This window comes from Arachis stenosperma, chromosome 10 (genome assembly GCF_014773155.1).
Source record: "Arachis stenosperma cultivar V10309 chromosome 10, arast.V10309.gnm1.PFL2, whole genome shotgun sequence".
NCBI classification, from domain to species: Eukaryota; Viridiplantae; Streptophyta; class Magnoliopsida; order Fabales; family Fabaceae; genus Arachis; species Arachis stenosperma.
In genome coordinates this window covers 124,204,209-124,276,297 of record NC_080386.1, presented here as the reverse complement: position 1 = coordinate 124,276,297, position 72,089 = coordinate 124,204,209, and the positions used below count along the sequence as shown (strand labels likewise).

The window sequence follows — 72,089 nt, the reverse complement described above, 5'->3', positions numbered from 1 at the left end:
ATAAATAATTAATTAATTATTAAAAAAATATAATATTAAATTATAATTTTATTTTTTAAGTATATTTAATTTTTTTTATATTTTTTAGAGTTTTTTATATTGTATTTTTTTATAGTACTCTATTTTAGTATATTATAATTTTTTATTATTATAATAAAATTAATATTTATTTATGAAATTAAAAATAACATATAAAAATTGATAACTTTTTAAGTATTTTTTATAGTAAAAATTAATATTTATTTATTAAATTAAAAATAATATATAAAATAATATATTTTAATTCTTTTTAAGTATTTTTAATAATTTTATTTTATTATTATTTTAGGTTCTAATTTTTTACAAGTTATATTTTTATTATTATTTATAATTAATTTTTTATTTAATTTATCATTTTTAATAAGAACAATAATACATATTATAAAAAATTAAAATAGTAAATAATGCACAAAAATTAGAATAATTATTTTAATATTTTTATTATTTATTTAGAAAAAATTATGGAAAAACCAATAATAACTAGCAATTAACCTAAACGTAGGTCGAGTAAATGCAGAAACTATAATTTTTTGCTTCTAGTGAACGAGCTTTTGGGATGCAGAATCACGTTAGCGTTTAGAGAAGAAAAGTTGCCAAACATAAAAGAACAGCGTTCAAAGCATTGAAATGCACCTTTATCCTCTTTAACGTGTTTCACAAACATTAGATCATCGACTTTGTTTTGACTTTTCAAAAATTTGTTAAAAACATATGAAATTATACGATAATATAGAGTTCGAATAAAACTTATCTCTAACCAACACTAATATATATTTTCGAGTATAATTTAAGTAGTTTATCTGTTAATAAATAAAAGATAATAATTTTTTTAAGTTTTTAAATAAGAGAAACTAAAAGAAAGGCAATAAAAAAGAGAACTAAACAAGATAATGGTTAACCCTCGAATCAATGATGAAGGTGATAAGTTTTTAATGTATTTATTTTATATTTATTAAATAAAAATATTTAAAAATTTTTATTAACGATAATTTTATTAGGTATTTTTAAAATACATATGAATTAAATTTAAAATAATTAATTCTGATATTCTTTTTAACAATTTATATATAATAAATATATTTGTTAATCAAGTAGGATAAAATTAGTTAGATTTATAATCAGGCACGGATCCACTCATGTGGGTGTGGGGGCAAGCGTTCCGACCCACTGCAATTTGAAATTTTATTTAGTATATAATAATAATATTTATTTGTCCTGACTAAATTATTAAATTTGATCCTACAATAATTTTTTATTCAACTTTCGATATTTGATAGGCAATTTGAGTACTTCGTATTAGATGTCCATTATAATGATCAATTTTCAAATTTAAATAAGATTGGTGTTTTTTTTTTTAGAAATCAACTCGAAAGAATATTATCTATCTATTTGTGGTTCTTCTTTTAAAATTAGCTTTAACTTTTTTCATAATAACTATACTAATTGAATGAACTTTTTTAACTATGAATATCATCAAGAACTCATTGTATGAAAGTTGAGTTTTAAATGATTGTTTAACGACATATACAAAAAAAGACATTTTAATTATATTGTCAAAGTTTCAAAATATAGAATATAAAAAATTAAATTTTAAATTATATATTATTATTTAAATTACTATTTTAATATTTTAAATTTTTAATTTGTAATTAGATATTTTAAAATCTAATCATATTTTACAATAACAAAATATAATTATAACAATAATTATATTATGTATACATAAAATAATCACTTGTATATATAAAATAAATTTTAAAATATAAAATTTGAAATACAAAATATATATTAAAAATAAGTTAAATGATATATGTATTTATACTCAAATTTATAATAGATTATTTGATAATTAATTTTTATGTAAATATAATATTTTTATTATAAAAATTATTATAATATTATATATATCGTTTTTATTATCAAAATTTTTTGGATCCGTCACTGCTTATAATTATGGTAAAGGTAAAATACATGATATTATTAGAATGAAATTTAGGAAATATACATGTTGAGCAAGTAGGATTGGATTAGTTAGATAAATTGTGGATAAGGTTCGAGTGTTGCATCGTCTTTTATACCTATAAAATAGAATAGAATAGGAATGTGCTTAAAAACCAGTGTTATGATATTCAAACTGGTTATCGGTTTGGTTAATTGAGAATACCTTCGATTTAAGATAAAGAGTAAATTATTATTTTTATTTATAAAAATTTTAAACGTTTATAAATTTATTTAAAAAAAATTATAGTTGTATTTATAAAAGATAAATTTTGTATAATAAAATTAATTAAACACTAAAAAATTATTTAAAAATTTTAAATTATCTTTCTTTTATCATTAATCTCAATGTCTCTCTTCTAAATTTCAACTCTTTTTTTTATCTTTTATATGGATTTCACCATCTTTTTTACTAACACTATCATTATTACGGTTATCAACCGTTAACCTCACCTTTTTTTTTTTACTGTTATCACACTAACGACAATAATGATCGAGTTTGACAATAGCAAAGTAACACCTATTTTACTTGAGTTTTTTTTCTTCATCTTGTTTTATAATTATTTTCTTTCTCAAAATGTAGAGAGTTACGATTTTTCAAAACTAGTCATGTCAAAATCCAAATCCACCATTATCTAAAAAACCGTAATTGCCGCTATTCTATTGTCGATCTTGAAAATAGCAGTGACGACTATGAATACAGATATTGCAGCCACACCGGAAAGAGATTACAGAACAACAGCAATGACGAAGACAAAACGTAAACTAAAAATTACAGAAAGAAAGGGTAATAAAATCGGAGAAAGAAGTGGTCGCCGTTTGAGTATTTCAGAGAGAGAGAACGGAACAGGGTGGTAGAAAGGAAGTTTGGGTGCGTCAGTAGTGAGAAAAACTCAAGATAAGGTGAGACGTCGAGTGAAGTTATGAAAGAATCCAAGTGTCATAAACTCAAGAGTGCTCTCACTCACATAGAGCATAGCACAACTTGGTGGTGGTGGTGTTGTTACTGTGACAGTGAAAAAAGAAGGTGAGACTGATAGTTGATAGTGACAGTAGTAGTGGTATTAGTGAAAAAAATGATGAAATCCATTAAAAGAATAAAAAAAGAAGGTTAAGACTTGGAAGAGGAGTGTTGAACTTATTTATTAACTTGATCAATTTTCTATGGATATAACTGTAATTATTTTTTATGGGTAGATTTATCAGCGTTTAAAATTTTTGTGAGTACAAATAGTAGTTTACTCTAAAATAAAAATTGATCAATAATAAACAAGTTAAAAAATAAATAAATAAATAAATGATTAATCAGCCGAACTAATATAGTTTTTAGTTGTTAATCTATTTAAAATAATAAAATATAAAAATTAATTTTTTTTAAATATATATTTTATACATAATATATTTTATTATATCTAATTCAATCTCGACTAAATTTTAATTGAATTTTTTAATTTTTAAACCTCTAATAATTAGATCATTGATTTTGTTTTAGCTTTTCAGAACCATATTAAAAACATACGAGATTATACGGTAATATAAAGTTCGAGTAAAATTTATCTCTAACTAATACTAATATATATTTTTGAATATAATTTAAGTAGTTTATTTGTTAATAAATAAAAGACAATAAAAAAACTGTTTTTAAGTTTTTAAATAAGAGAAACTAAAAAAAGACAGTAAAAAACAGAACTAATTAAACAAGATAATGGTTAGCCCTCGAATCAATGATGAAGGTGATTCTTCAAAGCACCAAGCGCAAAGAGAAGAAGATCAGAGATACTGAAGGGTCAGAATCACACTGCAAAAGACAAATAATTCTCTGCCCTTCTTTTGGTTATCAAATGGAACCAAATTCGCCATTCAGAATACAAAATGTGCACTCTTCAGTTTAATATAATAATAATTATTATTTTGACCAGTTAGGTTTGATTTTGATGATGTAGGACCGTGGGTTTCTTCAATATCCTCAAATATCTTATTTAATTTTAGGATAATTATTCAAATAGTCTCTAAAAATTTTAAAAGCAGATATTTTAATTTTTAAAAAAATTAATATATAAAAATATTTTTAAAGTTTTATTCTAACAGATAAATTAATCTTTAATTTATTTTATGATAGAATAATAATCCAATTTAATCTCTAAAAATTTTAAAAATAAATATTTTAATTTAAAAAAAATTAATATATAAATCAATTTCCAAACGTTTTTTATTCATAAGATATAATAAGATATAATAGTTTTCCGTCAAAAAAACTAGTAAAATAAAATTATTATTATTATTATTATTATTATTATTATTATTATTATTATTGTTATTGTTATTATTATTATTATTAATTATACAATAATATTGTATCATAATTTTTTGTATCTTTAGACAAAAATAATAATAAATTTATTCATTAGATTCTTTTATATATATATATATATATAGTCACTCAATAATAATAATAATAATAATGTTCAATAGAATTATTAAAGATGATTTTATAAAAAATTCAAAGTTAAAACTATTTGATATTTTTGTATTTAATATAATCAAAAGATGTCCTATTTTTAAAAATATATTTATATTAAAAAAATATTTTGATTTGGATTTTAAAGTATCATTATTCACCTTATTTGTTTTTAACGAAAAGAGTATATTAATATGCTAGTGTCATCATCCACATGCACAAACTAAGTTAATAATAATAAACGTTGACATATAGTAAAAGTAAAATAGACGGGAGACTATTATGTCTGATGGTGCGCGTGCACTGGGTCGTCTAAATAATACCTTAGGTGAGTGAGGGTCGATCCCACAAGAATTGTTGGATTGAGCAAGTAATAGTTATCTTGTTGGACTTAGTTAGGCAAAAATTAAAGAGAGTATTTGTTGAAAGCGCATAAAACAAAATAATAAAAAGCAATTAAAGGTTGGTGTAAAATAAATATAAAGAAAACAGTTAAGGTCTCGAAGATGTTTACCATTCCGGGTTAATACTTCTTATTGACTATTTTAACAATAAATAATTCATTCTATGACAAATTGTAAGTGATTAAACCCTAATTTTTTAGCAATTTAATCTCCTCTGATCCTACTAAAGCGCCACAAACAAGGTCAATTGTTCATATCAGAGGGTGAAATTCAGGAAACTAGTTCAACGCCACAAGAACCTCAATTACCCAAAGCTAACCGCATTATATGTCACATATCCTAATTAGCCCAAGTAATTCGCAGTTTAGGAGGAGTGTTTTCAAGTTGTAGTTCAGGCGACCTTGGTCAGAGTATCACAAGAACTCATGTAGAAAAAGGGTCATACTTCCGTTCCACCCATTTTCATTAGATTAAGAACGAAAACACACCTTAGGATTGAATCAAACATATATTACAATAGAGAAGTAATAATATTAAACCATAGAAATAAACAGAGCTCCTAACCTTAACCAGGAGGTTTAGTTGCTCATAACCTTACAAAGAAAATAGATTTTTGAAAAGTATGGAAGAAAATCTCCTTCCCATAAGTGTCTTACTTAGGAGCAAAATAAATCAAAACAAAATTAAATCTAGATCAAATCAAATCTTTTGATTTAAAACTAAGATAAAATATTAAATTCTAAACCTAAAAGATATTGTTTGTAATAAAAAATTACAAAAAAAAAAATAAGTTAAGAAATGCTAAATCCACTTGAAAGACTTAAAGAAAAGTGATTCGGACTGCTGGGGGCGTTTTACTTCAGGGGTGCACGTTAAACACCCCAAGGGGGTCAAAATTAGTGCATTCTGAGGTTTCCTGCTGGCGTTCAGCGCCAAAATGGGCGTTCAGCGCCGAGAGAGGGTGCTAGTTCTGTTCCTCTTGGGTGTTAAACGACAGGCTCGACGTTTAGCGCCTGTTTTGGCAGTGATTCCAGAAGAAAAGTATAAACTATTATATATCGTTGGAAAGCTCTAGAAGTTGGCTTTCTAAATCATTTAAGACCGCATCAATTGGACCTATGTAACTCAAGTTATGCTCGTTGAAATGCAAGGAGGTCAGGGTTAACAGTATCTACTATCCTTTCTTCGTTGTTGCACAAAACTCTACAAAATTCACACGAAATTCACCTGAAATCATAAAAATACCACAAAAACTCAAAGTAGTATCCAAAGAGAATTTTTGCACTAAAATATAATAAAACTTAATAAAATCTAACTAAAAACAACTAGAAAATGAAGGAAAAAAGGGTATAAGATGCTCACGCATCATCTGACAGAGAAAAATATTGGAAATTGATCTGTGTATTAATTCTTTTGGGACTGAAATGTCTATTTTTTAAAATCTTTCAAGACTGATTTGGGTAATTATTCTGCTAGAAAATAAATTGGAGACTGATTTGTCTGCTGGAGTAAAACTTTTAGGATTGATCTGTGTATTAATTTTTTTTATAGACTAAAATATCCACTTTTAAAATCATCGGAAACTGATTTTTAGTAATTACTCTTAATTTTATTGTCTCGAATAAACTACTATTTGCACCCATAAATTTTGTGAACATTGACAAAAGTACCCATAAAAAAAAACTAACATTATACCTATGAAAGATGGATTCCGTGCGACAATAATACCCAAACCCTGATTTTTTGTTGACTTTTTAATAAAATTTCTAAATTATCCCTTTTATCTTCTTCCCCAAATTCCAAACTTTCACAACCCTCATCCTTTGTCTTCCTCTGCCACCGCTAGCCAGCATTCCCTTGAGACCCTAGCACTTGATGTCTTCCTCCAACTTTTATTCTCAACCTCCATCTCTCTTTTTTCCAATCCTAATTTATTCTCCAAATCCAAATCCAAATCAGCTTCAACATCATTACCCTTGTTGTTTCCTTCTTCTTCAGTTGCAATAACAACACTTAGAGAATTGTTATTGCAGCAACACACACCATAAAGCACACCTTTTTCAAACTCTTCAACCTAAATATTGTTGTTCTTCTTATTCCAAAACAACAAGTAGCAGAGTTCAGCAACCAAAGCCAATAAGAGACTGGCGGTAACGGTCTCTTTCCAATAGTGACTCCAAGCACTGCTCAGCACCATTGATCTGTAGGAAAAGGAGGCTGCTGTTGGAGTATCTTCATGCCATTTGGTGGACTGATATTCGCGCCGCAGCTGCCGCTACTCAGGCTAGGCTTCCAAGGCTATTGTAGAATTCTCTAGAAAGTTGTGGTGGTGGTAACGTTATTGTTGAAGAATCTTGTTCCAGTTTAAGTACTAGAGGACAAGGAGGGATGATGGTGGCGGAGTACATTAATAAGGAGGAGATTTTGATCATGCTGAGTGTGATCGAAGACATGGCCAGGGGAATGCAGGGTGAGGAAGGTCCCACACTCCCAAGCCCGCCTTCAACAACGACGTCATCTGCAAGCGTTGCTCCTCCGATGAGTCCCCGACGCAGCTTCTCTTCTGCAATAAATGCGACCGAAGCTACCACATCTTTTGTTTTCGACCTATCCTTCCTTCCGTTTCTAAAAGATTTTGGTTCTGTTCCTCTTGTTTTCACAGCGGCACCAAAAAATCAAAATGTATATTTTTTTGTTGGTTAATTTTAAACTTATTTTTCTTTTTCTGCACCAGATCTACAAATCCATAATATATAAACAATAGTCTCATATAATAATTCACAGTTTTTTAATCTTTTTAATCTTTAATTTTTTGGTGAGGGTGGTGAAAGTTTGGAATTTGAAAAAGAAGATAAAATCAATAATTTAAAAATTTTATTAAAAAATCAACAAAAAATTAAAATTTAGATACTATTGTCATATATAACTCATCTTATATGAGTACAATATTAATTTTTTTGTTTAATAAATATTTTTGTCAGTATTCATAAAATTTATAAGTACAAATGATAATTTATTCTTATTATCTCCTAACCTGCTAGAATAAATAATGAGATAACTTTCATACAAATTTAGAGATTATCTCAATAAATAATATTCTTTTCTTTAATTAATAGATATGTATTGGAATTGTAGGTATGAAACATTTAATATTAAGAGAGGCATACTTTTTATAAAGTTATAACTGAATCATACTAGCTATATATTAAATTAATTATTAGTGTAAAATATATATTAAAATATAAGATATATATTAAAAATAACTATATATATTAAAATATAAAATATATACTAAAAATAAATTTAATTATATATGTATTTATATATAATACATAATTATTAGTTTTAAAAGTTAATTTTAATATGTAAATATTAAATAATATTTTTGTTTATCTAAATATATAGTGATTAATTTTAATGACTGATTTTAATATAAAATAATATTTTGAAATTATAAATATTCAAATCGCACTGTCTTTAACATAAAAAAAATCAAGTTTTAACAAAAATACAGGACTGCGTATTAGCATAGAGACTAAACTTAGCTTGTTATTTAATTAAGGATCCCATGTTTGACAATTAACAGTATCTTGGAAGAGGCTTTCATAATTTGATAATATCAAATTATTTATTGACGTATGTGATTAGGATTTCTAAGGACATGAAGAAGGTTAGTAACCCCAAAATAAACAAGTGCAAAGTTGGCAGCTACAAGTAATTCTAAAAAAGAATAGTCACACTTTGAATATAGAGACTTGTGCTCAAGTATTTTTGGTAGGTTGCTTGTTATGCTTCTGAATAATTAGGTGCACACATTACATATAACGACAAAGAAAGTGAGGGAAGCATTTTCATATAGTCAAGCACATGCATAGTGGATTTCCAAATGGTGGATGTTGATATGATTCTTGATGAGTGCCACCCAAAATTTCAGTCTAGCCACTTTGATTATATTTATAATGGCATGTTTGGTAGCATGATGAATTGAAAGCAGCAAAATCAAATCTTGAAACTTCTTCTCTGGTGCTCAATTGATATGGTGTGTGTTGTGTTTTTCGTTTGTAGTATATATTGATTCCAATTTATTGTTGATAACAATGATGAATTTTTTGTCACTCAATTATAGTAGTGAAGAGTTATGCTATCTTCATATGATATTTTTCATCGTAAGAGTGATATAATCATATAAAATTCTCACGATTTTATTAAGCAGTCTAGTAAAATAATCATTAGACAACACCCACATGATGATTAACATATTAGGATTAAATAACTTTCAGAACAAAATCTGAAATTGGTTCTCAAATTAAAATTTTTTGAGTGACCACCTGAATTTCCGATTTTTGCTTATTAGACGTTTTTTTTTAACTTGTAAATAGTGAGATAAATCATTTCTTTTTAATAATATTTTGTAGTTTGAAGTAAAAGCTAAAATGTCATATTTTACAAAATTTTAAAGTTGATTTATCTTCCAATTTAAAATTTTAAGAATTAACAATTAATAAACAAAGGTAAAAGAATAACGTGACAAATTTATTCTATATTTTAAATAGATAAAAACAAAATAAAACAAGAGACACAAAAATGCAGACAATATGTTAAGGTAGAAGCGTAGAGTAGAGCATTGATTCTGCATTTGTCACCCCGCAAAGCAGACACGTCTATATAATTCTCCACTTTCAAAAAGGGTGGTCCAACCGTTGAAGTTCAAACTTGATTTGTGTTGTTTGACTTGTTTCGAAAAAAACAAGAGGCAACTTCATTTATTGTGCTCCGTGTTGTAAGGGAAAAAAGAAATAAAATAAGAAAAAGGATTGAAGGACACTATTATATCAACCAGGATATTATAGACAAAAAAAATATTGTATGCGCTGTCGCTTGTATGGGTTGTGAGATGGATGTAGATTCACCGGTTGAGACAGTAACGAGGTCAGATTTTTGGAGTGATGAAGTAATATCTGTAAAAATACTCCGATGCTCAAGTTAGAATAAATTTATGAAGTAGGGAGGGTTAAGAATGTGTGTCGTACTTAAGGAAGTCTTTGGCACCCTTTATATAATCCAGGATAATTATCTTATCTTGTTGGTTAAGATAAGAAAAGTGTTTAAATTTTAATGATAGTAAGGAGTTTATAGTTAGCGGACCAGTTTGGGCCACGGTGGTGGTCACGACCCGAGTAACCGGATTGTAATTGCTTTGATGGAGGACCTGAGAACCGGGTCTGGAACAATTGCCTCCGGAGCGAAAGACCGAGTGGGCTCAGTCTCGCTGTTTGGCCGTGCGGCCGTGAGCTTGGGTGTCCATAAATTTGTCTTGGGCAAAGGAATTTCATTCAGGGTCTAGGGTTGGAATTGGTAATTCGGACAGTGCATTTTGGGGGACCGCTTGTTAGGTCCGAGAGTTTTCTCACATCATTGGGAATGGGGTGATGAGGTCTCCAAATCGGTGGCCTGTGCGTGTTTAAGTCACTGGACCGTTGTGCTCTTTCCAAAAAAATTTTGTTTGTTGCGTTTTCTAAGGCATCATAATGACATTTAATGGGAGGAGAGATGATTAATTTGTTTTTCTTTTTTCGTCCCCCAACCTTTTGTATTTCTTTTTAAAAAACTTAGGGGTTTTATTTATTTTCATTTGTAACCGCTTCTTCTCCTACCACTTTCTTTTAATTTACTTAAAAATGTTCCCTACAAATTTTTTTGGTACTATGCTCCAATTTTGAACGTTTGGTGGTGTTCAGTGAATGGTGTCTCTTTATTCGTTGCCACTTCATTTCTCCCTTTTGCTTTTTGAGAAGCAAGTTGGTGTATTTTGATCACTTTATTTTGCTTTTACATTGGTGTTTTGTTTACTATTTGTGTTTTTGCATGCTTCTGTGTTCATCAATAAAAAAATGTTTGATTTAGGATTTGGGGTATCGCGTTTGGTGTAGTTTTAAGGTTTTTGGTAAGATGCTTCGATTGTGACCTTAGTATGGTTTAGAAATTTCCTGTATGTTTGTGTTTCTGGGCAGTGGGCTGACAGTGAAAAATTTTAATTTGGATATAGGTATGGTTCGACAGAGGGGAGTTCAAGGGAACCCGACTCCTATCTTCTTGACGGGGGTGTGCCAAATCGTTGCCATTGGGTAACGTCTGATGTTTCCGACATGCCCTTTCGGTTAGACGAGCGGGACCTCCAAAGGCTCCGTGGTGAAGGGGCTGTGTTAGGTGGTGAGGCGGCGGAGTAGTACAAATTGGCGCTTGCTAATGAGAATGAAAGGGTTTGCTATCTCAACTTACATTCCCCTCAGGTCCCGGACTGGATTTGGGTGCATGAACTTATGTTTACCAAGTTAGGGGTTCAGCTACCCTTTTTTGGATTCCAGATGGCTCTTCCGAACTAAGTTTCGACAGCATCATCTCAACTGCATTCGAACAGCTGGGCGGCTATTCGGACCTTTGAGCTGGTTTTTGACTTTTTAGAGTTACCGGCTTGGGTTGAAGTCTTCTTGTTTTTCTTCCTGTTGACCATTCCACAAAAGAAGGGAAAACATAGAAAATGATACATCTCTTTCCATGGCCAGACGAACCGCTGCCTCTTCGACTTGTTCGAAGATTCATTTCATGGTTTCAAGGCGGAGTATTTCAAGGTTCGTCTCGTCAAGGGTTGTCATCCCTTTTGGCTTTCGCCTGAGGGGGAGCGCCAGATATGCCCGTATTGAAATTTTGGGGTAGAGCTTCTTATATGCGAGAGTGACCTATGAGAGCTGTCTTTTGAGAATAGAAAAATTGCCGACGTCTTGTTGCCACTTTTCAGGGATCAACCTTTGAATCCTCGCGATGTGATGGGGATCCCGAGGCGGGCAAGTCTTATGTTGGTAGGTCTTTTAGAGGAGGGGGAGCGGGTTTATGTATCTCTCCTCCAATTTTATAACTTGTTATTTCTCTTGTCTTCTTGTTTTTGTAGTTGGCATGGTTGACGGATTCACGACTCTGCAATGTTTGAAAGCTACTTTTGTTGACACTCCGAAAGTCGGGGTTGAGGGGTCCTCTCAGTCAACTCCTTTGGTGACCTCTGTCCCTAGTTTGCAAACGGTCTAGCAGGAGATCGTCAATCGGGTGGTCGCTGGGGATGATAATCTCAGGGAGATCCTGATTCCCGAGGCTAATAGGAAGCACAAGCGGGTTGAAGGTGCTGGTCGAGAGGGGGTCAATACAGGAGTCGTCACTCCCTGTGTGATGGACCATTCCTTTGATGCTCCCAGCTTTATCGACCGTCACCTGTTGCTCGGGACTAATGAGTTTTTCAAGGACTGTGATATTTCTGGCCAAGCTAAGTAGGTGTACAGTGCCCTTCTTTGCTCTGCTGCCATCATTCGAAAGTGAATGCTGCCCTATTGGCTAATGTTCGGTCAGCCGTTGCAGCTACTGAGGAGGCTTTGAAGGCCCAAGTATAGGTTTTGGCTCTGGGTGTAGACGTGTCTATGATGGGAGCATTCTGGACCATGAAGGATGGGTAGATCGTGCATTTAGATTAGTTTGTTGCTATTTGTTATTTTATAAGTTTGTAAGTCGTCTATTTAGCCTTTTGTACTGCTTACTTTTGTTGAACAATTTATTTTTTGAAGTTTGTAAGCCGTTATCGGCTCGTTGAACTACTTTTGGTGACTCGTTTTGATGCACCATTTTGTATGAGTAGCGGGCCCTTTGGTGGGCCATTTTAATTACTTTGTTTATTTGTAGATATCCGTTTGTTAGCCTCAGGGGTGATTGGTCCCTGGGGTAGCCATCTAGTTTATTATGTTCGTACCGTTTGCTTGGTTATAACGTGAGTGAAATATTTTTTAGTTTGTATCGTTTTGTTTGGGTAGAAGTTGTTTAAAATAGAAAAAATAATTTTTATTAAGTGGTGGACCTCGTTAAAACCTCCTGTTGTTATCTGGGTAGGAAAGACTACCCAAAGAAACATAAACATAAAAATAGAAGAAAGGGAATATTAAAGAACTAAAAGAGACTTTGCAAAGCCACTAAACGAAAATTTGACAAAGTTACCGAATCGGTAAGGATTCTTTATGAGTAAAAACACCATAGGTTTACAATATTCTATGACCTCAGTATCTCATGTCCATTAATTCATTCCAGTTTGTAGGCTCCTTTCCCGATTACCGACTTGACTCGATAAGGCCCTTCTTAATTGGGTGTGAGTTTACCCTCTCCTGGGGTTGGAGGTCAATGTCATCGCACCTTAGGACTAGGTCTCCTTTCTTGAAGTCTAGTTTCACTATGCCCCGATTGTACCTTAGGCTCACATTTTGTTTCAAGGCTAGTTCCCATAGGTAGGCCTTGCTTCTGAACTCGTCCATGAGGTCCCGTTCTACATTTTCATCGTGTCCCCAAGGTCCTTCGGGGGCTTGGTTCCCCAATTTCTATGGGAATAATGGCTTCCAAGCTGTATGTTAGCCGGAAGGGGGGTTTTTCCAGTTGAAGTTTAGGGTGACATTCGGTACGACCAGAGTACTGAGCCAAGTACGTCGGCTCATAGGCTTTTGACTTCGTCAAGTTATTTCTTGAGACATTTTGTGATTACTTTGTTGGCCGCTTCTACCTAACCATTTGTTTGTGGATGTCCCATCGAGATGAACCTCTAGGAGATGCCGAGTCCCTCTACAAACTTTCGGAAGCGTTTGTCCGCAAACTAGGTCTCGTTATTGAAGATTACGATCTCGGATATCCCAAATCGGGTTATGACTTGCCTCCAAAAGAATTTTTGGCATTGGATGGCCATGATTATGGCCAAAGCTTTGGCTTCAATCCATTTGGTGTAGTAGTCAATGGCGACTATAAGAAATCGGAGTTGCTCGGGAGCGGTGGGGAACGGACCGACGAGGTTGATTCCCCACGTTCTAATGGGACGATCCATCGTTATTAAGCTAAGATGATGGGGCTGCTTAGTGTAGGTCGGCGTGGACTGGGCATTTCTTGCATCTTTTGACCAATTGTAGAGAGTCTCTGATGATGGTGGGACAGAAGTACCCTGCTCAGATGACTTTCTGAGCAAAAGTCTTACCCCTGATGTGATGGTCACAACATTCTTTGTGGATTTCAGAAAATATATAGTCCGTGTCACCTGGCTCTACCATTTGAGGAGGGGATGGGACAGCCGTTGTCTGTATCCCCATTACTGTATACTTCGCGGCTTCCCATTTTATACGCTTTGTCTCTTTTGGGTCTTCGAGTAGGTTCCTGTCGCTGAGGTACCAGATGATTGGGAAGGTCTCAGAGTGCTAATTTGTTATGTGTAGGTTCGCCGTGGTTGCAGTCATGACGAATGGTGTCCTGACAACTTCCTAGATCAGTGATCCATTTTCGGGGACCGACTTGGTACTTGCTAGTTTAGAGAGCAAATCGGCTCTTGCATTTCGATCTCGGAGAATGTGTCAGGCGATTACTTCGTCAAATTCGATGGTTAGTTCTTTGACCTCGGATAAGTACTGTTGCAACAGGGGATCCCGTGTCTGGTAGTCCCTATTTATTTGGGAGCTAACTACTTGGGAGTTGCTGCAGACTTCTAGTATTTTTGCGCCGACTTCTTTGGCCAACGTTAGTTCGGCAAAGAGGACTTCATATTCCACTTGGTTATTAGAGATCGAAAACCCGTATCGAATGGATTGTTCGATAGCGATCCCGTTCTCATTTTCCAATATGATGCCCGCTCCCCCGATGTTGGTGTTTGGAGATCCATCAACGTGGAGTTTCCCTAGCTCCTTGGGCTCATTTCCTGGGGTCATTTCAACAATGAAATCTGCCATGGCTTAGGCCTTGATGGCATTCCTGGGTTCGAATATGATCTTATATTATGATAGCCCGACTGACCAGACGAGCATCAGTCCTGCCAGATCTGGCTTCTACAGTACTTGCTTGATAGCCAGGTCTGTTTAGACTGTAATAGGGTGGCTCTGGAAGTACTGCCTGAAACTTTGAGATGCCATGAGCAGTGTGTATACGAGCTTTTTGAGTCGGGAGTAGTGTGTCTCTGTATTTTGGAGAACTTTACTTATGAAGTAGACTGGACTTTCTGTCTTTTGCTTGTCTTCCCTGATTAGCACTGCCACTAGCACTTCTTTTGTTATGGACAAGTAGAGGTATAGCTTCTTTTGCGTTCTAGGTTTTGAGAGTATGGGTGGTCCTGCTAGCATTTTTTTGAAGTGTTAGAAGTTTTTTCGCACTCGAGTTCCCATTTGAAGCTTATACCTTTTTCATGAGTATGAAGAAGGGGATGACCTTCTGGGCCGAGGCTCCAAAAAAACGTGAGAGGGCAGCAAGTTGGCCGGTTAGCCTTTGGACATCTTTGAGGTTTGTAGGGCTACTCATCTCAAGGATGGCCTTGCACTTTTTCGGATTCACTTCTACTCCGCGTTGCGTAATCATAAAGCCCAAGAACTTCCCTCCCTCCATTCCGAAGGCGCACTTCGTCGAGTTAAAACACATTCGGTGCTTCCTCAGAGTATCTAATATGAGTTTGAGGTCGTCGATGAGTTCCTCGTCTGTTCGTGTCTTATTTAGCATGTTGTTAATATAGACCTCTATTTTGGTCCCAGAGAGGTCTTTAAAAATTTTGGTGACGATCCTTTGGTAGGTGACCCCAGCATTCTTTAACTTGAAGGGCATGACTGTGTAGCAGTATGTGCCATCGGGTGTTACAAATGCGGTTTTTTTCTCGTCTGGTCAATGCATGGGTATCTAGTTGTACCCAGAGTAGGTGTCTATGAAGCTGAGGTATTGGTGTCCCAAGGCAGCATCTACCAATCCATCGATGTTTGGTAGGAGGAAGGCGTCTTTTGGACAGGCTTTGTTCAAGTCCATATAATCGATGCACATCCACCACTTACCTTTTGCTTTTTTGAATAGTACGACGTTAGCCAACCAAGTTATGTAGGGAAATTCCCGGATGAAGCCTGCTTCAAATAGGCTTTTGACTTACTTTTTGTCGTCGACTGCTCGGTCGGCGGACATTTTCCTTCTCCTTTGTACTATCGGCTTGGCTTTGGGATCCACGGCCAGATGGTGCAACATTAGATTAGGGTCTATGCTCAACATGCTGGCCAGAGTGAATGCGAATAGGTCTCTATTTTTTTAGGAGTTCCACGAGGTTGCTTTTTAGGTTGAAGGGGAGATTCATGTTGATGAATGTGAATTCGTTTTTGATTTGCCCTATCTGTAGCTTTTTCATGTTGCCTTCTGGTTCTGGTCTAGGTTGATCATCTTGGCGTGCATCCAAGTCGGCGAGAAGGATCCATGCTGCGGTCTGGGATCGTTTTCACAGGGCTAGGCTGGTGTTGTCACATTCCACTGTGATTTCTCGGTCGCCGTGAATCGTTCCGATGGTTCCGTTGTCGGCTTGGAACTTCATCATCAGAAACTTGGTGAATATGGCAGCGGAGAAGGTCGTTGATGATTTTCCTCTCTAGGATAATGTTATATGCTGTGGAATCCTTTAAGACTACGAACTCGAAGAGTATGGTCCTCTTTTGGTTATCAGATCCAATGGTGATCGGTAGTACGACAGAACCGTCTGGTTTGGGAAAATTTCTCCAAGTGTGGTTTCTCGATTTCTATGGTTTTGCAAGTTTTCGTTTCGGAATCCTAGCTTGTCAAAACCTCATCGGAAAAGGATGTTGGAGTCGGCTCTGGTGTCCACGAGTATCCGCTTAACTATACCAGTTCCAACCCTGACTGATATGACGAAAGGGGCGTCTTCTGTCGAGGTGCCATTTTGACAGTCGTCGGGGGAGAATGTTATCGTCATCGGGAGGGGAGGAGTTTTTTTTCATCTTTTACCGCTAGTACCCAGAGGTCTTTTTTAAGCGCTGACTTGGATTTTTTTGGTGCATCTTTCCCAGTGATGACATTGACTATGATCATCGAGTCAGTTTCTGGGCTCTCTTGCTGGGCCTGTCTTATCATCTTGAGATTGCGTCCTTTCCATTCCTGCAATCTCTCCCTTTCGATTTTCCTGGATTCTCGAATGATTTTGGCGAACTCCGAGAGTTTGCCGTCTCGGATGACTTGCTCGAGGGCGTCTTTTAAGTCAAAACAGTCTTGAGTCTTGTGTCAGTACCCTCTGTGATAGTCGCAGTACATGCTTTTGTTTTCGGCTATTCGCTCTTTTAGTTGTCGGGCCTTCAAAAGTATGTCTCGTTCCGCTATCTGGTGGTAGAATTTTGTGATTGGGGCTGGTAGGGGGTGTAGTTCTTAAACTTTTCCACCCTGGGTGGTCGGTTAGCAGCGGCGGGTTTGTAGTTCTCCTTTGGGTTGTCTTTGGGTGATGGATTACTCCGAAGTACCGTATTGCGGTGCTACCGTTTATTTGATACTATAACTTGGCTTACCTCTTCGCCATTTATGTATTCCCTTGCAATGTTCTGGATTTCATGCATGGTCCAAATCGGTTTGGTGGTGAGGTGCTTTTGGAAGTCTTCATTCATTAGGCCATTGGTCAAGCAAAGGCTGGCCACAGAGTCCGTGAGCCCGTCGACCGTTAGGCATTCGTCATTGTATCTGTCGAGGTATTTCCTTGTGAATTTGTCCTACCGCTGCGTGACTCTGAGCAGGCTAATTGGGTGTTTTGCTTTTGCAATCCTAGTGGTGAACTGTGCCATGAAATTCCTGGAGATATCCTCAAGGTTGGTGATTGAACCGTTTGGGAGAGCGTTAAACCACTTGATCGCTATCGGACCACATCGGTAGCTCCTTCCAGGTTCATCTTGGCCTCGAAGGCCATTAGGTGTTCCTGGGAATCTTTGGTGCCGTCGTATTTCATATCGGTTGATTTGTCAAAATCCTTAGGTAACTTAGCCTTTAGGATCCTCTCGGTGAATGGGGTGGCTCCCATTGTCACGTGCTCGCTCCTTGTTCGTTTGGAATCTCGATGGTGTCTTCTGTCTCTATCGTCATGTTGGCGCTCTGGTTCTTGGAAAACACTGCAATTCCAGCGTTTTCCGTGACGCTGGTCGAGCAATCTTTCGTTCCTGATTTCTCGCCTTGATAAGCTCCTGGAGGTTGCTTGACTTACGTGTTTCGGGTGATATCGCTCTTTGGAGAGACTCGGCCTTCAAGGGTTTGTACTGTTTGATAGAGCTCTTGGATTATCTGGATTGCTTTCTCTCCTAGCTTGTCAGGCGTTCGGGCCTTATTGAAATGGTGGTCATTTTCTTTTGGCGATTGCCTATCGGGATTGATTGGTGGTACACAGTGTTGATAATCATTGCTTTGATTAGGACCTGGGACCACGTCCGAAACAAATATAATTCCACTCCTAATTTTAATAATGTTATTTTATACATGATTTTTTGAATTGTATATATACCTAAATACATAATGTTTTAAAAAAAGAATAATATTATGGAAAAAAATTATTATTATTAAAATAAGAGTGGCAATATCCATTTCCTATTAATAGATACTAACAGTTTTTTAATTTATTTTTTATTTATTAAATATATATTAAAAAAATAAAATTAGTTAAAATGATAAATATTATTTAGTTTAAATAAAAGAAATTATTCAAAATATATAAATAACAGAACATACTTTTTTACCAAAGGTCATGAGCTCAAATCATATAAATAACAAAGGCTAAATTACTAAAATGATATAAAAAAATCATATAGTTTGATAAAATAATCCGAAAAATACAAAAATAAAATTTTTGAATAATTTAAAAACATAATAAAATAATAATCGGATAGATCAACTTTGAAACAACCCACCACCTGACTCCCTTACAATTTTTGCATGGGGTATGTGGTGGCAATTTTATTTATTTATTTTTAAATTCATAAAAGATCATAGCAGGGAGTGTGAAATGACATAGCACCCCGTTGTGAAATCATATAAATAGAAGAGTTGGCTCAATGTTGATTTCTTGAATTGTGCACAAAGAATTTTCCATTAAAAATAGACGGTCAAATAAATAAATGAATAATTGTGCTCCTTGGCTAGCCGAAGCAATTTCAAGGGTGGGGAGTCACTGAGTATGAAGTTACGTATTTTACATTTTACTTGTTATTCAGGCACTACATAGAGAGGTAGAAAGTATTATTACTTGAAAATTTAGACTTTTCCACTTTATGGTATCGTAGAGCATTTTCTAGGAGTGTTCGCATTGAAGTTGACGTCTTTTTGTTTAGGTACATGTTAACCCTTAAAAGCGATTATTATGGTGTCTAAAAATATTTATTTAATTTATTAAAAAAATTAAAAATAATTAAATATCAAATTATGAGTACCATAAAATTCACCAAACTTAAATGTGAAAAGCCATGAGACGTCTTTTTTAGATAAGCGTTGATAATTAGTAGTGCGCATTGGTTTCGGTTATGATATGAAAGGTCACAAAAAGATTTGAGACGAATCACCATTTTCTTTTGACGTGTATAAACAATAAGGAAAACAAAAACTACTAGTAGTAACATGATCTCTTTCCGAACATCGCTGTCTGTCTTCCTTTTTTTTTCCCGGCCAAGGAGAGAACATCACTAATTCTATTTATCATGAGTACAAGAATTGAAGACGCTGGAAAGAAAGTGAACTTTACCACTAATGATTTTACTTCTGTTAATTGTGGGATGATGTTTGTTGTGTCAAAATTTGTCCAAAGGAGCTCAGCGCTTGCTTTGGTTGGTATTAGTATTACCATTTCCCAACAGTACTTGATTGTCTATGGAAAGGCCAAAGATTTACGATTCGCTCAAGCATACTTTTCGAGAAATAGCCAGAGAATCCTGCTGGTGTTGCTGGTGGAGGAAAGTCTTCTTCAGGCATTGCAAACGGGCGAATCATCTTCTCCATTGTTTCTAATGTGAGATACGAACCTGTTCCCTGGAGCCTCTCCGGACCCATTATAGGCAGTGTGTGCTCCTGACGCAACGAAGTAGCCTCACAATCATTATTCTGCCAAGTATTTTAACACAACACACGTTAGTCACTGGATAAATCAGTTCACATTGTAGTATTCAATGATCTTCCTCATGTATAACAAGTTATTGATCGGAGACTTGCTATCATATCAAGTACCAACAAATAGAATAAGGAAATTGCAAGGAGCGGGATAAAATATTAAAGAAGCTTTTGGAATACTAGGATGTTATTAAGGCCTTTTGAATAACACTACTCACTTCTTTTTGGTGACTAGACAAGAAAGAACCAAACCAAAAAAGACTACTAATTTGATAGGAAGCTCTAGGAAAAAGATATCCATAAGGATCTTGAGCTTAATGGACATTGATTGAACCAGATTCCAGTACTACTTGTCCAAACATAGTAAAGAGCAATAGCAAGTGAGCAGCTCTAGTGCGAAATATACTTAATTTGATATGACTACCTCCAAGGGGGATAAATCAGCACCACGGCTGAAGGTCAGCTCTATGCGGTACCTTTTTGGATCTTCTAATGCCACCTGTGGTTTAAAAGTCAAGGTTCAGTAAATACATAAATAAATATGTAAATTATGCATCGCATTAACTCCAGTGATCCAGTTGTAATTGTCAAATTATTATTACTGCTCATGCTGAAATTATTGTATCTTTTAATTGGATAACTAGTAAAGTCATGTTTGGCAATATATTTGTTGCCTTTAACATCTCATGTGCATTGGGCGATTTCATATAATTATTCTAGATAACTCATTTGCAGTCAGCTGGGTTCCAGAGTGAACCATCATGTACATAGTTTAGTGGAACACTTAATCTAATGCCCAGCAAGTAAAACAGAAACAGATTAGAAATGCTAAACACAAACGGCCAAGATGATCTACCTCTGTGTTTTCAAACATTCTCAGAACAATCTGACTCATATAATCAAGCTCCCTTGTTTCACTTAGCCGCACTAGAGCATTATGGCAGACAAGAGACTCTTCTCCTTGAAGAGATTCATCCAAATTACAAAACCGAAGTACATTCATAAGTGAATGGATATGTGATTCCTGTCAACAATAAAGGCACAAGAAAGAGTACGGAAATTATTTGGGAGCAATTTTTGTGCAAATGGGCACATCATTTCTTATTAGTCCGTTTGGATGCATATTAGTTAGTATTTTGTAGGTCTACTTCTGCTTGAAATTTCAATACAATATGACAATTAAAACCAATTTCTATATAGAAGCTGTGTTATATTTGTTCTGTAAAAGTAGTGAACAACATTCGGTACATCAATACATATATACAACATACTATGAACCAAATACCTTCATTACAATGGATGTATAAAACAAGGGCTTCATATGAAACAAGATTAAGAATAATGGAAACAACAAAATTTTATAACAGTGAACTATCTATGGTAAATTGATGTATATTGCGACCATATAATAAAGGAAGAAGAATTGCTAGATATACAAGTGAAAATATACAATTGCACAAGCCAAAGATGAATTCGCCAAAATCTTAAGCTTTAAGCCTTTGAGCTTAGAAGGTGACCCTAGAATTATTTTGTTATATATCAGGCATGCATCCTTGCACAGTCCTTTGAACTTTAAGCCTGTCCTATGCAAAAAGCCCATTTTATCCTATACTTACATTTTAATTTATTATGGAGATTTGGGCATTGAGGAACGATTATACATATACAGCAAGCTATTGGTAAGGGCCAATTTTTTCTAGACAAAAGGTCACACTTATAAATCTTATTCGATATAATTGATCAGCGTATTCATCTCGATATATTTTTATAAGTAGAATTGAAGAAGTTCTAAATGCAATATAATTAAGCATATTGTTTACAAACATGATGAGATTTGGTATAAAATAATGACTGATTTTTGTTGATAACATGAAAAATGGCTTTACTTTTAACAAACTATCCTGGGCCAATATGATGAAAGTAATTTGGAATTTCAAAGGAGTTCTTGGTAAAATTTCAAAGAGTGGCTTTTGAATATATACATATTGAATTTAGATAACTAGTTAAGTTGTTATATTACCCTTCTTGAAACCCCTCAAAGTAGAGGGAAGGGAGAAAATTGATCTTCTGAGAGTTTTATGAGATGATAGACAACTCACTGATGTAAAGTATAGGCGTGTCCGCACGTGACGCTCAGGTGTCCTCACATTTGCATACCTGGCAGAAAATAAAACGATTAGAATACAGCATGAAAATGCACAAAATCATAGGAGGACCAGATATTAACTTTGGATCCAAACGATATTTGGTTTGTTCATCATCATCATCTTGATCTATGGGTGTTTCATTCATGGACAAAGTGTTGGAAGTGGTGGATCTTCGCGCTTCATCGTTCCTGTGATGAAGTTTTGACTTGGCCTCTGCATCTTCCTTTTCAGTTTTCATGCTTAATGTGTGATCATCTTGGTTTTTCTTTAGCTCAGCAACACTAATGGCTTCCTCTCGAGTGTTCCTCAGATCAATTAAAAGTTTTCCCAATAACCGACGAGCTACCTGGATGGAAACAGTAGGCATAAATATATCAACTACATCAAACCAAAGTAAAACTCATAAGAAGTCTTTAACAACTTCCAAAGTAAAATTCACAAGTCATTGGCTTTAGAAGCTGCCTATGAAGTTGTGATGTGAAGATAAGACAACGATTTATATTGCATTACATATTAATATCCTGTCCTTCACTAAAGAACAAAGCATATTAATGCTGATATTTTTTTCCTGTGCATCAGAAGATCCAAAGAAGGGCATCCGTTACTAGTCATGTATGGACTATACTTGTAACAGAATGAGCAGGATTATCATTAAGAGGTTGATGTAAAGATTATCACTAATTGTAACAAAATAGAGTATACTTGTAAAAAAAAGGAGCAGAATTATCCTCTATAGTTCATTTTGAAGATAAATGTAGAGGACATAGATTGATGTTTGTGGGTTGGACTTATACAACTCTTCTACTTGGCTTCTTCAAAAAATATAAAAATAAAAAATAAAAATGCCTCTCGTACTTTGCTATAATTTTCAGAATAAACAGAGAAACAAGATGAATAACATTAGACATTCCTTAAACCTAAATTTCCCTAGCCAATGTAGCAAGAAAAATTAAAATAACCACTTAAAAACTTATGTGAAATATATAACCTGGGAGATTCCTTATACAAAAGTTTACCTTTGAACCAATTTTCAGCTTTTGCTCTGGATTAATTCCATATTCATTTGGAATTACACCATCAGCAAGTGCCTGCAAATAGATCAGTAGAGGAATTAGCAAAGCAAAGAGAGTTGAACTCATCAGCTGAAATTGATACACAAGCAATTCTCATTGCCTTTTCCTACTATATATGACCTGCTAGATAGATTACACCACCTTATTGCATCCTATTGTAAACCATGTTAATAAACAAGAAATTTGAATTTAAGGACAAAGGATGGATCATTACACATATATAGCATGTCAATCATGTGCTTACATCATATAAAATCCTACACTATTCTTTAAAATGCACCATACACTTTGGAGGAGCCAAATCTATCAATTTGCATAAAATACATCTATGTACCTGAGCAACTTTGAAAAGCTCATCCAGTCCTTCTAGATTAAGATGGGCATTGTGCAACAGATCATATCTGTAACACATAAGCCAACATTAACTTACTACCAGAAAAGTGTAATGATAACTACATACTTAAATGGAGCCTTCAATCTATTGTTGATGCTCATAATGCTGCATTCTGTCACTAGTCACTACTTATTTTTACTGGGTTGGTTTACATTCTAACATCGGTTCAAGACAATACAAGAAATTCATTCAATTTTATTTGGATGTTGTCGATGACTTTTGATAGAGCACAGAGGCATTGATTTACTAAGAATTGCTATCATTAAACGTGAAAATCATATGCCTTGATTTGTGTTAGCTATTTTTACATCACTTTTGTCATATATACATATCCCAAATTAGTTCTCTAGTACAAATGATATCATCCAAGAACATGGAGGGTGAAAATGAAAGAAAAGATGGTTTGATACTATTATAGACATAAGGAACAGATTATACCTTAAGTTCCATTCATATGAAGAAATCTATAAACAAGCACCAAGGAAATGAAAGCCATGACAATAACCCTACTATTTATATTGATAAGAATTTTGGCAAGCACTCATGATCTACATCCACAATTGCAATGTTGCAAAATAATTGTAGAGTTGGACATGAGCCTTTTTTTTTGTCTGGATAAAAGGAAATACGGAAATAGATAAATTAGCATAAAAACATAAAATACGAGGGTACTCACTTGCATGAATCATAAACATCTGGAATCTGAGTAATATCAAAGCGCCTGTGCAAGTATAAACAATAATAAGTGGAGTTTATAACTAGCATACTCCTTCTTGCAAGAGTACATTTAAAAGTGTGGTTTATCCAATCCCACCTAACCATGTACTAACATGCAAGGTCAAATGCCATTGCTGTGAAGCATCTTACCCGGAAATTTAAACTATTAAATAAAGGCATCTAATAATTTATATCTACAGTATTAATGAAAGTAAACCAGAAATATTTCAGAGCATTTTAATTAATGAACGGACAGTTACAAGTTCCACATAATATCTCTTTTTTTCTTTCTTTTTTTCCCCTTTTTTTTTCAGTTGTACAACATTGCTACAAGAAACGAAAAAAGCATACTAGACTATTATAGATGAAAGGAGAAAAAAATTGATGAGATAATTTAATAGTGGATGCAATTAAGAGTAGTTTCATCTATAGAAAACAGAAGATATATATAAACTCAAATGTGACATCTTTTGGTATGTATGTAAACAACATTTGAATGGCAATCCATGTTTAACAGTGAATTGCTAATATCAGAAATCAAAGACATATACATCTGAGAGACAAGATTAAATCGATAAGGAAAATGCTTACTCCTTGCGTTCATTATACAACTCCCTTTCAAGCTTGTTCCACCGAGCATACATCAGTAGAAACCCCTCACTTCCACAAGGTAATCCAGCAGCTATACGATCAACATCCATATTTGTCTTGCCAAGAGCCGTTGCTTGGTCATAAGGAGTGTTTACATCATATAATCTTCTTTCTGCAAGTTTCTTATCTTCATCTTTTGCAAGTAGTCTTACTTGTTCAGTAACCTTCCTAGTCAACTTCACCTGTTTGTTATATATGCAAGGGCAAAACATTAATAATCATTACCACTTAGCTATTTTTCTAGAGTAGTTTTTAATTGCATTTCCACAAGAATATTTTTACAAGGAAGAAATTCAAGCATTAACTTCTTCTGAGAACAAGATCCTGGATAAATAGATTATAAAAGTACCCAACTTATTTTTTCTCAATTAGAGGAAGGAACTGAATAAGTTTGAACGAAAATAAATAAATAAATAAATATTTCTCAAGAGGATAGTGGGTACTCTTGCTGCACGGACTGAACAATCATTTATCTCAAGAGGAGACCATGTTGAAGGTCAGAGAAGGAGACAGACATAAGAATTCCATGGGTTTTGCTAAACAGCGGAGACCGGTTTATATACAATGAAAAGAAAATCTGTACATATTACATGATATGAACAATTAACTACTTTATCCTAATGGATCCTATGAGATTCAGAGATTGTAACTATTCCTACAATATCCTAACACATCCACAGATATTCTAACAATGTTAATTACCAAAAAACTACCAAACACTGTAACAGGATATATTGAGTAACTGAATTTCTGTTAGCTCTCATCCTACTTATAACAATTTTTCAGAGGAGGCTTGTGGGGAAAGTTGCATCAAGGGTAGAATAGTAGATTAGGTATTTGGCATATGAGTTGGTTATCCTAATCAAGCTGGCAGAGTTAGTTTCTCAAGTCATAACTCTCCTAATCTAGTTACAGAGTTTCCTAGCTCACTCTATTATCGCCCCTAAGGTCCTGCAAATCTCTCAAGTCATAATTTCGCTTTTGGAACTGCTTTGCTCAATAGGTCTGCAGGTTGCTGGTCAGTGGGAATGTGAGCACTAAAAGCTTCCCTTCCATTATCCTTTCTCTCACAAAGAATAGACTCAATTCCATGTGCTTGGTTCTATTGTGAAGGACTGGGTTGTCAGAGTAAACCACTACTCTAGATAAGCCCTAATAAGTTCAGCTGTAAGGTCTACCATGCTGCAATATTCTGCCTCAGTATTGGACCTTGCAACTGTGGTTTGCTTTCTATGAAGTATCTATATCCATCATCGAACAAGGGCTGGGCCCCAAAGCTCAGTGAAACAAGCTTTATAAGGGGTAAGCATTACAATGATGAAATGAAATAAAGAAAGCATGTTATAAGAATCAGATATCCTTAATTCAGAAGGTGCATTTCAGCCTCCCATCCAAATAACAAGAGAAGAGTTTATGCACCATGGCACTATTATATTTATAAAACCTTACCAACTTCGGAAGTAATTCTGATGCATTGGGTGGCAATCCAGCACCATCAACTGTCCAAGGAAATTCAGCTGATTCATCACTATCAGCTGTATTCGTACCAGAGGTAATAAGATCATACAACCGAGCCTACAAAAGTTTATTTAAGCCAATAAATAAAAAAAAATGTCACCCTGTGAAACAAAACACTTTAGAAACCAAATATTAGTAGTTTAGAAATTTCTATTTGAAACCTGCAGAATGGTCCCTTGTTTATTAGTTACTTTACAAGTAAACTTACATGAGACAAAGATCCAATGTTGGTCAACAGTATTAAATGAAAAATTCTGTGTTAGAAATTTTCTTAGTTGTGTGAGATTGGCAGCCACAAATGTCTAGATGTAGAAAGTGGAACATATAACTCAGCATAGAGATTACAAACCTTGGCTGCTTCCATTTCAATACTGGCATTTTCAAGCCCATCCAACATGGAGGAGTCCTTGCTAACGAGTGAAACCTGTAATAAAAATTACCATTTCAGGGAAAAATAGCAACACAAAAACCACACAGCACATTTTCCTCAAGGGGGAAAAACACAAACCAGGATTGGTGTTAGTTGCCCTTCTAGGTCAAGAAGACCTTTGGCAAATGCAGCAGCAGACATCTGTTTAAAGAAGCCATGTAAAAAATGACTCATGATGGCAAAGGACCCATCAGGAAAATTAGAAAGTAAGTCTAGACATCAAATACAAAGAAATAGCTAAAAGATGCAAGATATGGTTGGGTGGCGTGGTGAGTGCAACATATGGCATACCTGGACACGACCCTCATCAGAGCTGTAAATCTTAAGATCATGACGGTATGTACTATGAAGGCGAAGCAATCCCGTACCTTCACCTGCAATTTGAAACCAAAAAATGATTTTCCTTCATTATACATAGTAGAAACCACTGTAAAGTCAACAATGAATGATATAAAAATGCAAGACCATGTATGAAATTAATATTACATTGACTAAAATAAGATGAGCACAAATACCAGAATTTTTCATTACAAACATATTATGTTGGTATTGGTCTTAAGCAAGTGTGCACATACCACACAACCTATTGCGAAATTTGGAAAACTGAATGATGAGGACCCTTTGCAGAATTCACATGTACCATACCATAATCAAGCAACTTTTGACTAGGTAGAATCAGCTATAAAGATCAAATAATGCTAATGGACTAAATATGATCATTTCCAAGACCATCAGCATACTCCTGACCATTTGGGATCGGATTTAATTATATAAATTCGTGAAGCTTTGTATTTTACTTATGGAAAAGTTATGGATATGTTTAAATGAGTATGTTCTCTCTTTCACCATCATTGCCATCATAGCCGCCATCAACATGGCAGCCGCCACCATCATCATATGTACACACATATGGAGGGATTGATTGATACTAGCATAAGATTGCAAATGTCAAGTCTTGCAAACTTGATGCTTTAAACATCTAGTATTGGGCATAAGGGAGATAATTTTAATTCCCACATTGCTTAACGATAAAGCCAAGGTAGTATTTATAAACACCTGATCAATTCTATCCTGTTCAACCGACTTTCGAGATTAGTTAGATCTATGATGCTATAAGGATGACACAATTTCATGGGCTTGATGTGTGGACAATACAATACTCTCTCTTGGATAATGGGAACAACTAGAGTTGAATATTACACCACTCAGTCATAAAGACTATGATACCATGACATGAACTGTCTTTTTTTATTTTTTATTTTAAGTGAGTAGAGGCCTAAAAATGGTTCCAAGTAACACTAACAAGTACAATCGATTTGTCAGAAAAGAAGTTCTAAAGTGCTCTAAAAAAAATTAGTGCTGTTAAAGGAATGTTTTAGTATTCTTTTTCTAATTTTTTAAACTGAGTTAGAGGCTTAAAAAATGCTTCTTAGTTCCCAAGTACAATTGGTTAGTCAAAATAGAATTCTAAAATGCTCTAAGAAAAAGTCAGCGCTGTTAGAGGAATGTTTTATTATGCTTTTGTTCTAATATTTTCAACTGAGTTAGAGGCTTAAAAATGGTTCTAAGTTAACAAGTACAATCAGTTAGCCACAATAGAAGTTCTAAAGTGCTTTAAGAAAAATTCAGCGCTGTTAAAGGAATGTGTTTATTATGCTTACATGTTTTCCGATGGAAAAAGAAATTTTATTACGCTTACATCTTAAATGTATGACAAACAGAATTATAAAGCAGGGGTTTTGAAAGATGCTTGTTTATAAAGAATAAAATAATACTAACATGTAGAGAATAAAGACAAGTTATCTTAGAAAAACCAATTCACAAAATTAGCAAAGCTAATCTGTGCAGTTGCTTATGACCAAGAGTTCGCTATAACAGGAGAAAGACATTGCTGACTAGCAGAATATAAAGCTGGAGGACTGAATTGTTGTCACTAGTTATTTTCTATATGGACCATAGAAGGGGGTTATATTCTCAAATGGGACGATGAAGTGATTTGCAAAAATATTGGGTGTACCTGCAAATCGTGATTCGTGATATTGTTTCCTGGAAAACCACTATTTGTGATATCTGATTTAGGAAAATCACTAATAACTGACATGCAAACATTGATGCACATATATTTCTTTACATGTTTCTGAGAAATTGCTATTATTGATTTCTTGCCTCTCAAAGTCGATTTTTCCCATCCTATATTTATCAAAAATCCAACATTTCATTTTACGGAAATATGCCAGGGCCCATATTCGAAATGTTGAGCTGAATTTTGTAATATTTAGTTAAGAAAAAGATATTTGAATTTTACCTGGATACATTTTGTTTCGGAAATATCTTCCAAGTTCTTCAGCCTGTAACAAAGTAATTAAATAAATTACAGAACTGGGAAACTAAGATTATAACTGAAAACTTATTACTTATTAGTCACCAAAAAAAAGAAAACTGAAAACTTATTTTTCACAACAAAAGTAGTTATTCAAATTCTAAGACTAAGTAAAAGCATTTCTTTATTTTGTATGTCTATAAAGCAGAACCTGCTTTCTGCCAGCATGTGTAAGAACACCACCATATTTTAGAACCATAAGAGCTTCCGTGGGTCGTTCTTCAACTTCACCATTGCTGTTTGTCACTTTGACCCATTTTAGTGGCTTTAGTTGAACCTTCCTATATATGCCAGAGAAATGTCCTCCCTGATAATGTTAAGAAAGGGAAAAGGAATAAAATTTTAAAAACCCAAAAGTGCGTGAAATGAAATAATATTTAATTGAGAAAAGCATTGCTGCCCTTTAACTTGGGGGTTTTATAGTTGTCTTTTTTTCTTTTTCCCTTTTTTCCTATATGCAAAATGCTTTGGCATGTCATAGCTAATTGACAATATCTTGTGTTATACACAACAGTTAGCTTCATTAACTGTTGCATTAACTGTTGGAAGATGGATCTTTAGTCTGCCTTATTTTTGCCTAATCTTTAGCCAATTGGAGTTTCGGCTTCAGCCATCTTTTTTTTTTTTCTTTTGGGTGTCTAGCAATGAAGTTTCATTCCATTCACATTAATCAATATTACAAAAAAGATTCCTCCCTCTGAAGTTTGTGTATTCCACACCAAATGGGCCTGAAATTTCATTTAGCATCTACAATTGAAGTAAAAGTGTGACACAGAAGTTAATGGAGAGAAGTTGGTAAACATAATTTATGTTTCACAGATTCAAAGCTCACTTTTCAATAACTAGTTCATTCATAACACAAAGCATACTCATTAGTATAATAGGAGAAACGCTGTCAAGAAAATTAGTAACCTCCTCAAGGACTGCTTTAACTTGGCGAAGTTTTTCAGCATGCTCAACCTCTTCAGCATCACTGTCACTTTCTCGATCTGGTCTAAATATCATAAAACAACATTATACCTCCATTTGGTGACTAAAGCTCGTCGTCTAGATATATTTAAAGCATTTTACCCACAAACAACAGGGATCGGATTCCTTCATGAGTTTTTTTTAACCGAAATTCATTTTACTTTTCCTCCTTTTCGATTGTTATGCCAACTCGAAAGATTTTGAATCAATTGATTTAGAGAAAATCATTTTCAACATTATTACATATGCTACACATTGTACAAAATGAATCACATAATTTTAGGTAAACTATCTAAACTAATATAATAAAGTCCAATAACAACAGATATCATAACATTATAGACAAAAATAAAAGAGGGTCCATATACTAACTACAAAAAAAAAGAGGGTCCATACACTAACTACAAAAAAAAAAGAGGGTCCATATACTAACTGTCTTAGGGATTGTACGGTACGTGTCCTAGGACAATGGGGACAGAGACACAAAGACAATACAGTTGTATCTCTGTATTGCATTTGGTTATAGTAGACAGAACCCAAACCACTCCTCCATTCCATTCCCACTACCTTCAAACCCTTCACTCTTAAATCCTACCTTTTTAATCTCATCACTTCCATTTCCAATGCTCCATTCAAAAATGTAAGAGAGAAAAAGGGAGAGGCAGAGGAGAGAGAGAGAGAGAGAGAGAGAGAGAGAGAGAGAGAGAGAGAGAGAGAGAGAGAGAGAGAGAAGGAGAGGTGGAGGAAGAGGAGTAGGAGTAGGAGGAAGTCGAGAGGTGGAGGAAGGGTAAAGTGACAGAAGGTAGAGGAAAAGGTAAAGTGACAGAGTAGAGGCAAGGGAAGGATGTAGTGAAGAGAAAATGACATAGAGAAAGGATAAATTTCAGAATTATGAAGAAAGAGTGAGGACATGTTGGTCCAACACATTTTATTTAGTGCCTTTTCCCCTGTCTCTCCTGCTCCTGCCCCACCCCAGGAACACAAAATTTGTGTTCCTTCTATCCTGGGACACAAATGTTTGTCCTTCTGTGTCTGTCCCAAAAGCAAACAAGTTTTGTCCCTCTGTGTCTCTGTCCCCAGTGTCCTAGGACACAAACCAAACACACCCTTAATTTTCCTTTTCTCTTCCCACCAGAGCTTACAAGTGTCTATATTAGCTTCATGTGAAAAGGGAAAAAGAGAAGCTGGAGACACAATTGTTATTGTTCAAAGCAAAGTAAGGATTGATAAACATAGAAAGAAGTTTTGAGAATATAGATGGATCATGAGCATGAAACTGTAGAGAAGCCAACAAGATCAACATTGAAGTCTTTGTAGGTTAAATACCTAGTGCGAGGGACCAGCATTCGTGTGGCATCTAACAGCTCTTGCAGCTGAATAGCACTTTTAAGCTTTGCCTGTTAACATAAGATTATTTGATCATGTATGGCAGGTCATGAGTTCATGCGCTCAAATAAAACCAAAAGAATGTCACTAAAGTACTACAAAATAGCATTACCTCAGATCTAGGTCGGCCTCCATTGTATTTTATCATTATGTTCAACAGGCTTTCTTCAGTAACCTTTAACTTCACCTTCTGTTTAGGAGTTCTATCACCACTGCCAAAGGTTAAGAATATTTATATGTAGAAGATATCATGTTTAAGGAATCAAAGAAAAAGTAGAATAGAACATACTGGCGAATAACAGCAATTACGCAACGTAATTCTTCCGCGAGTCCAAAAGTGCCATTAATACCACTACCCTGACGAGTTAGTGACTCACAAGGAAGGAGTACTTCACTTACTTTCCATGGTAACGTTGGTGGAATGACAGAAGAAAGATGAGGTGCTTTTACATCTAATAACATCTTCCGCAGTACACAGGCAGCATCATCATAATACCTTGAGAAGCATCAAGGAAAAATGAACAATTTTTGCCAAGAAACAAACATAGAGAAACAATGTATCATAAAGAAAAGATAATATAGATTGTGAAACAATGAGAAAAGTTGTCATAATGCATGCAGTGCCTTTTTTTTTAGATTTTTCTCCCTTCTATTTTACAATATGACAACCTGTACAAGATTTTCAAATTTCTAATGCTTGTTACAGCACATATTGAAAATGGGATTCTTTAAGTAATTTTCATCACTATGTACTGCCTACAGCATACTAAACTAGAAAATTAGTAGGTTAGAAAGAATATCTAACATTCTTATGTAACTACTTATGATATTCATAAGCACAGTGTATAGGAGGCAGTGACCCATTTAAAGATTGCATTGACATAGATACCTCTTTCAATTTCTTCCCTCTGTGCAGCCATATTTTTGTTTTGCACAATGTTTATGGGTATGAGAGTCAGCCCCATTCTAAGGCCAAGGCAAATCACAAGCCTCAACATAGGCTTAGTGTTGCTTTCCAAACACCATCCAACAAGGGACTGATAGAAGTTAAAATCAATTATAAGCCTACTAAATTTCATGAATGCTTTTGCGTTGCATTTTTCTTTCTTCCTTTGACAAAAAGTTATGTTATACATGTTTTGTGATTGGCCCCACAACTATTGTTTTGATCAAAACTAATAGTTAACCACAATATAGAACATATTGGCCATCTACCAACTCCATTAATCAAATAATCTCAATGGAAGGTTTAAGAGATGCAATTGAAAGACATAAGCCAGTCATCAACTAGAAGCATACTGCCAATTGGAAGAACCACAGAATATACAGCTACAGAAGTTACTTGTGTGAGTTTTTAACAAAGCTCCAGCCATTCACATCGCAAACATAAGAACGTCCATTGCTTCTCAAAAGATCAAACCCACAAACCTGCACGCAAACGGAAATATTTATGGAAGGAACACAGAGGAAAAGAAACTTGCATGTTATCTTGCTACATAAAGAAACACCCATTTCAACTCTCATTGTTGAATTTTTTTATCAATTCTACATTATAGAAACATACCGATTGTCTGAATGCAATGCAAACCTCTCGAGCCATTTCCTTCTCAGCAGGAGTCAGTAACACTGGATACCTAACCTGCCGAATAAGAAAAAAAAGATACGTTGCATTACAAAGTAGTATATTTTGTCTACAAACCTACCTAATATCTGTAATGAAGGCAACCATTGCATGTTCACATTATCAAAGAACAAACACTAGCATTTACATAATGGCAACCAGAAAAAGGCCAATACCAAATAGAGGGCTATTACAGATAAGAAATTCTCTAAACCAAGGTTTTATCATTGCTTGCTTTTTTGAGGAAGTTGAAGGTCTAAAATAAAAATTACATCCTCTTTCTTTGTAGTTTAAAATGGGGATATTCACTCTCGGAATGTGAGAAATGAAGGAAAATGAATGTGGATAAGAGGATTCAACAGAGGTTACTGCCTCTTCACTCTCATCCAACTTCTTTGGGTATTGATTTAAATTATTTTTCCTCAAAATCCAGTCCCTTGGCTCACACACACAACCTTGTCCTCAACTTTGAAACCCATGATGGTGTGGAGATGGCTCCCCTCAATATTCCTTTGAAATTATTCCACCTGTCACAGCAACTCATACGCCAAATTGTCCATTTTTATGATATTTGTGGCCCCACCAGTTCAAAAGCTTGTGACAAGATACCTCTTCCTCCTTATTTCTTGTTGCTCCTTGTATTCCATGCTTCTTATATGTATCCAGATCTTCTGGATTGAGAGCTTCAATACTAATTGAAAGAACTAGCTCAAAATATTTAAGAGATCCCTCCCTCTTCTAGTGTTTCATTTGGGAAACCACACTTGCACCACGTTTTGGTACACCTTAAGATATACACCTTCCGTTTTTAGAAAATAGTGCACATTTATTATATTTGATTCTCCTCATCATATTCACTTTTATATATATAAATGAGAGGTATACATAAAAGGTGTATCAAAAAAGTGGTTCAAATAACACAATTTGTTTCATTTTATCTCAACTAATGCCTCTCTCCTCTCATAACACCCTCTTTTATACATTTTCTGGATATTAAGTAACTGTGATTCCTAATTTCTTAAGACCATTAATTATACACCTAATTCCTTTTATTGTAGAAAGGGTACATCTGATTCGATTACTGGCTACATGATTGGAGGCACCTGAATCAATTATCAAAGAATTTGGATTATAAGTAGAATGAGATTCAAATTATAAGTTGTCCATGAGAGAAATCGAGGTGATATGGATCTGAGTTTTCTTGGCTGCTTCTTATTAAAGATACTCCTAAAACTCAACACATTATAAGACCATTGACAGACTTAGACAAAGGACTCTTGCAACAAAAAGCAATAAACTACAAAGGTAGGATTTGAATCACTAGCCACTTGAAAAAGAACCAGGCAGCAGCTAAAAGAGGTTTGGTAAGTGGCACATGAGCTAAACATGTTGACAAGATATTCTAGCAAAAAAGCATCAATGATGACAACTCAAACAATGGCACTTGAAACATTAGCGGATCTGGACAGTCTAAACAAGGTTCTAGCTCACTTGGACAAATGAGGGAGTTAGGACTAGGAACCTAACGTAACAGGAGCAGCTGCTTGTTGCGCTAGATGAATCTGAACCCTACCTCAAACATCAATTCAATGCAGAATAGAGTGTAAATTGTGGTGAATCAATTACGGAGAGAACTCCCAGGATTTGAAACTCATACATTGATTGTGTAATTACAACCTCCAACAGAAGAAGGAAGCAATAGTATGATAAAATAAGAGAAGATTCCTAAATGATTTTTACACTTTTCTAATTGATATCATAAATTTAGAAAACAATTTGAAATTTCTTCAAATCTCAATCTCCAACATAATATTAGATAAAATAAATCAAATGAACCATAATATAGTTCTGCTAAGAAAATGGCAAACATCATAAACTACAAATTATTCATTTTGTTGGCAATCATGGGAGAGATATCAAGCACGGTTTTTATTCACTTCATGGTAAGCATATTTATAATACACACAAATATAGAAGCTTTAAAGTTGCCAAATTTTAAACCAAAAGGTTGACTTTAGAGTTTAGACTGTAAATGATATGATGACAAGCCAAGAAGACAAAAGTCTACCCTTAGATGGAAAAAGAAGAGAATGTACTATTTTGCACACTACTCACTTCCTTCCCGTCAGGATTTCTCATAACAACACCATCAACAACGGGGGACTTCCTTGCCTCAGCATGAGCATATTCAGGACCTACTGTATAAACCTACAATCATTTTGTTAACATTCTCATATACCACTTTAATATGTTGGAAGATATGAAGAAAGTTGTAATTATTAGAAACAATCCAAATATATTTAAAGTTATGTATTTCTTGGTTTTTCCAAGGTAAAAAAAAAAAAAAAAAGCAGCACAATCTCAAAACTGCCAAACCTTAACATCTGTCCCTCCAGTTGGCATGAATTCCTCATAAATATATGAGCCTTCACGCCTCACTCTTCTCACCTCCGGATGGAACTCGCTGGACCTGTTGCCAACCTAAGATCATGTAATACCCAAAACAGAGACCAAGTTGTTCATTATATTTCAATCAAACAACTCAAAAAGAATGGGAAATCAGAAGCTGTGAAAAACTTGTTGAAGAATCAACTCACTCGAAGACCAAACAGTTATAATGCCAAAATGTGTTTTGGACTTTTTATAGCAAATCACTACATGCTTTCTTAAGAATTAGTGCAATAAAATCAAGCAGGATACCACATGAAAATTCCAAGCAAGTTATCTTACCCTCCTTATAATAGACTAAGCTAATGCATATTACATTGATTGAGCTAATTTTCTTTTGTTATCTATGTGCATAACTAAACGAAAAAAGGCCAGTCACATAATTTCCAGAGAGACCGGCATAATGGAATTTCCTAGAGACTAAAGTTACTAAGTTACACCGTCACAAATTAGGGAGAATCAAGTGTCAGCCAAAAGCTTACCTTCCTAAATAATTCCTTCATACCTCCACCTGCTGAACTGGGATAGTATATCATTATATGGTGGTTGTCAGCTTCACAAAGGCATAAAAAACAGCTATTACCACATTGAAGAAAATACATCAGCAAGTGCATATAGGTAGAGAGAAAGAGTGTCTATCAGACTATCAGTGGCTTATTGTGGTAATGTGAGAAGAATAAATCATAACCATTGATAAGAATTATAAGATCAAGATTATAACATAATGTCATGTGACTATTTTAAGTAGTTATATGGGTTTCATATATTTTCTATATTGACTGTACATGTAAAAAGTAAAACGAATCATGTGAGAGGAGTATATTTTTGAGAAAAATGAGGAACATATCACAAGAGATGGATCATGTATATACCTAACAAGAACCAATAGTGGACTTCCTTTAAGGTAGAGGAGCTAACTCCCATTTACCCACTGCTCAAGAGCCAATATCTCATCAATCATGGATTATCTTAGTTTATATCACTATCAAGTATCAACTGACATTTTGAAAATACTATCCTAAACCAAGAAACGGCCAGCATGCTAGAAGTTGGAGATACTTACATTCTCAGTTGGTGTGTCACATTCTCACACCACCCTTCGAAAGAGGGTTTTCACCAGGATCAGCCCCATTCAGGCCTTTACTGTTTTTAAAATTATCCGAATAACTGTCTAGTTCATCATTGTTTTCAAGCCCCTGTTCTGCAATATTTTTGTTTTAGTTTCTTTCTATAAGTTTAACAAGGCGTATGTGTGTGTGAAATGCTTTCCGCAATAGTGGAGTATCTTATTTGAATCCCATGCATTGAACGTTACCCTATTTTTGTGGTTTTCCCACAACCACGTTATATGTCTCCTGATTCATATGCATTCTCTGTAAACCCCCACAATAACTTTAAAAAATAAGTGGAAAGGACAACCTTGCCTCGTCAACTTCAAAAAATCTTCGGTTTAGTAGTCAAAGAATTTCAGATCATCTAAATAATTGTGGATAGAACTCCTAATGGGACTAAAGCCCTGTAGGAGAAACCATCAGTTGTGATACTGTGACAATATGTTGAATCAACAACTTTGGTGAATCACAAAGCTTCTAAACCTGCCATTCTTTCTAGAAAAGAGTCAAGTCAGTTTGCATAATCAATGGTTGAATGATTTAGTGTAAAAAAATACAGTCTGGTACACAAGCATCCCGCGTTATCACAGGGTCTAGAGCAGGGCCGCACCCAAAGGGTGTAATGCAGGCAGTTTGACTTAATAATTGCATAAGTGGCTGATTTCTAGGCTTGAACCTGTGATCTTGAGGTCACACAAAGACAGCTTAACCACTGCTCCAAGGCTCCCCTTTGATCGTTTAATTAGAGTCGGCCCCCAAATTCGCCATGCTAGAACAATTTGATCATGATATGACTACCTTTTTTACTAAGGCCAACTCTATTGTTGAGGAGGGGAAAATTTTTCTGTAAGCTAGTACACTCAGGTATAATTGCAAAATTGGTTGATACTATGTGCTACCAGTTCCTCATGCCATGTGTCCACATTAGCTCCTAAGAAATTCCTTGAATAGAGAATTTAGTTACTTGATTACTTTGAGCTCCTTCACTCCCAATAGACGATAATATAATTCAACCAGTCGAAACTTATATGGTGTACTTAGGAAATTGTAGCAAACTTTGAGATTGGGAAAAATATGGAGCTTGAGGCAGATGTTGAGGTTGTCTCTAGTGTACTTATTGCAAAAGAATATAGCATAGTTAAGAACCTGGCCATTCACTTAATGGGTTTCCTACAATGTCTGTTAATATTTCTCAGTCCAAAAAAGAACTAAAATCAAGATTTCAGTGGCAATTTATTTGAAGTATCTATAATTGAAGGTAAAACAAACTCCTAGCAGTACCATAGTCTTGGCAACTCAACAATTACATGTATCATTATAGTTTCTGGATTATTGATTATGGTATCTCTAATTATGTTGCCAGTATCTTTTCATAGATCCCCTCATTCCATTACATTAACTAATAATTCTAAGATTGTTGAAAGCAACTGGCCTTGTATCTCAATCACGATCTATGACTCCAGAATCAGTTTTCATTTATTCCTCCTTTTGAATCCAATCTCATAGTCACATTAATCAAAATCCAATTATTAACATCCAATGCTAATTCTTTGGACATACAGGATCATGGTTGAAGCAGGAAACAAATTGCCTGGCCTTTATTTCCTTAGACATCTTCTGTGGTTTGCACTATTTTTCAATCTCCTAGTCTTCTTCACTTACAGTTGGGACATCCAGGTTTGTCAGAACCTCAACACATAAGATTCTTAGTCTTGTTAAAATAAAGCAATTGAACTTTTAATCATGACAAAAGCATATGCCAGCATCTTTTGAAGTTAAAAATAAAATGTCTCCTTTTTCTGTTGCTCATTGCTATATATGAGGACCGAGTTGTGGGTATACTTCATGATAAAGTGTTTTTTTCACCATAATATCTAAGCATTCACAGGTACTTCAAATGAACGGATGTTAACTATTTTGGTATCTGCCTCATTTTACTCTCAAATTCAAATCAATTCAGTCATAAGTGATATAGTGTACACACACACACACACACAGAGGGGGGAAAAAAAAACCTTACCATCAATAGGCTTCTCCACAAATGGCTTCCAAAAACGCACACCATGAACCTCAACAAAATCTTCTTCCTCAACAAAGTAATCCAGCTGTTCATGTGGACTTTCCCTAATTACAAGGGCGTATCTTGGAACAGGGATTCCAAACATTTCCAGACGCTTGACACAAAATAGAATATAAAAAACTGTCTAATTAGCAAGCAACATATAGCGGTTTGGCTGTAATATACACAGATAGTACTTTCACTGTGTTTACATGAAGTGGGGAGGGGCAGTGTAGGCAGAATAACAAACAGACCAGTCCAAGACACAAACAACACATAGTTTTCGGATTAATGCATACAGCCATACAGGTCAGGCCTTAACTTGAAATCCAAGCCAGATTTTTTAAGAAAACAAGGTTTACTACGTTGGCTATTATAACATTTTCTTATGTGGATATGTAAATAATCAAACAACTAAAATATCTGTGCAGTTAACGAAGCTGGATTGATCGAGCAGTTAGCTCATTCGTCCACTTAAGTAAGCGTCAGGACTTTGAATCCTGCCTTGTGTATGTAGCAACCCGTTGGCTAGTGGCAAACCCTTAATGGAACTCCGATCCACGGATTAGTCCTTAGCCTGCCAAGTTGGGGGATACTATGGAAAACCAATATATATATATATATATATATATATATATATATGCAGCTAGACTGATGGTCCATTTTCCCTATATTTTTATAAGGACAAGACTTAGAGGTACACAGCACGTTACAGAGCACTACAAAATTCTTCATTTATATCATTTTTTGGAGATGTGCAATAATTAATATTTTTCTTTTCATAGAACTAAGCAAAATAAAGAAAGAAATTGATTAAACTTACTTCATATACTTTCCTTCGGTCATGAAGAAGGTGTTGGGGCTCCAGTTCATTTACTAGAAAGGGTCTGGATCACGATGCAAGAGTAGGTTAAGATATATATATATATATATCACGATGCAAGAGTAGGTTAAGATTTAAACTGGCATCCTTAGCCTAGAAAATCAAAATTGCTACCACATCAAATAACAAAAAACATCCTGAGAATATTCACACATGATAGGTCATTAAATGTAATCAGCAAAAAGTAGCTTACTACTTCTATTTTACCACATGAAATTCTATAAGTCATCTTTGCACAATTTCAGCATTTACATTGATATTAGATATGCCATGAATTCACTGCTTATTTCTAATTTAAAATGCACGATTTTTCACTAATATTCAGTTTGACATCCCACAAAAAGTTGGAGAAATGCTTATTAGTGAAAAGATGGTATAATCTCCTCTTAGATGGTTTAATGGGAGAAGAAAGAGTATCCAGCCAGGAGAGTAGACCAGATGAGTGATAATCCAGTGGTTAGAAGCAAAAGAAGATCTAAGAAAACTATGAAGGTAGCTATAAGAAGAGATCTAAGCATAAATGAGTTTACTCCAAATAGAAGCTTTTGCACCCTATATAGCCAAACCCACCTAATGAGATAAGAATGTTGTTTGTTGTAGTTATTGTATTCAATTTCATATTCCATCTCCAAGTTAAAACATAACTCTCATTTGAGAACCAACCCAACCCATCATCCTTCATTGTATCTTCTCGTGATGTCCATAAATTTTTCTTTAATGGAAGAATAACATAATAATAGAAAAAATAAAGGAAAGTTCATGTGGGGAGACATCAATAAAATTGTCCTCAAACAAGAAAAATGAAAATGAACAAAATCAAAAGTAAAAAAAAAAAATGCAGCAAAACAGTTCAAACTGTTAAAGATTCACATCAGTAATAAATTCATTCAAATACTCATGAATAGAGCACAAAAGTAAATTAGATACGAAAACAAAAAAGCACAAAAGTAAAGGTAAAGCTAAACTTATGTGGATGCCCTCGGCCTCAACCAACTACACCAGAATACAATTAAAAAAGTGATTGTCAAGAAGCTAGTGTACCAGTATGGTCATATTGCATACATCAGCAGCGTTTAATCCAGAACATCTTTTAGTTGCGGAAACTAAAAGATGGATGGACTTACACTATATAGGAGGTGATGAATAAAAATTAAATATGACACATCAAGTGAAGTTGATAGATGAACAAGCTTACTTCCTTAAAGCAGCATATGCTTCAGCCTTTTCGAGGGGATATCCAGAAGAATAGAATGCAATCAAACAATCACATATTGGCCAGCTGAAATATGAACATATTTAAACTTCAGTATTTTTAAGGCATGACCCTAAATTCTAAACACCCACAAGGTTGACAACAATAAAATAGTTCAGCTATAACTTGGATGTTTCCATGTGTAAATACAATTCATGCTGTCGCAGCATAACCAGCGGAATCCTAAGCTTATGGTCGAAATGAGAGTTAAAATGTTTCAGTTGGCTCTCTAGAGCAACACTATTACATCATTCTCCACCCGTCTCAACTCTCGAGCACAAGAAATCAGATACGTTGACAAACAATATGACAAAAGTTTTCACATACGGCAGAAAAATAAATAAAAAATCTGTTGCTTGCCCCTCCCTTCCCCGTGGCCCAAAAGAAGGAAAAAAAAGGCCAAAAAAGAGAACATTTTCTCCATGTATAACTTTTCGTATGGATGGATGCAAGGCAAGGGAACGTAACACAGTGGACAAAAAATTAAATTCCTTTGATGCGTTGGAATAAAAGAAGGTACACGATTTGCATACGTGTAACTTACGGAAGTAAAGAAGAACAGCGAATACTATTTTAAATGTAACAGTGCAAAACATATTTCCGTTCTAAGACACTGAGATTTACCATACCTCTCTATTGGTTCTTCAAGAATCACCTTGTCCCCGAAATGTATAACCTAAAATACAGAGAAAAAATCAAAATAATGTAGAATAAAACTCCAAAAAAAGAGAATAGTGCTCAACTGATATTTTTAAATTTTCAGCCAATAAAATACGAACAAATATCGAAAACAATAACAAAAAGGTGACATAAGAAAAGGCGAAATTCAAAAGAAAACTAGAAAGCATCACCTATTACACATTTTTTGTGCATTAAAAGAAATCAAACAATCCAAACTTTGCTGTTTCCAAATTGAATAACAAGCCAAAAATGAGAACTGGAAAACACGAACCTCGAATTCACCAAATGCGTGTAATCTATCAAAAATCTGCCCCATAGGTGCCGATAAAACCTGCAAATGCATGATCCGAAAATGAGAAATGGAAAACGGAGACACACCGCAGAAAATCTCGCACATTCTTCCGACGAGTCTCCGTTACAGAACATCGGAAAAAAAAATCCAAAACCAGAAGACGAAAATAGAAAAGTAACGGCGAAAAAGAGGGAACCTCGAAGCCACATTTCACCTTCTTTTCCATCACGCAGACGCCAACTGTGATCTTCTTCTCCGACTCCGCCATAGCTCACCGAAACTGAAATTCTTCTGCTCCTTCGACCTCACGCTCTTTGTGATTTCAGTATTTCACTCTTCTTCGCAATTTTTCTTTTCTCTTTTTTTGACTTATATTTTTTTTCAGTAGTTTACGGAGTCTGCTGCAAAGTTCAATGGCGCGAAGGAGAGAGTCGTAACTGAAAGCGCGCACTCATTTTGATGAGAGAGAAATGCACGCGCTCACGCGCGCGGGAGAGAGCGCGTGATAGCGAAAAAGACGGAAACCGTTGAATGCTGCAGTGCGACTCGGTTAAGAAGTGGAGAGGCAGATCAATTACTGGGTTTTTAAAACCAAGGCTAACCAATTTAGGTTCTTCCAGCTACAGTCTATTTAAATAAGTTTAAATTTTGTTTTGATATTAATTAATAATAAATATTTAAAATAAAGTTTTGATCCATAATGAATTCATTTTTAACTAATCGAGAAATATCAAAATAAAAAAGGTAAAAGCATATTAAAAGAGAATGAGAACAACGATTTGAAGTGATTGAAATAGGAAGCTAGGATGCAGCTGATAGCTCTTATAAGAGCCACTAAATTAATATGATAATGTCGTGTTGTAAATTGTCATGTTATGTATGTTAATTGTTGTTTAATTATTACAAGTTTAAAATAAATAAAAAGAAAAGGAAAGTTTAATTTGTTGCACTGAATCTGCCGCTTTCGTGTGTAATTTGGCTAAAAAATTTAGATATGGAGATAGAATGAGTGTTATACCTTTATATAGTAATTTTTTGTGTTTTTTAAAATTATGGGAGGTACATAAATCAGACTCTCCGATTTGTGTTTAAAAAATTTTAAAAGTTTGGAGTACACAAATCGGACTCACTGATTTGTGTTGAAAAAATTAAAAAAATTTGAAGTACACAAATCGGACGGTCCGATTTGTGTACCTAAAAATCGGACGGTCCGATTTCTACCTCTTAAAATTCGGACGGTTCAATTTGTATTTCGTACATTAAATCCTCCCACATTTTAAAAAAATATCACAGTAGATCACAATTTAAAAAAAACACCATTATTAATCCAATATTAAAAATAAAAAAGTGGTGTAATTTACTATGTGCTTAGTCACAGCGAAAAAAGCTATAAAAATGCCTTTGGTTTTCATAGGGTTAAGATAATTTTCTTTTCAAATAAAAATGATGGTTATGTTTTTTGGGTTATCTTACACATCTAAGTATTTTTCATCCAAATTTTATTCAATTAGGTCTAACATTAATAAAATCACTCTCCTTAAAGAGTATCATTACACGCTATCTTCTTCTCCTTTGCCGTGTTTCTTTTTCTTCTTTTTGCGTTTTTTCTTCTTCTCCTCCTTCTTTTAAATATACGCGTACATCAGCTTGGTCGTCTTTCAAATTCAAGTATACCTCTTTCTTCTTCTTTTTCTTCTTCGCGCATGCAGAATCTTCTTCTACTTCTCCTCCTTCTCCTTCTCTTCTTCTTCTCCTCTTTCGTTATCATCATCACCAAACAAAACTAACATTTTGCTAATGGATTATTTTTTCAATCAAATTGAATGAAATACAATTGCTAAATTGAGTTAAATTGAATTGAATTAAATGGATGCAAGTGTTCTGAATCTGAATTGAATTGATAATTTTTAAATTATAGACAGAAGTTTTTCGAATTTGATTTTATATAATGGATTATGTTTCGTTTATTTAGTATTATACAATTGTTTCACCATATGTACGTATTCGGTTCATTATGCAGAAAATTGTTTGAATTTGATTTTATATAATGGATTATATTTTGTTCAGTGGCGGAACTTGAACAGAATTTTGGTGCGAGAACAAAATTTTGGGGGGCAGATAGAAGATAATTGGTGCGCGAAATTGTGAACAATACTTTTCACAACTCTCATAATCCCCGGTCATGAACTCCAAAAACTTGGTAGTTCAATTCCATGGCATTACACAACTTCGCACAACTAACCAGCAAGTGCACTGGGTCGTCCAAGTAATACCTTACGTGAGTAAGGGTCGATCCCACGGAGATTGTTAGTATGAAGTAAGCTATGGTCATCTTGCAAATCTTAGTCAGGCAGACTCAAATGTATATGGTGATGAACGAAAATAACATAAAAGATAAAGATAGAGATACTTATGTAATTCATTGGTAGGAACTTCAGATAAGCGCATGAAGATGCCTTCCCTTCCGTCTCTCTGCTTTCCTACTGTCTTCATCCAATCCTTTTTACTCCTTTCCATGGCAAGCTCGTGTAGGGTTTCACCGTTGTCAATGGCTACCTCCCATCCTCTCAGTGAAAGCGATTGCATATGCTCTGTCACAGCATAGCGGAATTCAGCTGTCGGTTCTCGGTCAGGCCGGAATAATATCCATCGATACTTTTGCGTCTGTCACTAACGCCCCGCCTGCTAGGAGTTTGAAGCACGTCACAGTCATTCAGTCATTGAATCCTACTCAGAATACCACAGACAAGGTTAGACCTTCCGGATTCTCTTGAATGCTGCCATCAGTTCTCGCCTATACCACGAAGACTCTGATCTCACGGAATGGTTGGCTCGTTTGTCAGGCGAGCACTCGGTTGTCAGGCGATCAACCATGCATCGTGCAATCAGGAATCCAAGAGATATTCACTAGAGCCTTGGTTGCTTGCAGAACAAGAGTGGTTGTTAGTCACCTTGTTCATAAGTGAGAATGATGATGAGTGTCACGGATCATCACATTCATCAAGTTGAAGAACAAGTGATATCTTAGAACAAGAACAAGCGGAATTGAATGGAAGAACAATAGTAATTGCATTAATACTCGAGGTACAGCAGAGCTCCACACCTTAATCTATGGTGTGTAGAAACTCCACCGTTGAAAATACATAAGCATAAGGTCTAGGCATGGCCGAATGGCCAGCCTCCCAATGATCTAAGATAGCATAAAACGAAGATAGCTACCAAAGTCCTCTAATACAATAGTAAAAGGTCCTACTTATAGATAACTAGTAGCCTAAGGTTTACAGAAATGAGTAAATGACATAAAAATCCACTTCCGGGCCCACTTGGTGTGTGCTTGGGCTGAGCAATGAAGAAATTTCATGTAGAGACTCTTCTTGGAGTTAAACGCCAGCTTTTATGCCAGTTTGGGCGTTTAACTCCCATTTGGGTGCCAGTTCCAGCGTTTAACGCTGGGATTTCTTGAGGTGACTTTGAACGCCGGTTTGGGCCATCAAATCTTGGGCAAAGTATGGACTATCATATATTGCTGGAAAGCCCAGGATGTCTACTTTCCAACGCCGTTGAGAGCGCGCCAATTGGGCTTCTGTAGCTCCAGAAAATCCACTTCGAGTGCAGGGAGGTCAGAATCCAACAGCATCTGCAGTCCTTTTTAGTCTCTGAATCAGATTTTTGCTCAGAACCTTCAATTTCAGCCAGAAAATACCTGAAATCACAGAAAAACACACAACTCATAGTAAAGTCCAGAAAAGTGAATTTTAACTAAAAACTAATAAAAATATACTAAAAACTCAACTAAAACTACCAAAAACATACTAAAAACAATGCCAAAAAGTGTATAAATTATCCGCTCATCAATAATTGTCAAGATGTTTTTGATATGGACTCATTTAAGATAAGTTCGTCTAACTTCATCTCTCTGATTTTGGTGATATTGCCAAATTTGAAGTCATTTTCTAGGGTCTCGTTCCAAAGAATTAAGGTCAAACTCACGAGATGCAACTCTTTAAATTTTTGAAGGTTGTATCTCACTTTTTTCGTGATTTATTAAAGTAGAAGAACTATCTACAAGTGTTAATATTGTAAAAGTTATATGTTCTCCTTCTTAAATATTAGCCTTCCTCTTAAAAAATGCATCAATTCTTTGATTTTTATGATTATTTTATATAAAAATTTGAATATATATCCTGTAAAATATGTAAAAAAGAAGTTAGAAGGACAAATATTAAAATTTATAATATTTATTGAATTTTTTTTATCAATTTATACAAATACAATAATATCAATATTTATTGAATATTATAATATTTTTTATCATATAAAAAATTAAATTAAATAAATAGTAAAATATAAAATAATATTAAATTACATAAATAAAAAATACCTATTTTTTTATATTTGAGTGTTCCTTATTGAATAGAGAGTTGCGAAATGCGAATACACTCAGTTCAGTCCAAATCCAACATGTTTTGAATGTTTAAAACTAAAAATTATTGTATAATAAAAGCAAGAGATGAAGATTGAACTTTGGTATTTTAAGTCATAGTAAAGTATTTGAGTCAACTGAAGTATTTTTTATTTTTTGAAGAAGTATTACTAATTTTTTTAATAAAAGTTTGGGGGCCATGGCCCCCTTGTCTGAACTAAGCTCCGCCCCTGGTTTTGTTCACTCAGTACTATATAATTGTTTCACCATGAGTACGTGTTTCGGTTCATTATCCAGAAAGCTGTTCAAATTTGAATTTATATAATGGATAATGTTACATTCATTTAGTACGTACGATACAACTATTTCACCATAATAACATGTTCGGTTCATTTTTGTTCTGCACAATTCAAAATTCTTCATCCCCACCTTTTTCTGCTTCTTCACCAGGGAGAGAGAAGGAGGAAAAGACAAAATACAGCATGAACAACAACAAAAGAATGACGATAAGAAAAAAACACGTGAAAAAAAAGGAATGCAAAAAAGAATGAGAAGAATGAGGAGGAGGTGGAACACGAAAAAGAAGGTGAAGAAGAAGACGCTCAGTGTGAGAAGAAGAAGAAGAAGAAGAAGCGCGGGAGAGAAGAGCGCGTGACCTAAAATTACTTGGATGAATTTAGATGACAAAATTGTTTAGATGTGGATAATATCTCATATTTTTTATCTTTTGCAATCATGATATCTCTTAACTAAAACACCCAATTGATAAAAATACATATTTTATATTTCATAAAAATTTATTATATTGTTATAAATAAGTTTGATTATTATATTATAATAGATTTAATTATTCTAATATTAATTATTTAGTTAAAAAATATATAAATTAATATGTATAAAATTACATAAATATATAACGACTAAATTAGTATCTTGTTAAAGGTTTAAAATATCTTGTTTGAATCCAAAAAATTTTATTTTCTTTTAATATAATCTTATCGTAAAATCAAAACTAAATAATTAACCAAACTCAGTATTCAAATCTAGAAAACTCATAACCAACCTCTTGATAGTTAAGGGGAGTGGTCTTGTCTTCTTTGCCGTCAGCAAACTTTCTCGCGAAAAGCGAGTTATTGACGATGTTCTCCATGTGTTTGAACCAAGGCTAACAGTTTGTGGAGATGCATCCGCTGCTAATTCTATACCTCTTGAGCTTGTACATCTTCTCTAAATTATTGACCTTATTCATGCACTGTTGTCACCTAGAACTTCCATTAATTATTTAATCTTAAATTTATGTTTGGACTATATTAAAATTAAATAAAAATTTTTTAGATTTAAACACAATACTTTTAACTTTAGAAACTAAAATATAATTAAATTCAAATGTAAAGAACTAATTTAATACTTTATCCAAAAATTAAAGATTTGAACATGACTTTCTCATCATATTTATTTTGGAAAAAGAGGGGATAAGATCTTTGTTCATATTGGTCAATTTTATTTTGTATGTCACTTAGAAGTTAAAATAATTTGATGGGATGAATCGATTTTAAAAGTAATAATAACATTTTTATTCCAGTAACTAAGTTGATTTAATGTTTCATTTTCGTATTCATAATGTTGAAAAAAAAACCTATGACTTGTATATAGGAGTTTTTAAATTTTATTGTTTAATAGGGTAAATTTATAGGAGTTAGCCAGTTATTAGGTTTTCTTTTTCTCTTTATCCTCTAGGCTATAGCAACTAAAATTAAGCTTATAGAAGAAGGCCAATTCTCTCATGCCTTTAATTTTGGTGCCGAAATTGTCGAAGTTATTTTTTGTATTATGTTTTAAATATTAAAAAAATATTTATTTTTATATTTTTTAATTTAAATATTAACTTTTATCTCTTTTTAGTAAGTTAGGCAAATGTATATAGACACCATATCATACACCATAGAAGAATCTCGACTTTAAATTTTGGTTCTCAAAAAAAAATTTGACTCTCTAAAGAGATTCTTCATTCTAAATTTACAAATATATTTTGGACTAGAAAAATATTTTATTATGTAGAATTATAGAATGGTGAATAATATGTTAACTATTATTATGGTGGTTAAGATGGTTGTAGAATTTTGATAATATAGTTAAAATTAAAATTACACTTTTTTACTAGCTATTTGATAACACTTTTCAATTTAAAAATTTAAAAATAGAAACAAAAAATGTGATTAAAATGAAAGCATATTAAATAATAAAAAAATTACATTATATGTTTAAAGATATATTGAGTATTAGACATTGTTAGAAACAAGAGAGAAATCTGATAAAAGTGTTTTGTGTATTATTTAGGTTGATTAAAAGTACAACGTACAAGAAGTATATATAGGTGTCAGAAGAATCAAAGTAATAAAAGTATAGAATTCTACAATTAATATATAGATATGCTATATAAATATAAACGATACCAACTGATCTAAAATGATTCTAATGATTCTCTAACATCCCCCCTCAAACTCAAGTGGGAGCTAAGGATACCATCTTGAATTTGGATAACAAAGTTTGGAAACGAGTCGGGTGATGAGCTTTCGTGAAGATATCAGCAGTCTGATCCAATGTTCCAATAGCAATGAGACGAACAGCATCAATAAAAATACGTTGCCAAACAAAGTGACAATCAATCTCAATGTGTTTGGTGCGTTCTGAAAGACATCATTATGGGCAATCTGAATAGCACTGCGGTTGTCACAAAAAACATCAGTAGGAGACGACTGAGGAGCACCCAAATCTTCGAGAAGCCAACGAATCGAGATAACCTCAGCAGTGGTGTCAGCGAGGGCACGGTACTCAGCTTCTGTGCTTAATCGAGTAGTGAACGTTTGCTTCTTAGCACGCCAAGAAATGAGAGCATCGCCAAAAAACAAACAGTAACCAGTAGTAGAACGACGATCAGTGGGATCACCAGCCCAATCAGCATCGGAGTATGCCTGAAGGGACAAAGAGGAATGGGCATAAAAATAAAGGCCATGAAATAGAGTGCCTTTGATGTAGCGAAGAATGCGAAGAACTGCCGCATAGTGAGTAGTACAATGAGCTGACAAGAACTGGCTAAGTACATGAACTGGATAGGCAATGTCTGGTCGGGTGACAGTTAAGTAGACGAGTCCTCCAACTAGCTATCGATAAAGAGTAGGATTATCCAAAACAGTGCCATTCATAGGACTAAATCGAACATTAGGCTCAAGAGGAGTAGACTCAGTGCGTCTATCTATAATTCCGGCTCAAGCAAGAAGATTTGAAGCATATTTAGCTTGAGAGAGATAGATGCCATCATGGGTGGATATAACTTCTAGACCAAAAAAATAGCTGAGAGAACCAAGATCTTTCATCTCAAAAGTACACTGAAGAGACGCCTTGAAATCAGAGATACCATCAGCATCATCTCCAGTAATGATCATGTCATCAACATACAGAAGTAGAAGAACAACTCCATATTCATTTTTACGAATAAAGAGAGCATTCTCATGAGGACTGCAAATGAAACCAAGACTGTATATGGTAGTGCTGAACTTGTCAAACCATTCACGAGGAGCTTGCTTAAGCCCATAGAGTGCTTTGCGAAGGAGACAAACTTGGCCAGAAGGACAAGGATAACCCAGAGGGGGTTTCATATAGACCTTCTATTTCAAATCTCCATTAAGAAATGCATTCTTCACATCCATCTTACCGAGAGACCATTTTTTTACCGCCTCAATGGCAAGAAGAGCTCGAACAAATGTGAGACGAGTAACAGGAGCAAAAGTCTCTTCATAGTCAATACCATACTCTTGCGTATAACCCTGAGCAACCAATCGTGCCTTATAACGGTTAATAGAACTATCAGAGCGAGTCTTGATCTTGTATACCCATCTGCTTCCCACAACTTTCTGATTAAAAGGAGAATCAACAAAGTCCCAACTGTGTGCTTTTTCAAGTGCTTGTATTTCTTTCTGCATTGCTTGTTGCCAATTTGAATTTGTGGAGACTTCTCTGAATGACTTAGGTTCATGTTGATGAAAAATAGTAGAAAAGCAATGATAATCAAGAATATGAGAATCCTGGAACATCGAGTGGAAGGAGGAGGCATGACGGTAGGAGTAGAAGCGTCGTCTGGTCCGGAATCATTGGGAAATGGAGAAGGTGGAAGAACAGGAGGCTGTGGAGGGTGACTCGAGATAAAACCTATAGAATCATCACTAGAAAAAAGATCAACATCGGGGTTAGTGAAAAAGGTGACTGAGTAGGAGGAATAGACTCAAAGGAGAAGAATCGAGAAAACATGTGATACTCCCAGAAGACAACATGACGAGATATACGAATACGTTTAGAGAGAGGATCCCAACAACGATAACCCTTGTGTTCAGTGCCATAACCAAGAAAACAACACATACGAGCTCGAGGTTCAAGTTTACTATGTTCATGAGACTGAAGAAGAACAAAACAGACACAACAGAAAACTCAAAGAGAACTATAATCTGAGGAGGTACGATAAAGACGCTCAAAGGGAGTAACATTACCAAGAACAAAAGAAAGGAGTCTATTGATAACATGAACAATAATAAGAACAACTTCACCCCAAGTACGCTCAGGACACGAAGAAGAAAGAAGCATTGCACGAACAGAGTCAAGAATGTGACGGTGTTTGCGTTCAGCTCGGCAATTTTGTTGAGACGTACCAGGGCAAGAAAACTCAGACAAGGTACCCTGTTCTGCAAGAAAGGTTAAGAGTTTGAAATCACGGTATTCCATAGCATTATCACGGCGAAAAACCTTAATGACCTTGGAAAACTGAGTTTTAATCATAGTGGCAAAGTTCATATAAATATGAGGTAACTCATGGCGACTGGTCATCAAATAAACCCAAGTAAAGCATGAATAATCATCAATGAAAAACAACAAAGTATCGAGCTCCTCCCATAGAAGTAGTGGGAGCGGGACCCCAAACATCATAGTGAATGAGATCAAAAGGAGAGAAAGCAAGAGATGAATTATTGTGAAAAGATAAAGTAGGTTGTTTGGCAGTTTGACAAGAAACGCAATCAAAAAATTTATTAGGAACCTGACCTAAAACACCTTGAGACACAAGATAACGCAATTTTCCTAAGGAGCTTTGGGCAAGACGTTGATGCCATAAGTGAAGGGTAGATGGAGAAGAAGCAGCACAAAGATTTGGTACAGGAGGAATATGAAGATTCTCGACTTCAAACAACTTTCCAACCTTACGTCCAATCCTGATGACTTGTCCCATCCGACAATCCTGTACACGACAACCAGAGATAAAAAAAAGTGACATCAAAACCTAAATCAACAAGTTGACTAACAGAATTAAGATTAAAGTTTAAGTTGGGAATAAAATAAGTATCAGGAAGATTAAGAGTCGACTGGGAGATAGAACCCTTGTGTTGCGTGTAAGAGGGAACCATTAGCAATATTGACAGAAGGTCCATTTGTAGTGGTAGACAGAGACGAAAAGAGATTACGCAATGGAGACCTGTGATTAAAGCATCTCGAGTCAAAATACCATTTAGAATTACTTGGAGGAGTCGAAAAAGTAGCAAGGGTATTACCAGAAAGGGAGAGAAGATGCTGAAGAAGAGACACAATATCAGATAGAGAGACAGGAGATGAGTTGAGAGGAGCAGAGGTGGTAGATTCAGGAGTAGCATCAACAACAGAAGCAGGCGCAGGACGTGGTGGGCGAGTAGGACAGGTAGTAATCAAATGTCCCGAGAGCTTGCAATAATGGCAGAACAGTTGTGAACAATGGTAGCTAATATGACATTTCTAGTGGCATGTGCGAGATTCAATAGAGGGACAGACGGAGAAGAGGTACCCAAAACGGTTACAATTTTGACAAAATTTATCATTTCTGTGTGTAGTAGCAAAAACAGCTGACTTTTACATAATAGCAGATACAAAAATCACGGAGAGGAGAGAAAAACTACAACTTGAGAGCCGAAAACGAGAAAAAAGAGGACAAAATCGGAAAGAGCTCACCAAAAAATCTTAAGAAGGACAAAGTACTGTTGGTGACGAACCAAAGCGTTGGGAAGGAGCCAAAAAACGGAGGACAAAGTACTGTCGGTGAAATAAGATAATGAAGCTAGAAATCAATTGTTTCTGGAAAAAAATAACCTAAACTCTTGATACCATATTAGAAACAAGAGAGAAATTTGAGAAAAGTGTTTTGTGTATTATTCAGGTTGATTAAAAGTACAATGTACAAAGGGTATATATAGGTGTCAGAAGAATCAAAATAATAAAAGTATAGAATTTTACAATTAATATACAGATATACTATATAAATATATAAACGATACTAACTGATCTAAAATGATTCTAAGAATTCTCTAGCAGACATTATTTGTACTCATCACACAAATCAAGATATGATCCAAAAGGCAAAAGTTTAAAAAAAAAACTAAAAAAAAAGTTACCAAAAAAGTCTAATTCTTTAGCCATGGTCCTATGTGAATGTATTTTGTATAATTAAGATAATAAAAAAGTCCTTGAACGACGAGTATATTGCACATTAAATTATGAAAACAGAAGTTATTCTAGAACACCTAACGTGATGTTTAATTTGGGGCTGCATGTGGTTTGGTTTATTATACGGAATGGACATTTTTGGATTCTGGAATATGCAATGGAAAGGAGGGTGGTAACTGGTAAACATTTATGGGAAAAAGAAAGAGTAGAGAGTGGAAAATAAAAAAATAAATAAGGTTCACAAGTTGAACTGGATCCTGGGACTTTCTTTTTCAATATATTTGGAAGCATCAAAGTGAGCCCCAATCTTTTAGGTTATTGCTGATTTTGGTGCTTAGTACTTTTTGAGTCACGATCCAATGGAGGACAAAGTATTTCATGATGCTTGGATGAACAACTTCTCATTATAATGGTTATCAAAATAGTTATGAAATCACTTTTTATTTTCAAATCTTGCATATTTGAACATACTCCAACAAATATTTTTATTGTATGTTTTTTCCCAATTTATTAAACATGAAAATAAGCAGTGTGGTTAATAAATCAAAAAAATAAAATTAAAATATTTTGATAGATATTTTACATTTATTTATACAAAATTTAGAAGTAAGGATAATCTTAGGGGTGTCCGCGGATCGGATTGGATCGGATATCGCCGAAAATTCGATCCGATCCGCACAATTTTCATCGGATCGGATATGATATCTGCGGTTTTTAGTGCTGGGTCTGATCCGATCCGATCCGTAAATATGCGGATCGGATCGGATCGGATATCGGATATATTCGTATAATTAAACCTTCTCTTTTTAATCATATTTTTATGTAAAAAAATTCAATAAAAATATTTCTTTCATACTTTTAAACTTATTTATTCCTAAAATATTTTTAATCAAACTCTTTCTAAATAACAAAAATAAAATAATACAATATATGAATAATAATTACAAACTAAAACATACAAACAAGTAAATATAATACCAAACATATATATATATATATTATTCTGTGGATATGCGGATCCGCGGATCCGATCAATTTATAGATCGAATTATATTCGTATTTTTTGGATCGAATACGGATATTTACAATGAATCTGCGAATACGATCCGATCCATAAACACCCCTAGATAATCTTGTAATTACTTTGACAACTCAATTTAATGAAATTGTGCGAAAATTCCTTGCCAAGTTTGTTCCATGGATACCGTGATATTATTATTCATAGCATGTATATTTACTTATTTAGGAAAGGGATTGTCTTTTGGGTAGCCTAAGAGCCAGAAAATTGTTATTGTAGGCCCAAACGTGCATTGGGGATTCCGAAGACTTTCCATAATTCTATTACAGGTAAAATATTTTTTATTTTTAAAATTTATTAAATTTTTTAAAAATATTTTAAATTTTATTTTATTTTAATTTTGTTTTTAAAAATTTTTATTTGTATTAAATATACTATTAACAATTAAATTTTTTAAAATTTAAGATCAATCTAGTAATAATACATGACATCTATGTCTGATTTGTTGAAAGTTATTCTTATGAAATTATTGCTGAATTAATACTAAATTTTTAAAAAAATTAGCTGTTATTGGTATATTTGAGACAAATCAAAAACTTCTGGCATAAAATTAAAATAAAATAAAATTTAGAGATATTTAAAAATTTTATAACTACTTTCGAAAACAAAAAATATACTTTACCTTTTTTATATCATGGAGTATTCTCAAACCGGATCGAATCGGGTATGGCTAAAATTTGTTCGATCCACATGAAACTCATTGGATCATATCAAATCTAATATTTGCACTTTCTATACTCAATCCAATTCACATATTTGTGGGTTGAGTATCAAATATATCCACAAAATAAAAAATACACTAAAAAAACTTATTTTTATTAAAAAATAATAAAATTTTCTTTTTTCACTCTAATAAAATTCTTTTTTCACTCTTTAAACATATTTATTCCTAAATATTATTAAATCAGGTTTTCTTAAATAAAAAAATATAATATATATGAATAATAATTATTAATTTAAATAAATTATTATTTGATGCAAATTTGTTAATATGTGGTTTCGATACAATTATCTTAGAGATTAAATTATATTCGTAAATTACGAATCAAATATGAATAAATATATTACGAATCAAATATGAATAAATACCGTAAATTTATGGATATGGTTGAATTTATGAATATCTCTAGTTTTTTTAACCATTTAAAAAACCATAGATATTGTGAATGTGCAATGTTTATCAAATCTTCAATGGAACTTTTTATGAATAATATGCAAAACCTGACCAAATTTAATCTGCTTAGTTCGGTTTGACGGAATTAATTAGATCAAATTTTATATTTATTTAATATTTGTGTACAAAATTAGTCATGTACAAAATAACATATATTTATATACAAATATATAATAATTAAAGTAGAAAAAATTAAAATTTGACGTAAAATCGAAAAAATAAATTAAGTATGTAAAATATAAAATTTTAATAAGATTTAAATGTAAAATTGTCAAATTTAGTATAGATTTTATAAAATCGATTGACTCATTTAAAATCGTAATATTAAAAGATTTTAAAAATTAAATCGAGATTTTAACTAACATGATTAAAAAAATTGATTGATTATTAAAAAAATTTTAATAAATAAGTTTAACACAATAAAGTAGAACGAATTATAACACAAATTAACATTAACCAAAATAAACAAAAAGTGATATATATATATATATATATATATATATATATATATATATATATGCGTTGTGACTAACAACTAATTTTTGAAAAAAATTTTCTAAACCTGATTCTTTGTTATGAAATATTCACCCGTTCCTTTCTAGCCAGATATTTCAAATAATTGAAAAGAAGCATATGAGCTATTTCTTACATTCCTCCTTCCTACGAAATGTACATGTTCATCTCTCAAAACGTTTCTTCAATAAACCCGGAATTGCCCACAACCTCCCAAAATCATATAGCCATACACACCACACCTGTCAAGTAAAATCACAACCAAAAAACAAGTGATGAATAAATTCAACATCCTTTTTACATAAAACACATGTTGTATGCTTGACGGAGAATTCTCAGTCTACACATTCTTTTTTTAGTATTCATTCTACCTGTCAAAACAAACCAAATGAACAACTCTAATCTTGGTGAAACCAAGCCTTTCCATATAGTTCTAGTGAAACTATAACTTGTAACATCTTCCGGAAGCATTTCTAGCTGCAACACCTGCACAAAAGAGTTAGTAGTAAAAACTCCTTCCCTATCAAACTTCCACATAACTATATCTTCTCTATTATTTGCGAGCTTTATAATTCTTAAAGTATCATGCAACTGATCCACTAATTCCAACTCCCACAGGTATAATTCTCGCCTCCACTGAAAGTTCCAAATCCACTTTAACCCATCCCAAAATTCATAATCCCCTATTACAGATCCTCTTTGATTTGAAACAGAGAAGAGTCTTGAAAATCTATCTTTTAATGAACCACTTTGCAACAAAACATCTTCTCAGAATCGAGTCCTTCGACCATTCTCTATCTCCATAGACAACCCAGAAATCATCATCTGTCTCACATTTGGTCCTTGAATTGTAATTGACAAATATCCTTCCATGGACCCCTTCTAGCTGGCAATGTCTGATTTGACAACATCAAATTGGGATCCTATAACAAGAGCAAACGACCTTCTTCCATAGTGGACAATCCTCTTTTTAAAAACGCCACCACTACTTGAAAAGAAGCGGTGTGTTTTTAATTACGGCGTCACCCACCCCCAACCTTCCCAACTTTTTTGGAGCCTGAACCACATCCCACTTTACTAATGCTCTACCATTCTTTCCTTCTTCTTTACTCCACAAGAATCTTCTCTACATTGAAATCAACTTTTCTGCTACAGCCTTCGGCATCTTATACAGACTCAAATAGTATACAAACAAACTATTTTAACACTGATTTAATGAGGACCAACTTACCAACTTTATTGAGCACCTTTGCTTTCCACAAACTGAGCTTCTCCTCCCCTTTATCAATTATCGGCTTCCAAGTTCGCTCCTAATGATATGCCCAAATATTTGACTGGAAGATTAGCCTCCTTACATCCCAATAAGCTACACATGTTATCAATCCACTGCTGCTCACAATTGATTGGAATCAGGCTAGATTTATCGAAGTTGATACTTAACCTCGACATCACCTCAAAGCACCTCAGTAGCCTTGCGTAATTTCTAATAGTCTCCTCCTCCGGCGGGCAGAATAATATAATATCATATACAAAATTAAGATGTGATAACTCTATATTATCCCTATCAACCAACAAAGGCATAATACGTCTGTTCCCAACTGCCTCATCCACCATCCTATGCAATACATCAACCACAAGAACAAACAAAAATGGAGACAATATATCACCTTGTCTCAAACCCCTCTCCATCTTAAAAGGTTTCGATAGCGATCTATTAATCAAGATCGACATAGAAGTTGTACCAACACACTTATTTACCCATGCCCTCCACCGCCAACCAAAACCCATCTTCTGCAACACAATATCCAAAAAGCTCCACTTAACTCTATCATATGCCTTTTGAAAATCTAATTTAATAATCGTCACTTTTTTCTTCCTCAACTTAAGCCATTGCACTGTTTCACACACAATAAGTGCACCATCATGTATTTTCTGCCTTTTAACAAAAGTACTTTGTGACTCACCTACTAGTACTGGTATCACTGATCTCATTCTCCTTACCAACTAGAGATTACCTTGTATACGCAGCCCACCATTCTAATCGACCGAAGATCCTTGATCTTCTTGGCTCCAATAAATTTCGGTACTAGAATCACCCATGTAATATTTTAATCTAAAAGTAGCCTAGATGTCTGAAAGAAATCCAACACAACTGTTGTGAACTCTGAAATAATCTCATCCCAACACTTCTTAATTGAATTCATGTTATACCCATCACTCTCTGGAGCTTTAGAGATTCACAGTCTAACACCGCCTCCCTAACTTCCTCTACAATCGGCGTTCTATCAAATGCTATAGAATCTTCTTCAACTATATGATTCACTAACCCATCTCTAAATCCCAGAATCGGAGATCTCTCCTGATGAAACAAGTCTTTATAAAACTCCTTAATAGAAATCTTAATTCTAGCTTGATTTCTTATCAACCGTCCATTAAGAACCAAAGCATCAGTTCTATTGTTCCTCCTTCTTACTGATACCAAATTATGGAAGTACCTAGTATTTTTTTCCCATATCCTTTGCCTGTCTAGATCGCGATATTTGTTTCCAGTGCACCTCTTTTCTCATATACCATTTCTCAGAATAGCTGACTAACGCCTTTCTTCTTGCTTCCATGGTACCATCATAAACCCCATGACTAACCATATCATCTATTTTCTTTATCTCATCCTCAAAATGCTAAATTTTGTTGTCCATGTCACCGAATTTGCCCTAATGCTATCTTTTGAGTGGGACATTCAGAGCCTTCAGTTTGTCTGTGAACTACACATCACCAATACCCCTGACCATGCTAAGGAAGGCCTCATGTGTAAACTATTATTGAGCAATGATCTAATAAACCTCTAGGTCCATCTTTTAGTCTAATCTACAAAAACTCTTCAATCCATTCCACACTTAATAATACTCTATCAATACGACTGCAAGATTGGTCTCTGAACCATGTGAATTTTGATCGTTAAGCGGCAAGTCTACTAACTGCATATCTTGAATCCAAGTCTTAAAATCTTCTACTGATGCTGATAACTTGTCCTGACTTTTTCTCTCTTCCACCAGCAATGTCTCATTAAAGTCTCCCATATAGCATACCGGAACTTGACATAAACCAGCGATATAACTCAGTTCCTCCCATACAGCAAGTTTCTCAACTCTAGTATGAGCACCATATACCAAACAAAAAGCACAACGAAACTCGTTTTTTAGTAAAACACCTTCAACACATAACCATCTTTCGTCTTTGTAACAATTATTCATTCTAAACAACATATTATCCCATTATAATAACAGACTCCCAGATGCACTTTCTGACTCTACAAACTCCCATCCAATGGCATCACTCCCCGTAATATGAACTACATCAAACTTAGTCACAACTTGCATCTTAGTTCAATAATTCCTAACATGTTCAATTTCTTCTTCTTTTTTAGGTCCTTTACCATATTTAGTTTCCCATCACCCCGTAAATCCTTAACATTCCAAGAGCTAAAAAATTATTTTAAAATTTTACTACACACTTTTTATGGTTTTTGGCCCTGCATCTTCTTGCTTTCTCCTTCTGCTTTTCCATCTTTATTTTTTGAGCAATTTTTTCATTCTGTGCTTGGATAATAGCCATGATATCATCCTCTTCATGGTACTGCATTGCTCTGGACTCAACTGCCAATTCACATGTTCTCCTATTTTCAAGCATCTACTCTTCTCGTTTCAATTCTGTCTTAGCTCTTCTTCTTTGTTTTACATTCTCAATTTTCAAGCCAACCCTTGGATTAATCTTAGCATTACTAACATCAATTCCATCATCAACCATTTTTTTTATTAATCTCAACATTACTAGCATCAATTCCACCATCAACCGTAACCGTACATTCTCCTTATATCTAGCTATGTTTTTCAAACTCTACACTACTATCCTCCCCATCGCCATCGGAGCTGTTGTCCCTAGATGACCTCACACACTCCATCTCCGATGAAACTGAAGCCATGGAGCTCCCGTTGCTCACAGGATCTTGTACCGTCATTCGTGGTTCGGGTTCAGCGTCCACAGACGAGAGCATTATGCTACGGTCACCACCAAGCAACCGTCCTCCATCATCGGTGAGATGGGCTCCATCACCACAGACACCTTGCATGTTAGGACCGGCTTTAGTTGCGGATTTGTGCACCATCAGTCGTGGTTCGGATTCTTCACCCATAACCAAGGCCACCACACCGCGATCACCACCAAGCACCCTACGTCCATCTTTGGCTTGCCGGTCACCGTCACCGCAACACCTTTGTGCTCCATCGCCACCTTTGTTCTCTCCTTGTCCCTTCTCATGGTGAGTAACGCCAGACCTGGCCTAGGAATGGGTGCTAAATGACCTAGCTTCATTAAACCCAGCCCACAACATAAACCTTCTGCAACATGTGATGGGCCACTAGTTAGTGGAATTAGGCCTAAGTGAATTCCTTTAGTAGCAATAACATCTCCTTGACTTTTGGGCCTAACACTAACATTGTTTGGGGTTTTGCTTTTGAACACTCCTAAGCCTTTTGTTAAGCAGCACATGATTACATCTCTTATAATCCCAGCTAACAGTTCTCTCTGATTCCATATCATTAGCCAAATTAGTAAATTCCACAAAATTTGCACTTCTTGCTAATCCAGGTTGATATGTTACCCTTTGCTCATGATTCTGTTTTAATTTGCAATTAATCCATTCATTCAAAATAGAATAAAAAATTACCAATCTACCCTTCTTCTCTTCCTCCTCTCTTGGCAGCAACATCACCAGCTTTAACGCCCTGGTCTCGGCCCTCCCCTAGTACAATGCATTTTGTGCCACTAACAACCAAGTTCCCACAAGCTCTTGCATTAGAACTCCCACCTTCCTCTTTCAACGTGCAACCCAAACCATAACTTTCATGGCCAACCTCTTCAACTAGAACATCGAATCCACTAGTACCTATTGTGGTATGGATCCACTTATTGATAATGTCCGTGACACAAGTATGAATTTGTACACGTCCCACACTGAACAATATGCACGACTCCGTGGCTTGATCACACCCGACTACCTCTTCTCACTGGCTTCCTATCATCTTGAACATCTCTGTTGATGTATGCAACGGAACATCAAAACACTCTAACCATACTCTTCAAATTTCACTTCTCTCCTTCACTTTCCACCTTCATACACTATGAAAAAATTGCAAAAGACTATTCAGTTTGAACGTGTAGGCTTCTTCTACATTCGACACACTATCAAAAGTCAGACGTGCTTTGTATGCTCCTAGTTCTCTTACTTACACCATGTGTGGGAAATTCTTTTGAAGCATTGTCGTCAAAGCGTGATAATCGATGACTTTCGTCGTACTTCCTACTAAGCTTCTCTGTAACCATTCCAAATTCTTTTTAGCCACAAATATTTCCACTTTCTTTATCTACCTGTTGTCATTCGAATCTTCTGCTTTTTTTTCCCTTTCTCAGTTTCTGCATACATCCGTGTATATATGATCTATATATGATCTATATTAAAAAGAAATGTTGATTCCCAATCTTTTTTCTATAACTTAATCTTGAATAGATAATTTCTTTTTAGAAAATAGAACTATATGATCTTCTTATCCTTTGATTGACTCAACCCAACTAACATAGTTTGCAGGCTGAGTCAAGGCAGAAGGGAACAAAAGAAAATCCAAACCTGACATATCTCGCACCTTGTTTGGCTGGTTCGAGCCAATCCAATTGTGAATACTTTGAAAAATTAAAGATGACTAAATATTATTTCATTTAGAAGTCACTGAGACATACTCTTGGTTGTAATAATGCGTTCATCTTCTATTTTATTCACTTGATTGATAATTAATTAATTAGTAGATATTAACAAAAATTAGCATTTCTTGAACTTATTAATTTCAAAAAAAATAAATATTTTAATGATAATATCTTTACATAAAAATCACATTATGAATTATAAATTATTAGATAATTTATCAATTAAATATATTCAGTTAAATATATCTATTAAAAAACATCATCATTTAAATATCCACCATTATTTATTTCCTCATGTAGTCTATACATGACTACAAAAATTATTGGCGAATAACCATATAACATGATTCTTTTTCTTTTTATCCTTGTCCTTTGTTTGAACCTCTGACATTCGAATTCTTTGTTGTTAACTGACTTAATGGATCGGCAATCAAATTGAGGTTCAATTTATTATAATAGTAGTTCCAATTTTATGGTGCGGACTTAATAGATACGTGAACAGTGTACTACTATTATTTATGCTCCATAAGTCAACGTTGAAACTCGAAAGATTTAAATTCCATACTTATGACTTTTCAAGAAGGGAATTATTAGCCAAACCCGTTGACGATTATTTGGCGACTGATTCTTAAAAGTTACAGTAGAAGTTTCAAAGCAATTAATTGGTTGGTTGAAACCTATTGAAGAATTAACGACAAATTCAAAGCAATGAGAATCCATGGTATTGTCGCCTTCTTCTATCGAATTATTCTGCTTGACAATTTCATTGGTGATTGCATATCTAAAATTATAGCATGAGCTACAAAGATTTTTCATGCTTTTTCTTTTTCTAACAACTGTTGCATGTTTGAATGATGAATTTCTTGCTAGGAAAGTTGTTTTCATCAAAACAAAGAAACAACTAACGTTCGTCCAAATTCGTGAAACAAAATAACCAATATCATAATGAAAAAACGACTTTCCTTTAACACTTCTGTAACAAAAATGTCATTTCTATACTAAAATCAGCTATCAATATATTTGTGTATAAATATATGTGTAGTTTAATTTATTTTTAATATGTATTTATATTCTAACATGTATTTTATATTAGTGATTGATTTTAGTGGCTGATTTTAATATACATGTAGTATAGTCACCTGTATAAAGTGTATAAACAGAGAGATTAACTTTTTCAATGACTTTATTATGTGTTTATAATTTCAATAATGTAATATAAAAATTTTATTTATTATAAGGGTTTTAATTTAGAAAGCAGGTCGTATACAATTTCTTTTCTAAAATATTTATATATTAAATAGTAAATTATTTTGTATGAAAATGGTTTGAAATATTATATTAAATGTGTAGAAATTTGTGCGAAAATAATTTTTGGTTTTGTATGAGATTTGTTTCAAATATGTAAATTATATTAAATTAAATTTGTCTGAAATTTAATCGCAAAAAAATATTTGATTTGTCTAAGATCTGTTTGAAAAAATCTCTTACATTTGACTAAATTCGTTAGAAATTTGTCTGAAATGAAGTATATTTTTGTTTCAAATTTATTTAAATAAATATTTTTATGTTTGAAATTTATCTGAAATACATTGTCTTTATATTAGCTAATCTATTCAAAATTCGTCTAAAATACATCATAATAGTTAAAAATCTAGCAGATAAATGCCTATTCGAAATCTGTCCTAAAATCGTCTGAAAAAATTTCGAATAAAATTTTACACAATATAAATTAGCAACAAGGATTTTTGGGACAAAAAAATTCGTCGCAATTTTGTTCGAAACAAAAATTATATGAAAAATACTGATTTTTAGTAGTGGATTTGTCGATCCAAATTGATTAATTATGGATATTTATTATCTTTAATTATTTGCTACATTTATCTATGCAAATTTACTAAATAATGTAACGAGTATAATTGGATTTAGTAGATGAATAGAGAATAGATACTACAAGAAAAACGCTGAGAACTGTCGAATTTATCGTCGGATTCAGTGTCTAACATTAGCGGCAAATTTTTCTGTCGAATTTATTGTCAGAATTGACAATAAATTCTTGGTCCTAAAATATTACTGTCGGAGTTGATATTCCAACGGTAACATCGACGGTAAAAATTGGAGGGAAAAAATTTTGGTGTGCTAGCTATTATCATATTTACCGGCGAGTAAATCTGACGCTGAACCTTGTTTAGTGAAACGCTGCATTTTGATTACACGTACAACATTACCCTCGGATTAATCCTCCGGTAAATCCGACGGTAATCATGCCTTAAATTTGAACTGCGAACCATCTTCTCCTTCATTTCGAAATTAGTTTCTCTCTCTAATCACTCACCTTCCTCTCTTCTTCTTCTTCTCTCTCTCTCTCTCTAACCTCTCAGTCTCTCTCTAGCCCCTTGTCACCGCTGCTGTCCTGCCTTACCGCCGCTAGAAAGACCACTACTGCTGCTCAAAATGCCCCCTTCTCCGTTCTCTGTTCCTGCTGCTACTGCCCTGCTGCCGCTGGAAAGGCCGCCCGAACCACCCATTTCTGTTCCAGGTTTTCTCTCTTCTCTCTTCTAATTAGTTGATGTATGTGCATCATTAGTACTTTTTCTTTGTTATTTCATATAGAAAGTTAATGAATCTTGCTTGATAATGAGGTATTTTAATGCTTAATTTGAATATTACTTTGAGTGCCTTGTTGGTTTCATGATTGTTGTAAGAAAGTGTTAGAAAAAGAGAAGCAAAGGCACAAACAAAAGGAACCATTCAATCGCACTTCCAAGAAGCAAGGAGAGAGGCATTTTACATGCCTAGAGCGAACGTTCTGAATGCCAAAACAACACACTCCAGGGACTCCAATTTGGTTTCTCATGAGGCGTTCCACACGCCAAGATGCAGCGTTCCGAATGCTAGGGTGATGGACCTTACAAGGACTCCAATTTTGACTCATCAAGTGGCGTTCCACATGCCTGAAGACTTGAAGTGGCGTTTAAAACACCAAGGTCCAAGCTCCTTAAAGCATGAAGAAAAAGTTGCCGTTTCGCACGCCTATACTGGCGTTCGAAACACTTGAATTGGACAACGACCAGAGGCCTCAAAGCACAAGGCAAAGTTGGCATTTTACACGCCATCATTTGCGTTCCATATGTCAAGTTGCAAGCACCTCCCAGGAGCCTTAGGAGTTAGCATATGTAAACTCCGAATAATTAGCAAATAATTAGCGAATAAATTAATTATTAATCAAAAAATTAGAAAATAAAATTTTATAGTTTAATGAGATAGAGCTAATTAAAATAAGAATTTTGACGCTAATTTTAAAGAATTTGTCCCAAAATTGGGCCGAACTGGACAAACCGGGCCTGTATTGGGCCCAAGGTCCAACCCACTCAGCCTAACACACTTAAAGAAGAATCCTTCTTCCTCCTCCATTCAAAAAAATGTTGAAACAAATCAAGGAAAGGGGAGCAAGAACAAAACTCTTGCCCTCACATCAAATTGCCATAACTTCCAACTCCGAGTTGCGATCGTTGCACCGTTTGCGGCCACGCGACCAGCGCGTCAAGCTCTACAAAGCCCAGTCTTTGATTAGGTATGAAATCCACTTTTCAGTTCCAGTTCTCTCCTTCCCCAAATTTTGAAATTCAATGTGTAATTATGTTGAATTTTGCTTGATTTTGGTGTTTAGGTTCGAATTAACTTGCGAATATTGTCGGGTTTAGCTCACTTGAGCTGTGGTCAAGAAAAGCACCCTCAACCTCTTTGTGTAATGTTGAATTAAGGAATTATATATTAATTATAGTGGTAATTATGATGTTATATTGAAAATTGATTGTGGATTGGCGTCAATTTGAGGAATTGGAAGCTTGAGATCAAGTTTTGGAGGCTAGGTTCATTGGGGAGGGGCTGAGGTTGAGAAGCTTGTGGTACAGTATACAGTGAGGTGTTTCGAGTTTATCGGAGAATCAGCCAAGGTATGGTTTCGGTTTCTCGTAACTAAAATATAATGTGTGATGAGCGGATAATTTATACACTTTTTTGCATTATTTTTATATAGTTTTTAGTATGTTTTATTCACTTTTTAGTATATTTTTATTAGTTTTTAAGCAAAATTTACATTTCTGGACTTTACTATGAGTTTGTGTGTTTTTCTGTGATTTCAGGTATTTTCTGGCTGAAATTGAGGGACCTGAGCAAAAATCTGATTCAGAGGCTGAAGAAGGACTGCTGATGCTGTTGGATTCTGACCTCCCTGCACTTGAAATGTAATTTTTGAGCTACATAAGTCCAAATGGTGCGCTCTTAATTGCGTTGGAAAGTAGACATCCAGGGCTTTCCAGCAATATATAATAGTCTATACTTTGCCCGAGTTTAGATGACGCAAACTAGCGTTTAACGCCAGCTTTCTGCCCTATTATGGCGTTAAACGCCAGAAACAAGTTGCAAAGTAGAGTCAAACGCCAGAAACAAGTTACAAACTGGCGTTCAACTCCAAGGAAGACCTCTACACGTGAAAACTTCAATACTCAGTCCAAGCACACACCAAGTGGGCCCGGAAGTGGATTTCTGCATCATTTCTCATTTCTGTACCCCTAGTAACTAGTCTAGTATAAATAGGACTTTTTACTATTGTATTTTCATCTTGGTATCTATATTTGGATTATCTTTTGATCCTTTGATCACATTTTGGGAGCTGGCCATTCGGCCATGCCTGGACCTTATTCTTATATATTTTCAACGGTGGAGTTTCTACACACCATAGATTAAGGAGTGGAGCTCTGCTATTCCTCGAATATTAATGTAAAGTACTACTGTTTTCTATTCAATTCATGCTTATTCTTATTCTAAGATATTCATTCGCACACAAGAACATGACAAATGTGATGATTATATGACACTCATCACCATTCTCACTCATGAACGCGTGATTGACAACCACTTCCGTTCTACATGAAAACAAGCTTGAATGTGTATCTCTTGGATTCCTGGTCCACGACGCATGGTTGCCTCTCCTGAAAATAGAGCCTTCCATTCCGTGAGATCAGAGTCTTCGTGGTATAAGCTAGAATCCATTGGCAGCATTCTTGAGATCCAGAAAGACTAAACCTTGTCTGTGGTATTTCGAGTAGGATCTGGGATGGGATGACTGTGACGAGCTTCAAACTCGCAACTGTAGGGCGTGGTGACAGACGCAAAAGGATATTAAATCCTATTCCTACATGATCGAGAACCAACAACTGATTAGCTTTGCGAAAAACCGTAGAGGACCTTTTTCACTAAGAGGACGGGAAGTAGCCATTGACAATGGTGACGGCCAACATACAGCTTGCCATGGAAAGGAGTATGAAGGATTGGATGAAGGCAGTAGGAAAGCAGAGATTCAAGAGGGATAAAGCAATCTCCATACACTTATCTGAAATTCCCACCAATGATTTACATAAGTATCTCTATCTTTATTTTATGTTTTATTTATCTTTTAACTATTAAAACTCTATAACCATTTGAATCCGCCTGACTGAGATTTACAAGGTGACCATAGCTTGCTTCAAGCCAACAATCTCTGTGGGATCGACCCTTACTCACGTAAGGTTTATTACTTAGACGATCCAGTGCACTTGTTGGTTAGTTGTGCGAAGTTGTGAAGAAGAGTGATATTACAATTGTGCGTACCAAGTTGTTGACGCCATTGAGATCACAATTTCGTGCACCAATGTGTCATGAAAACTTAGGTTAGTTGACCATAGGATAGGAATTGAATTGTTGATGTTGTTGTTGGTTGAGATTGAGTATTATGTATGTGGTTAGTGATTTGGAGGTTGTGATTGAGGCTCTATGAATGATATGTGTAACATTGTATATGGTATTGGTTGATATGCATAATGATTAGTGAATTCAAAGTTGTTGTTGGTACTATATTGATGGTGAAGTTGATATAGTATTTGATGAAGATAATTGATGGCGTACATTGAATATTGTTTGAACTTGAATTATTGAATTGAGATTCATGAAAGTGGAGAATTGATAGGATGTAGGATGAATAAGGGGGTTTGAAATATGATTTGGGAGGGTTTGATGCTGTTATGGTAAGGTTTGGTTTGGTTTTGAAAGGTTTGAAATTGGTATGTTTTTGAAAGTGGAGGTTTGTAAATTTAATGAATTCTCTTATTTTTTTACCAACTTTGATGGAGCATAACTTGGCCTCTGGACCTTTGAATTTTATTAAACTTATCTTGAAAGAAAATTTGGTTCAAGAGGTTTACGCCGTTCAAAGAACGAAGGAAAAATGTCTTCAAACGAAAAAGTTATGCGCGTCGGAAGTTCGGTGTGTAAAACTGAAATTTTGCAACATTTGAACATTTTGGCCACCTTGCAAAACTCGTGGACGCGAGCCTTGCATGCAACACGGCCATTCTCTTCGGGTTTGATACTCGCGTACGTGAGCAGGTGTACACATACATGAGAGGGCAAATTTTGTAGGGGCGCGTACGCGAAGGATGACACGCGACGCGAGCATTCATTACGGGTTGCATTCCCCGCGTACGACGTGAACCCCTATTTTTCCAAAACATTAATTTTTTCTTCTAAATACATTCCTCTAACTTTCAAAACCCTTTTAACTCTTGTTTAAAGCCTGGTAGGTGGAATTTGGGTAATGGAGTATAATCAGGGCTATGAGGAAGGTAATTTGTTGGTGAAGAAAGAGGTAAAGTTAATGATGGAATATGGCTGTTAATGATGATAATGGCAGAAGTGCTGCTTATGTATTGATTCGGATGGCTATATTGATAAATGAATCATGGCTGATAATGATTATATGATTATTGATTGATTATGTAGTTTGTTGCACTTCCAAATATATGAGATATGAGTTTTCCTGGGTGAAAGCAGTGGCTTGCCAGGTTGAGACTCGATACTCTGCTGACCCTATGTCATAAGTGTGGCCGGACACTTATACCTTTTCAGATGAGCTCGCCCCCGTGGATATACTCGGTGTGTGTTATATGATTATGATTTGAGGTTTGGGGATGCACGACAGAGGTTCAGATCAATGGTTAGCTACCGGGACTTATCGGGTTGGCTATATAACTGACAGATGAGACTCATCAGCCATATGACAGGCATGCATCATATGCATCTATGTGTTTGTTTGGTGTGCTTTATTTGGAATGCCTAATTGATCGCATAAACCACTTGCTACCTGTTTATCAGCTGTATCTGAATTCTAATTGTGATTTCCTTGCATGTAATATCTGTGTTTGAAACAAATGGTTCCAGTGGCGGTTGGGAGGTTCGGAGGAGTTGGAAAGGGGAGTGTTAGACTAGAAGGAAGATCCTTAGTTAGTTGTCTAATCCATTTTTGGTTTAGTTACGTTTTATAAGATTGATTCAATTGTCGGAAGTTCTAGGATTGTCTCTGACTTTTCCGGGACCTTATATGTTAGTTATGCATGCACTGTTACCATGCTAAGAACCTCTGGTTCATACATATTCTGTGGTTTTCAGATGTAGGACGTAAGGTACCTCGTTGAGGCATTCTGAAAGTTTCTGAAGCGAAGAACTCTTGCCTTTTGGGATTACATTTTGGTTTTTGATATATATGTAGATACTTTATATCCACAGTGTATATATTATGCTATGTCTCTCTTAGAAGTTGATTTGGAGAAACAGGTTCTATAAACTGAATTTTTGGGCTCTTTGGGATCCTCATGTATATATGTATATATTTTTATGTGCTCTGGCCGGTTATGACTTCGGGAACTGAGTCAGAAGCTTGGTTATTTGTATCTTGAAACTCTCCTTTTTATATTATATATACTTATGTGTTGCTTTATTTTTATCCTTCCTTCAAAGGTTCCTAGATAAAACCTTTTCCATCTATATTATATATAATTTTATTTTTAGAGGTCATAATTATACCTCGCCACCTCATTTTTATGACTTAAGACTATGTATGGTAGGGTGTTACAGCGTATGCTAAGACAAGCTCAAGACAAGGAAGCAAAGGATTTTGAAATGCCTTTGAAAAGCCATTGAGAAGCGTTCCACACGTCTCAAATGGCATTCCAAACTCCGAAGCTTGACATGGTTCAGAGGCCTCAAGTATGAAGCCAAAGTAAGCATTTTGTACGCCTTCACCAGCGTTCCAAACACTGGGGCACGAACATCTTCCAGGGGCCTTGTGAGCCAGCGTTCCGCACGTATCTAAAAATCAGTATTGAGGGGCAAGTATCAATTTAATGTCATTAACTGTGATGAAAAAGTTACAAATTTATGAGGTAAACCCCATAAGAATAGCTTTACAAATGGCGAACAAATCAATAAAGTATCCAATGGAATAGTTGAGAATGTCTTGCTCAAAGTGGAAAAGTTTTTTTTCTCAGTAGATTTTGTGATTCTTGATATGGAGGAGGATAAGAATGCCTCGATTATTTTAGGGAGATCATTCTTAGCCATTGGGAGAGCTCTTATTGATATTGAAAATGGTGAATTAATGTTGAGGATACATGATAGGCACTTGATTTTTTATGTTTTTAAAACCATGCATCCTTCAAGTAAGAAGGAGAATTGCATGAAGGTTGAATCAATTGATCCAAGCCTCCAAGAACCTTCTGATGAAGCTAACAAGAATTTGTAACCCAAGCCTCCTTTTGTGGAACTCAACAAAACCCCCCTGACATCAAACCTAAGTTTGGTGTTGAGTGTACATCATCAAATAAGAACGAAGTTTTCAAGAAAAAGGTGTCCAGACGGTGGAGAGAGAAGAAGATCTCTATTGAAGATTTCTCACTAGGAGAGAAAATGATGTTAGTTAACCATTCCTTGAAGCCATATACAGTTGAACAAGATTTTTTCTCCTGAATATGTTGAACTCATAGATGAGGACAATGGGAGAAGTTTCACAGTGAGAGAGGAGGAGTTGAAGCACCATGATCATTCTCCACCTGAGTAAGACCAACTGTCAAGTTAGTGACGTTAAAGAAGTGCTTATTAGGAGACAACCAACATTTGGTAACTAATTTTCTTGTTCTGTTTGTTTAACTTTTGATTAATTTGGTATGTGTTACATGAAACAAGTTTGATGTTGTCATACAACAACATAAATTTTTATCCTCATTGGATACTTAGTATAATTTCAAGTTGAAAGTGTCACACTAAATTTAGTGTTCTCACACCACGTTTAGTGTTGTCACATTTTTTTCCATGCAATGTATTCCATGCATACACTACTTTTCCATGTAATCACATTGGCTACATACTTTGTTTTTTCCTTCATGTGTATTTTGTCTCATTTGCACATGTAACACCACTTTTATTTTCATTTAATTTCCTGCATGCAATAATAGTCTTTAGTGTTACTTTGTTTTGCTTGTTTAAGGTGCTAAAATGTTCTTATATCACATGCATGCAAGGCTTGCATGCCTCTTTGCTCACTTCATACGTGCATGCTTGCTTCACTTAAGTGCCACAAATTTTCAACATACTTGCATGCACCTCATTTTTTGTCCTTGAGCAATGTTCACATGTGAGTTACATAGTCATATTTTCCATCAAGCCATGCGTGTATATATGTCCATATTTTAAGCACCTAGATTTTAAGTACACTTTCACTTTTGTAGCATGGATGATTCACTTTTGCCACATGCACATATCACTTTCACATGCATTAGTCAATCATGTAGCATACACTCTTCAATGCACCTCCATTTCAAACCATTGAGAATTCATGCAATTGTTTTTTATGCTTGCTTTTGTCAATTTCATCTTCACAAGCTTGTCTTCATGCACGACACACCTAGTGGCCGAACCCTCACCTCACCATGCATCTAATCATCTTTTTTTCACTTTCTTACTTACTTAGTTTTTAAGCTTCACTAGATGCACACTCTTAAAATCCTCTTACCCAATCTCCACCACATATTCCACTACCCTTTCTTCCCTATAAATACCACCCTCTCCATGTCACTTTTCATACCAAGCCTTTATCTCTCTTTATTCCTCTTGAAGAGTAACATTTTTTCCTTCTTTTCTCTTCTCCTCTTGTTTTCTGTGACCCTCTCTTCTCCTTGGTCCCTTCTCTTTTGTTTGGAGACAAGTAAACTTATTAAGTTTGGTATGGTAGCCATTTCATTCATTAATCATTTAATGGCTCAAAATATCATGCATCCTCATCCAACAAGAAAAGAAAGGGGAAGCAACATAAAGAGGAGTGTGGTGCGAATTTATAAAACCATAAACTAACTGACAAATGCATCGAGTCGTACCAAGTAATACCTCAGGTGAGTGAGGATCGATTCTACGAGGATTGATAGACCAAGCAACAATAATTGAATGATTTACTTAGTCAGACAAACACAAAAGAGTGTTTTAGGTTCAAATGCATTAAAAAGTACTCAAAGAAATTAAGAAAGCAAACAATAAATGGGTTGTGAAGATTATGTGGGAAAACAATTAAGATTTCAGAGATATTTATTTTTTCGAATTAACCATTCGATCTTACCAACTACTTTAATCATGCAAGATTCAATTCATGACAAACTTTAATTGATTAAACCCTAATTTCTTAGTGATTTAATCTCCTCTAACCTAATCAATTGCCAATTCGTTAGTCACTCAATTTAGATTAAAGGTTTAGGTCCAATTCTAGTTTATTAGCCACATGAACCCTAATTAACCAAATATAAGGTGATTATATGTTACGTATCACGTTAAGTCTAGGAAATTAGAGAATTATGAGGATTTACTTTCAAGCTCTTATTCAAGTGAGTTAATTTTTTCAATATTCAACAAGAATTTAAGTAGAAAAAT

The 72,089-nt window shown here is 34.7% G+C and overlaps 1 protein-coding gene across 7 annotated transcripts; it reads right to left on the bottom strand.

Annotated features, from left to right (window-relative positions):
- Positions 1-19,229: 19,229 nt before the first annotated feature.
- LOC130955109 (inositol hexakisphosphate and diphosphoinositol-pentakisphosphate kinase VIP2-like) lies at positions 19,230-42,375 on the bottom strand. 7 transcript variants are annotated; one of them, XM_057881897.1, is made up of 30 exons: positions 42,046-42,371; positions 41,829-41,888; positions 41,506-41,552; positions 40,820-40,903; positions 39,565-39,628; positions 38,703-38,856; positions 36,053-36,123; positions 35,499-35,603; positions 35,238-35,330; positions 33,066-33,140; positions 32,844-32,929; positions 31,791-31,997; positions 31,614-31,713; positions 31,442-31,512; positions 30,059-30,140; positions 29,298-29,453; positions 29,072-29,114; positions 27,058-27,140; positions 26,845-26,907; positions 26,686-26,760; positions 26,268-26,393; positions 24,759-25,000; positions 24,127-24,171; positions 23,391-23,457; positions 23,000-23,071; positions 22,064-22,329; positions 21,936-21,993; positions 20,693-20,860; positions 20,261-20,335; positions 19,230-19,830 (listed from the first exon to the last, which is right to left on the bottom strand). In XM_057881897.1, exons 1-30 carry the CDS (start codon positions 42,115-42,117, stop codon positions 19,570-19,572), a joined length of 3,171 nt encoding a protein of 1,056 aa, XP_057737880.1. In that variant the 5' UTR covers positions 42,118-42,371; the 3' UTR covers positions 19,230-19,569. The 7 variants fall into 7 exon arrangements, 6 of the variants coding, with proteins under 6 accessions (XP_057737880.1, XP_057737881.1, XP_057737882.1 ...); XM_057881898.1 differs by having other exon boundaries at positions 42,064-42,371; XR_009076599.1 differs by having other exon boundaries at positions 19,668-19,830; positions 21,857-21,993; positions 42,046-42,375.
- Positions 42,376-72,089: the final 29,714 nt, after the last annotated feature.

What these genes read in the sequence shown, in the direction of transcription:
- LOC130955109 (XM_057881897.1), bottom strand. Translation starts at nt 42,117, where the DNA reads ATGGCGGAGTCGGAGAAGAAGATCACAGTTGGCGTCTGCGTGATGGAA. An exon ending in TTGAAATGGAAGCAGCCAAG is followed by an intron (nt 26,394 to 26,685) that starts GTTTGTAATCTC and finishes AAACTTTTGTAG; the next exon opens with GCTCGGTTGTATGATCTTAT. An exon ending in AGCTTTTCAAAGTTGCTCAG is followed by an intron (nt 23,072 to 23,390) that starts GTACATAGATGT and finishes ATCTATTTGCAG; the next exon opens with GCACTTGCTGATGGTGTAAT.